Source organism: Ambystoma mexicanum, chromosome 11 (genome assembly GCF_040938575.1).
Source record: "Ambystoma mexicanum isolate Mex_15411 chromosome 11, UKY_AmexF1_1, whole genome shotgun sequence".
Taxonomy (NCBI): Eukaryota; Metazoa; Chordata; class Amphibia; order Caudata; family Ambystomatidae; genus Ambystoma; species Ambystoma mexicanum.
The window spans coordinates 1,464,824,649-1,464,895,473 of NC_090934.1; the positions used below are offsets into that span (position 1 = coordinate 1,464,824,649).

A 70,825-nucleotide genomic window follows, 5' to 3' on the forward strand; every position below is an offset into this window, starting at 1 on the left:
TGTTAAGGCGGTGGGAATCCAATACATTAACCCTATCGCAGTGAGAGAACTGGAAAAAAAGCGGCTTTACATTAACAGAAATAAAAACCATAAGTAACAGCGAAGATACAACGAGGAAGGTACAAGACAGGGAGGAACGAACACATCGATATATATCTAGAACGGAAGAGCGATATAAAGCAAACTGACTGGGCAAAGAGTGGCGTTAAAAGAGGCCCTTCAGTCCTAACAGACACACCCGCCAGGAGGACTTGGAGCACCGGTATCGCCATCGCACCTATACCTCCGAAAACAGGCACCCCTGCGAAAAGAGAGAAAAAATAGAGAAAGAAAGATACGAGAGCAACCAGCAAAATTATAACCCACGGTTGAACCGAGAGGATCCTCAAAGGGCAACAAACCTTAGTCCAATAAGAACAACGCGTAGGAAGTCACCAGAGACAAATCAAATGAGAAACTTGAAAAAAATAAAGTCGGCTGCAACAACACAAGGTCCTTGGTCATGGCTAAAAGCAACACTGAACCCGAAATCTCAGAGATAGCAGTGAAAGTTGAGTATGGCACAATCGCATACAGGAACAGTCAACACACAGATAGAGGCAAGGGTCGAAAGATTAACCCTAGGTTCATGGAATACGCGAGGTCACGCTCACCTGACAAGGGCGAGCGATGTGGACCTAACCAGCATGGATATCGTGTGTCTCCAAGAGACATGGCTATTAGAGAAACCAACACTAGATGGATTCGAAGTGGAAATATCACCGGCCATAAAAGGCTTGTAGGGTCGGGCCTGTTGACAGCAATAAAAATGGGCTCCGGTTTTTCTTCGCCAAAGAAAATAATGGAATCTTACGAGATGCTGGTGACACTCACAACTTGGAGCAAACAAACGACACAGAGAGAACAGGAAGACACTAGCCACCTAGCAATAATAAATACATATTGGAACCCCCAACAGACAAACACAAAAGCATACTGCAGAAAAATGGGTGAGACAATAGACTGGATCTACTCAGAGTTCGAAAAGATTGATATTATCGTGTGTGGCGACTTGAACGCTGATTGTGCTGAACCACAGTGGACCACAAAAGACAAGGCCCCACAAGGAAACACAGTGAAACGGGGAAAGGCCTGGAGGGCGGTTACTAAATCGCGAAATTTATATAACATCGAAACACTATTCCCTAACCAAGTGAACATCCCGACCTGGGAAAACCTGTCCTCCAAAGCCACCTTGGATTACATCTACGCTTCCCAGGGCCTTCTGACGGGCATCCTGGAATTTAAAGTACAAAGAACCACGCACAGTGATCATAACCTCTTGATGTGCGTATGGAATGGGAAGCAGCCGGTCAACCCAACATATCAGTTTCAAGTGGAGGTGAACATCCAGCAAACTCGATTACGCCTGACGGAAACAGACATCACAAAGATAACCAGAAACTATGGGAGGTCTACTGAAGTAGACGCAACAAATGGCAGTACAGAGCGTCCAAACTATCTACCGATGTTGCTTCCATTTAGAAGAGTAGTCGCTGGCAAACAAAGACAGGCGACGCATCCTAAACATACCTATGACAAACTGGTAGTCGAAAAGAGGAAAATTGTCGGTAAAGCGAAGAGAACTGCGAAGAAAATAAACACCAAAGAAGCATGGGAGCAGTGGCAAAAGGAAACAAAAAGGTACAAACACTGGCTAACATATCATAAACTCCAACTGTACCAACAAGATGCCAAGCAAATGCTGAGAGCCCTCAACACAAAAAAGTCAAGCAATTTCTGGGCACTAATTAAAACTACAAACTCGAACACGGCCATAGAAATCGCAAACTCAGTGTCAGAGGAAAAATGGGTGTCATATTTAACGGCCCAATTCGACCTCCCGCAAGAGAGAGCACCGGAGAGTGATGAAGATGCCACAGCAGAGTGGGTAGATGTGTCGAACGTGGCTGAAATCGAATACGCCATCCTCAAACTAAAAACCTCAAGAGCCCCTGGTCCGAAAGGATTGACCAACGCAGATCTGAAAAAATCACCAAAGGCATGGGCAAGCGCGATCAGCAAAATCTTCTCCCACTGTAGGATCACTAACATGATCCCCGAAACCTGGCTGAAGGCTATAATCGTCCCCATTTACAAGAAAGATGGCAGAGAAAACCCAGAAAGCTATAGGTCTATAGCCTTGCTAGATATTGTGGGGAAGATTTTTGCATCACAGTTATTGGACCACTTTCGAACCTGGGCCAAAACTGCTTGATGCAACGACGCCTTTCAAACAGGGTTTCAGAAAAATGGGAGCACCTCTATAAACATCCTATTGATCAACATATTAAAGGCCAAAGTGAGAGAAGGTGCCCCAAGAGTGTATCTTACATTTGTAGACTTGTCGAAAGCCTTCGATAAAATAGATCGGGCAAAACTGTGGGATAAGTTAAATTGTTGGAATTGCCCCCCGGCAATTTTGAACCCGATCAAAGCACTCCATGCCGACACGAAAATCAGGGTGAAATTGAACAAACAAGGAGCACTGTCAAAGGAGATCCAGGTGAAGCGTGGCGTTAAGCAAGGATGCCCCTTAGCTCCGGCCTTGTTTATTGCTTTTCTGCGGGACTATCAAACGGAGGAGGAACAAATCAGAGCCTTTCTGCCCAGAATAGGTAAATCACAAATATCGCGACTACTCTATGCAGACGACGCCATCATCATCGACCAAACGCAAATTGGACTCCAAGGCAAATGAACAAACTTGGAAAAATATACAGAAACGAACCACTTGGAAATCAATGTAGCAAAAACAAAAATGCTAGTTTTCGACAAATCAACAAAGAAGTCGGCGCGACCACCAAAATGCTATCTGAACAAAATAAAATTTGAGGTTGTGAATGAGTTCAAATACTAGGGGGTGATCATTGATGGTTCGGCAAGAGGCAAACCAATGCAAGAACACCTATGGAGCAAGGTGAGAACGTTAACAGCACAGACGAGAGCGGTGGACAGAACATTTGGAAAATTTTCTATGCTACCGGCCATCAATTTCTATAAAGGGAAGGTGGTCCGATCGATCATTTACGGCATGGAAGCATCACTAAACATCCCCAGAAGCGTGAGGCAGAAGCCGGAAGGCCACGTTTGGAAGTCAGTTTTGGGTCTACTAAAGTCAACTTCCATGCCCGCGATCAGGCGAGAACTAGGCCTCGTCTCGTTAGCCTCACTGGTAGAACAAAGCAAAATGAGACTATGGAGAAAAATCTTGATGTCGGATACCTTACCAATTTACAACATTATCGCAGAAGAACTAAAGAGTGGCTCATGCAAGGCTTTCAACACTTGGGCAACAAGACTCCAACTCATGTTGACAGAAATAGCCTGTACAGAAGAAGATCTGATATCCAATCCGGACCGGGTGAAACGGAAAATGGAAAGGATGGACTGAATTTCGACAATTGAAAAAGCCAGTACTAACAAACTATTGGCCCACCTCCAGCCAACATTTAACAAAGTTAAAAAAACGCAAAACTATTGCCTGAAATTCCCAAACAAAGGCATGCGATGTATGATCTTGAAGGCTAGACTTAATTTACTAATGACGCATGAAATTTTAGCCATCAGCAGCCCGGCAATGGATAATAGCTGCCGCTTATGCAAGAACACGGACAAAGTGGAAACCTTGAAACATTTGACGCTGCAGTGCCCGATGTCCAAACAAAGCAGAGTCACATATATTCAACCTCGACTCCAAGGGGTAACAACGTTAGAGGAAGAGGCTTTGTGGAACAGGCTAATCTCAGGAGAGACAACACGTTGGTCCCTGACAATGGTGAAGCTAATAGAAGCAGCCTTTCGATTGATAAACCAGCTAGGTTCAGCGAGAGAGTCACTGAAAACTGGAGACTAAATCCAAGAGTCGAAGAGGGAGGCATCTGCATCACTTAAAAACCAAATAAGAAAAGAGACTGTGAGGAAAGGACTCCTGACTCAGAAGCACACGTTTTTCGCTTCGGGATTCTCTAAGTTGAGAAAAACCCTTGTAAAAATTAAAAAATTCTTTTTAGTTAAAATTCAAGTATAAAAAAAAAAAAATTAAACATAACGATATTATAAATAGTTAACTGACGACTAAAGATAGGACTAGTGCGGCTAAAAGGCCTATCAGCCAATCACGCTTCTCTTACACAAGCAATACTTAAAGCATGTTAGGTTGAGATGATAGCCCGCCTTCCTGCTCCGCCAGCTGGGAGTGCTTGCCGAATCTCTTACCTGCATGGAGGAAGGGGAATGGGATGTGGGAGCAAGTAGAAGATACTCGCTGTAACCACTCTTACTGGTGGTCCATTGGCCTCTCTCCTCAATATGACCCTCACTCCATCGCCCCTGATCATGTCCGTTTTATCACCGAGTTGGGTGGGAAGGACTGAGGAAGAAAGCTGGTGGGTATGTGAGAGAGCAGAGTGAGGGACGGATCACGACCAGGCTATGTGCTTCAAAAAAGTATTACCGCACGATGCTCCCGTCCCGGCCATCAGTACGGAAGAAAGTGGAGGTGTTATTTTTTTATTTTTTTATTGTTGCATTTACAGTTTACAAAAAACCATACACAACAAAAGTCACGCAAAGAGTATAAAAACAATTAATCAAATTTCAAATTTCTATTATAGAAAACAGAAAAAGGAAGAAAAAAACACACAAAAAGAAAAAAGTAAAAACTTAAATATACAAAGAATAATTCTCTTCCAAAGCTACATTTTTCTTATCCACTTCAGAAATAAGAAATATAAGAAAACAATTCAAAGATAAAACCAAGTGGAGTAAGAGAGGACCTGGAGACCATGGAAACGGCAGCAGTGCGCGGTATAAATCAACATAACACAGCATTTACCAGGGGTAGAAGATGGACTGCAGTGCAATTTGTACTTAGCGGTACATCGTGGTGTTTGTAGTCTTCCTTTGGAGACTCTTGTAGGAACAAGATATTCATTGCCCTCACCAGTCTTACACAACGCTTCTGTGCGCACAGCGGGATCCCTCACCTCTCGACTGACGCTATTGTGTATATGTCTCCTGCCTGGTGCAATATTGTACTCGTCTTCCAGAGTTGCTGCCTGTGGATGAGTAGAGCTGCCGTTTTGTACATGGCATCATTCTGTCGATTGTTTTGCTTTTTTATGCTCAAGCTCCTCAGAAAGCTGATCACGAAGTGTTACGGAGTCAGAAGTCAACGCATGAAACATCCAACGCCGGAGAAGCAATGGAGACAAAAGCTGCCTTCACTTGCAAACTGACAGGGAGAAATAGTAAAGCTGGACTCCATGTAGGTGGGAGTCAAGAGTAGGGAGAGCACGGCCAGGCCAGATTGGGCCCATCAGGTGGTAATTGAGATTGTATTTATTTATGTGTACATTTGTAGAGCGCCCTTAACCCGTGGGCGCCAGTTAGATTATACAGTTCCAAGGTGGTGACGCTGCTAATGGAGCAGGTGGGTTTTCGGTCTTTTCTGGAACAAGGTGTAGGTAGGCTTGGATATTAAGGCTGGGGGAGGGAGTCTCAGAGCGTGGCAGCAGAGACGGGGAAGCTGGAACCTTGGAATGCATAGGCGGTTGGCATAGGCAGTTCGTGTGGGCCTGGAGGCAGCTGGTTTGAGATTCTCTGGGCCAGGTAGCGAGGGGGCAGTGTGGTCAAGGCAGTGGTGGGTGATGATGAGAATTTTGAACTTGATCCGTTCTCTGACTGGGAGCCAGTGTCTCTAAAGCATTGTGTCTCTTGCATGCACAACCATATGTTGCCCACTGCAGACAACATCGAAGTTGTTCATTGCATCAATCCATCCAAAAATAGCTGAGTGAAAAATCTGTGGTTTTCTTTAACAAGGTAGCCAAGCCAAGCTTGGAAACCAGAGAGAGAAGGACGTTCATCGCATCTGGCCTTCATGCCAGCGTGGGACACTGCTGCTGCTTAACCTGATCAGTTCATCCATTTCTGAAGGAAAATAACCCAAAATCTGCATCCCTGTGTAGAGCAGAATAAGTATTCTCTGCTGCTGAAGAACAAGCTGGTTTCCATGGGGAATATGTCGTTGCCATGGCCCATAGCACTCCCCCTTCATCTGCCAATGTTTACAATGACTGGGGGAGAGGGAGGCAATGGGATTGCTCTAATAGGGCCAATCAATTGCGAAGGAAATGTACCAACAACATTCACCTTTATACACAGTCTGTTCTTGACTCAGGCTTGGCAGTCCCAGACTTAACATTCTGGAGGTTGACCTGGGGTACACGGTGCAGAGGTGCACCCTTTATACATCTGGCGTTGCATTGTGCACTGATTTACAATTCTCTAAATCTTTCTTGCAACACAGCCCAATTATCAGAAGACTTAAGGGCAGATCCACCTTTTCTTGTTGGCGGATCTATGCTCCACCTAACAGGACTGACATATATATCCAATCCACTACAAAACCCTCTTCCCCGGTGCGGCACAGTCTGATTCTCTAATCTTCCTCTTGCTCATTTTCTTTCATCAAACAGACTAAGGGTTGATACCCCGGTGCGGCACCACCCGATTCTCTAATCGTCCTCTTGCTCATTTCCGTTCCTCAAACAGACTGAGGTTTGATAACCCTGGCACGGTACCGTCTGTTTCTCTAATCTTCCTCTTGCTCATTTTATTTCCTCAAACAGACTGAGGTTTGATACCCCTGGCACGATACCGTCTGTTTCTCTAATCTTCCTCTTGCTCATTTTATTTCCTCAAACAGACCGAGGTTTGATACCCCTGGCGCAGCACTGTCCGATTCTCTAATCTTCCTCTTGCTCGTTTTCTTTCCTCAAACAGACTGAGGGTTGATACCCCCGGTGCGGCACCGTCCGATTCTCTTATCTTCCTCTTGCTCATTTTCTTTCTTCAAACAGACCGAGGTTTGATACCCCTGGCGTGGCACCGTCCGATTCTCTAATCTTCCTCTTGCTCATTTTCTTTCCTCAAACAGACTAAGGGTTGATACCCCCGGTGCAGCACCGCCCGATTCTCTAATCGTCCTCTTGCTCATTTTCTTTCCTCAAACAGACTAAGGTTTGATACCCCCGGTGCGGCACCGTCCGATTCTCTAATCTTCCTCTTGCTCATTTTCTTTCCTCAAACAGACTAAGGGTTCATACCCCGGTGCGGCACCGTCCGATTCTCTAATCTTCCTCTTGCTCATTTTCTTTCCTCAAACAGACTAAGGGTTGATACCCCGGTGCGGCACCGTCCGATTCTCTAATCTTCCTCTTGCTCATTTTCTTTCCTCAAACAGACTAAGGGTTGATACCCCCGGTGCAGCACCGCCCGATTCTCTAATCGTCATCTTGCTCATTTTCTTTCCTCAAACAGACTGAGGTTTGATACCCCTGGCACGGTACCGTCTGTTTCTCTAATCTCCCTCTTGCTCATTTTATTTCCTCAAACAGACTAAGGGTTGATACCCCGGTGCAGCACCACCCGATTCTCTAATCGTCCTCTTGCTCATTTTCTTTGCTCAAACAGACTAAGGGTTGATACCCCGGTGCGGCACCACCCGATTCTCTAATCGTCCTCTTGCTCATTTTCTTTCCTCAAACAGACTAAGGGTTGATACCCCCGGTGCAGCACCGCCCGATTCTCTAATTGTCCTCTTGCTCATTTTCTTTCCTCAAACAGACTGAGGTTTGATACCCCTGGCACGGTACCGTCTGTTTCTCTAATCTTCCTCTTGCTCATTTTATTTCCTCAAACAGACTGAGGTTTGATACCCCTGTCACGATACCGTCTGTTTCTCTAATCTTCCTCTTGCTCATTTTATTTCCTCAAACAGACCGAGGTTTGATACCCCTGGCGCAGCACCGTCCGATTCTCTAATCTTCCTCTTGCTCGTTTTCTTTCCTCAAACAGACTGAGGGTTGATACCCCCGGTGCGGCACCGTCCGATTCTCTTATCTTCCTCTTGCTCATTTTCTTTCTTCAAACAGACCGAGGTTTGATACCCCTGGCGTGGCACCGTCCGATTCTCTAATGTTCCTCTTGCTCATTTTCTTTCCTCAAACAGACTAAGGGTTGATAACCCCGGTGCAGCACCGCCCGATTCTCTAATCGTCCTCTTGCTCATTTTCTTTCCTCAAACAGACTAAGGTTTGATACCCCCGGTGCGGCACCGTCCGATTCTCTAATCTTCCTCTTGCTCATTTTCTTTCCTCAAACAGACTAAGGGTTGATACCCTGGTGCGGCACCGTCCGATTCTCTAATCTTCCTCTTGCTCATTTTCTTTCCTCAAAGAGACTAAGGGTTGATACCCCGGTGCGGCACCGTCCGATTCTATAATCTTCCTCTTGCTTATTTTCTTTCCTCAAACAGACTAAGGGTTGATACCCCGGTGCGGCACCGTCCGATTCTCTAATCGTCCTCTTGCTCATTTTCTTTCCTCAAATAGACTAAGGGTTGATAACCCTGGTGCAGCACCGCCCGATTCTCTAATCGTCCTCTTGCTCATTTTCTTTCCTCAAACAGACTAAGGGTTGATACCCCCGGTGCAGCACCGCCCGATTCTCTAATCGTCATCTTGCTCATTTTCTTTCCTCAAACAGACTGAGGTTTGATACCCCTGGCACGGTACCATCTGTTTCTCTAATCTCCCTCTTGCTCATTTTATTTCCTCAAACAGACTAAGGGTTGATACCCCGGTGCGGCACCACCCGATTCTCTAATCGTCCTCTTGCTCATTTTCTTTGCTCAAACAGACTAAGGGTTGATACCCCGGTGCGGCACCACCCGATTCTCTAATCGTCCTCTTGCTCATTTTCTTTCCTCAAACAGACTAAGGGTTGATACCCCCGGTGCAGCACCGCCCGATTCTCTAATCGTCCTCTTGCTCATTTTCTTTCCTCAAACAGACTGAGGTTTGATACCCCTGGCACGGTACCGTCTGTTTCTCTAATCTTCCTCTTGTTCATTTTATTTCCTCAAACAGACCGAGGTTTGATACCCCTGGTGCAGCACCGTCCGATTCTCTAATCTTCCTCTTGCTCATTTTCTTTCCTCAAACAGACTGAGGTTTGATACCCCTGGCACGGTACCGTCTGTTTCTCTAATCTTCCTCTTGCTCATTTTATTTCCTCAAACAGACTGAGGTTTGATACCCCTGGCATGATACCGTCTGTTTCTCTAATCTTCCTCTTGCTCATTTTATTTCCTCAAACAGACCGAGGTTTGATACCCCTGGCGCAGCACCGTCCGATTCTCTAATCTTCCTCTTGCTCATTTTCTTTCCTCAAACAGACTGAGGGTTGATACCCCCGGTGCGGCACCGTCCGATTCTCTTATCTTCCTCTTGCTCATTTTCTTTCTTCAGACAGACCGAGGTTTGATACCCCTGGCGTGGCACCGTCCGATTCTCTAATCTTCCTCTTGCTCATTTTCTTTCCTCAAACAGACTAAGGGTTGATAACCCCGGTGCAGCACCGCCCGATTCTCTAATCGTCCTCTTGCTCATTTTCTTTCCTCAAACAGACTAAGGTTTGATACCCCCGGTGCGGCACCGTCCGATTCTCTAATCTTCCTCTTGCTCATTTTCTTTCCTCAAACAGACTAAGGGTTGATACCCCGGTGCGGCACCGTCCGATTCTCTAATCTTCCTCTTGCTCATTTTCTTTCCTCAAACAGACTAAGGGTTGATACCCCCGGTGTGGCACCGTCCGATTCTCTAATCTTCCTCTTGCTCATTTTCTTTCCTCAAACAGACTAAGGGTTGATACCCCGGTGCGGCACCGTCCGATTCTCTAATCTTCCTCTTGCTCATTTTCTTTCCTCAAACAGACTAAGGGTTGATACCCCGGTGCAGCACCACCCGATTCTCTAATCGTCCTCTTGCTCATTTTCTTTCCTCAAACAGACTAAGGGTTGATACCCCGGTGCGGCACCACCCGATTCTCTAATCGTCCTCTTGCTCATTTTCTTTCCTCAAATAGACTAAGTGTTGATACCCCCGGTGCAGCACCGCCCGATTCTCTAATCGTCATCTTGCTCATTTTCTTTCCTCAAACAGACTGAGGTTTGATACCCCTGGCACGGTACCGTCTGTTTCTCTAATCTCCCTCTTGCTCATTTTATTTCCTCAAACAGACTAAGGGTTGATACCCCGGTGCGGCACCACCCGATTCTCTAATCGTCCTCTTGCTCATTTTCTTTGCTCAAACAGACTAAGGGTTGATACCCCGGTGCGGCACCACCCGATTCTCTAATCGTCCTCTTGCTCATTTTCTTTCCTCAAACAGACTAAGGGTTGATACCGCCGGTGCAGCACCGCCCGATTCTCTAATCGTACTCTTGCTCATTTTCTTTCCTCAAACAGACTGAGGTTTGATACCCCTGGCACGGTACCGTCTGTTTCTCTAATCTTCCTCTTGCTCATTTTCTTTCCTCAAACAGACTGAGGGTTGATACCCCCGGTGCGGCACCGTCCGATTCTCTTATCTTCCTCTTGCTCATTTTCTTTCTTCAAACAGACCGAGGTTTGATACCCCTGGCGCGGCACCGTCCGATTCTCTAATCTTCCTCTTTTTCATTTTCTTTCCTCAAACAGACTAAGGTTTGATACCCCCGGTGCGCACCGTCCGATTCTCTAATCGTCCTCTTGCTCATTTTCTTTCCTCATACAGACTAAGGTTTGATACCCCCGGTGCGGCACTGTCCGATTCTCTAATCTTCCTCTTTCTCATTTTCTTTCCTCAAACAGACTAAGGTTTGATACCCCCGGTGCGGCACCGTCTGATTCTCTAATCGTCCTCGTGCTCATTTTCTTTCCTCAAACAGACTAAGGTTTGATACCCCCGGTGCGGCACCGTCCGATTCTCTAATCTTCCTCTTGCTCATTTTCTTTCCTCAAACAGACTAAGGGTTGATACCCCGGTGCAGCACCGCCCGATTCTCTAATCGTCCTCTTGCTCATTTTCTTTCCTCAAACAGACTAAGGGTTGATACCCCCGGTGCAGCACCGCCCGATTCTCTAATCGTCATCTTGTTCATTTTCTTTCCTCAAACAGACTGAGGTTTGATACCCCTGGCACGGTACCGTCTGTTTCTCTAATCTCCCTCTTGCTCATTTTATTTCCTCAAACAGACTAAGGGTTGATACCCCGGTGCGGCACCACCCGATTCTCTAATCGTCCTCTTGCTCATTTTCTTTGCTCAAACAGGCTAAGGGTTGATACCCTGGTGCGGCACCACCCGATTCTCTAATCTTCCTCTTGCTCATTTTCTTTCCTCAAACAGACTAAGGGTTGATACCCCCGGTGCAGCACCGCCCGATTCTCTAATCGTCCTCTTGCTCATTTTCTTTCCTCAAACAGACTGAGGTTTGATACCCCTGGCACGGTACCGTCTGTTTCTCTAATCTTCCTCTTGCTCATTTTATTTCCTCAAACAGACCGAGGTTTGATACCCCTGGCGCAGCACCGTCCGATTCTCTAATCTTCCTCTTGCTCATTTTCTTTCCTCAAACAGACTGAGGGTTGATACTCCCGGTGCGGCACCGTCCGATTCTCTTATCTTCCTCTTGCTCATTTTCTTTCTTTAAAACAGACCGAGGTTTGATATCCCTGGCGCGGCAACGTCCGATTCTCTAATCTTCCTCTTTCTCATTTTCTTTCCTCAAACAGACTAAGGTTTGATACCCCCGGCGCGGCACCGTCCGATTCTCTAATCGTCCTCTTGCTCATTTTCTTTCCTCAAACAGACTAAGGTTTGATACCCCCGGTGCGGCACCGTCCGATTCTCTAATCTTCCTCTTGCTCATTTTCTTTCCTCAAACAGACTAAGGGTTGATACCCCGGTGCGGCACCGTCCGATTCTCTAATCTTCCTCTTGCTCATTTTCTTTCCTCAAACAGACTAAGGTTTGATACCCCCGGTGCGGCACCGTCCGATTCTCTAATCTTCCTCTTGCTCATTTTCTTTCCTCAAACAGACTAAGGGTTGATACCCCGGTGCGGCACCGTCCGATTCTCTAATCTTCCTCTTTCTCATTTTCTTTCCTCAAACAGACTAAGGTTTGATACCCCCGGTGCGGCACCGTCTGATTCTCTAATCGTCCTCGTGCTCATTTTCTTTCCTCAAACAGACTAAGGTTTGATACCCCCGGTGCGGCACCGTCCGATTCTCTAATCTTCTTCTTGCTCATTTTCTTTCCTCAAACAGACTAAGGGTTGATACCCCGGTGCGGCACCGTCCGATTCTCTAATCTTCCTCTTGCTCATTTTCTTTCCTCAAATAGACTAAGGGTTGATAACCCCGGTGCAGCACCGCCCGATTCTCTAATCGTCCTCTTGCTCATTTTCTTTCCTCAAACAGACTAAGGTTTGATACCCCCGGTGCGGCACCGTCCGATTCTCTAATCTTCCTCTTGCTCATTTTCTTTCCTCAAACAGACTAAGGGTTGATACCCCGGTGCGGCACCATCCGATTCTCTAATCTTCCTCTTGCTCATTTTCTTTCCTCAAACAGACTAAGGTTTGATACCCCCGGTGCGGCACCGTCCGATTCTCTAATCTTCCTCTTGCTCATTTTCTTTCCTCAAACAGACTAAGGGTTGATACCCCGGTGCGGCACCGTCCGATTCTCTAATCTTCCTCTTTCTCATTTTCTTTCCTCAAACAGACTAAGGTTTGATACCCCCGGTGCGGCACCGTCTGATTCTCTAATCGTCCTCGTGCTCATTTTCTTTCCTCAAACAGACTAAGGTTTGATACCCCCGGTGCGGCACCGTCCGATTCTCTAATCTTCTTCTTGCTCATTTTCTTTCCTCAAACAGACTAAGGGTTGATACCCCGGTGCGGCACCGTCCGATTCTCTAATCTTCCTCTTGCTCATTTTCTTTCCTCAAATAGACTAAGGGTTGATAACCCCGGTGCAGCACCGCCCGATTCTCTAATCGTCCTCTTGCTCATTTTCTTTCCTCAAACAGACTAAGGTTTGATACCCCCGGTGCGGCACCGTCTGATTCTCTAATCGTCCTCGTGCTCATTTTCTTTCCTCAAACAGACTAAGGTTTGATACCCCCGGTGCGGCACCGTCCGATTCTCTAATCTTCTTCTTGCTCATTTTCTTTCCTCAAACAGACTAAGGGTTGATACCCCGGTGCGGCACCGTCCGATTCTCTAATCTTCCTCTTGCTCATTTTCTTTCCTCAAATAGACTAAGGGTTGATAACCCCGGTGCAGCACCGCCCGATTCTCTAATCGTCCTCTTGCTCATTTTCTTTCCTCAAACAGACTAAGGTTTGATACCCCCGGCGCGGCACCGTCCGATTCTCTAATCGTCCTCTTGCTCATTTTCTTTCCTCAAACAGACTAAGGTTTGATACCCCCGGCGCGGCACCGTCCGATTCTCTAATCTTCCTCTTTCTCATTTTCTTTCCTCAAACAGACTAAGGTTTGATACCCCCGGTGCGGCACCGTCTGATTCTCTAATCGTCCTCGTGCTCGCAGCACCACCCGATTCTCTAATCGTCCTCTTGCTCATTTTCTTTCCTCAAACAGACTAAGGTTTGATACCCCCGGTGCGGCACCGTCCGATTCTCTAATCTTCCTCTTGCTCATTTTCTTTCCTCAAACAGACTAAGGGTTGATACCCCGGTGCGGCACCGTCCGATTCTCTAATCTTCCTCTTGCTCATTTTCTTTCCTCAAACAGACTAAGGGTTGATACCCCGGTGCGGCACCATCCGATTCTCTAATCTTCCTCTTGCTCATTTTCTTTCCTCAAACAGACTAAGGGTTGATACCCCGGTGCGGCACCACCCGATTCTCTAATCGTCCTCTTGCTCATTTTCTTTCCTCAAATAGACTAAGGGTTGATACCCCGGTGCGGCACCACCCGATTCTCTAATCGTCCTCTTGCTCATTTTCTTTCCTCAAATAGACTAAGGGTTGATACCCCCGGTGCAGCACCGCCCGATTCTCTAATCGTCCTCTTGCTCATTTTGTTTCCTCAAACAGACTAAGGGTTGATACCCCCGGTGCAGCACCGCCCGATTCTCTAATCGTCATCTTGCTCATTTTCTTTCCTCAAACAGACTGAGGTTTGATACCCCTGGCACGGTACCGTCTGTTTCTCTAATCTCCCTCTTGCTCATTTTATTTCCTCAAACAGACTAAGGGTTGATACCCCGGTGCGGCACCACCCGATTCTCTAATCGTCCTCTTGCTCATTTTCTTTGCTCAAACAGACTAAGGGTTGATACCCCGGTGCGGCACCGCCCGATTCTCTAATCGTCCTCTTGCTCATTTTCTTTCCTCAAACAGACTAAGGGTTGATACCCCCGATGCAGCACCGCCCGATTCTCTAATCGTCCTCTTGCTCATTTTCTTTCCTCAAACAGACTGAGGTTTGATACCCCCGGCGCGGTACCGTCTGTTTCTCTAATCTTCCTCTTGCTCATTTTATTTCCTCAAACAGACCGAGGTTTGATACCCCTGGCGCAGCACCGTCCGATTCTCTAATCTTCCTCTTGCTCATTTTCTTTCCTCAAACAGACCGAGGGTTGATACCCCCGGCGCGGCACCGTCCGATTCTCTTATCTTCCTCTTGCTCATTTTCTTTCTTCAAACAGACCGAGGTTTGATACCCCTGGCGCGGCACCGTCCGATTCTCTAATCTTCCTCTTTCTCATTTTCTTTCCTCAAACAGACTAAGGGTTGATACCCCGGTGCGGCACCGCCCGATTCTCTAATCGTCCTCTTGCTCATTTTCTTTCCTCAAACAGACTAAGGGTTGATACCCCCGGTGCAGCACCGCCCGATTCTCTAATCGTCCTCTTGCTCATTTTGTTTCCTCAAACAGACTAAGGGTTGATACCCCCGGTGCGGCACCGCCCGATTCTCTAATCGTCCTCTTGCTCATTTTTTTTCCTCAAACAGACTAAGGTTTGATACCCCTGGTGGGGCAACGTCCGATTCTCTACTCTTCCTCTTGCTCATTTTCTTTCCTCAAACAGACTGAGGGTTGATACCCCTGGTGCGGCACAGTACGCCACCCTAAGCGTCCTGAAACTACTACTGTGGTGATTCGGAACAGTATAAAACCTATTAACATACTAAACAATGGCAGCAAACCGTTCCTTTCTACCACCAACCATCTGGAAGTTGCCCGAGCACTTATATGCTTAAAACTTGACTACTGCAACTCCTTGCTCTGCGGCACTTCTAAAAAACATCTTCGCAAACTAGAAACAACCCAGAACAACGCATTCAGAGCCACCCTTGACATCAGCAAACAGGACCATATCTTAGATGCCAGAATTCTGCACACTGGTTCCCTGTCAAGGATAGAATTATCTTCAAAATCCGACCTCTCACACACCGCTGTCTCTCAAACGATGCGCCTGGCTACTTTGTCAACAACGTCATGCAATGCTCCTTGGTGAGGCCTACCAGAGCTGCCTGCAGTCATTGTCTTGTCACACCACGCTTCAAATGATTTAAAGCGGGAGGCTCCAGTTTCCCAGTTCGGGCACTGTCTCACTGGAACAAGCTACCCCTACATCTACGCATAGAACCCTCCTACAATGTCTTCAGAAAGCACCTCAAAACGTTCTTATTCAACTGACTCTTCCTCCCCCCTCCCCTCCTCCACTGAACGTTGGTACTTGATCTGTAACCAGTGCCTAGATGCCTGCGGGCTTTGCGCGCCGTCATAAATGTATAAATAAATAAATAAATACAACATAACCGAATGGCTCTTAAATTCTTGACCAGTCAAATATTCTGTGGAAATTATGTAAAATGAACAAAAGCGATTATTTTGACCCTTCATAATGGAGAGTAAATACCGATAGAAAGTCATCTGGTAAGAGAAGTCAGTGGACAGATTCATCCATGGAATAGCCATGTTACTTAAAGGTCATATGTTCGGTCCGCCATCCCTCACATAGGGATAGGCAGCAGAGAGTGCCGCCTCCGCCCAACCTAAGGATGGGTGGCTGAGAAAGGAGTGTTCATCGTCCATGAGGAACAGACAGCTGGGAATGGGCTTTTTTTGCTCACAGATGGGAATTGGCAGGTGAGAACTGACCCTCGTTGCTGTCAGAAGGTGAGAAGCGATAATTGCACATTGTCAGCCCTGGAAGAAAGGGCAACTAAGAAGTTGGTCTCTCGTCCCTCTCAGGAATCGGCAGCAGGCAATGGTCCTGCTTTTGTCCCTGGGAGAAGGGTTAAGCAGACAACAATGAGGGGTTTTTGTATCCCCTCACCCCCATTGGAGATGGCAGCTTATAATGGAAACACGTGTGTACAGGTGTGTTATAAATGACATATCATATCATATCATGGACTATCATTTCAACAGAGGGAGGGATGGGAAATGGAGCATGCACCCATGATGACCCGGAAGTGATGTACACCTCAGGAGAGCCCTCAGCGGCCATTGACTAATGAGTCCTTCTCTGCCCAGGTCAGGGGGGGCAGAGGAGATAGGGTCCTTTTATTCTCCTCCAGGGAAGGGTGGGCGTCTAAAAACCTTGGAGGAATACACTCTCATACCCATGGACGGCTGAAAACTACCCATTGTTTCTAATAATGGGATTGGCATCAGTGGATGGGTGCTCGTCGCTCCGGGAGAATGGCTGGACTGGGCATCTGTGAATGGGCGCTCCTTGCTCCTGGTGATTGGCTGGACTGGGCATCAGTTGATGGGCGCTCATCACTCTGGGAGATTGGCTGGACTGGGCATCAGTGGATGGGCGCTCATCACTCTGGGAGATTGGCTGGACTGGGCATCAGTGAATGGGCACTCATCGCTACAGGAGATTGGCTGGACTGGGCATCTGTGAATGGGCGCTCATCACTCTGGGAGATTGGCTGAACTTGGCATCTGTGAATGGGCGCTCTTTGCTCTGGGAGATTGGCTGGACTGGGCATCTGTGAATGGGCACTCATCGCTACAGTAGATTGGCTGGACTGGGCATCTCTGAATGGGCGCTCATCACTCTGGGAGATTGGCTGGACTGGGCATCTGTGAATGGGCGCTCATCGCTCCGGGAGATTGGCTGGACTGGGCATCTGTGAATGGGCACTCATCGCTACAGGAGATTGGCTGGACTGGGCATCTGTGAATGGGCGCTCATCACTCTGGGAGATTGGCTGGACTGGGCATCTGTGAATGGGCGCTCATCGCTCCGGGAGATTGGCTGGACTGGGCATCTGTGAATGGGCGCTCATCACTCTGGGAGATTGGCTGGACTGGGCATCTGTGAATGGGCGCTCATCGCTCCGGGAGATTGGCTGGACTGGGCATCAGTGGATGGGCGCTCATCACTCTGGGAGATTGGCTGGACTGGGCATCTGTGAATGGGCATTCATCGCTACAGGAGATTGGCTGGACTGGGCATCAGTGGATGGGCGCTCATCACTCTGGGAGATTGGCTGGACTGGGCATCTGTGAATGGGCACTCATCGCTACAGGAGATTGGCTGGACTGGGCATCAGTGGATGGGCGCTCATCACTCCGGGAGATTGGCTGGACTGGGCATCTGTGAATGGGTGCTCCTTGCTCCGGGAGATTGGCTGGACTGGGCATCAGTGGATGGGTGCTCATCGCTCCCGGATATTGGCTGGACTGGGCATCAGTGGATGGGCACTCATCACTCCGGGAAATTGGCTGGACTGTGTATCAGTGGATGGGCGCTCATCACTACAGGAGATTGGCTGGACTGGGCATCTGTGAATGGGTGTTCCTTGCTCCTGGAGATTGGCTGGAATTGGCATCAGTGGATGGGTGCTCGTCACTCCGGGAGATTGGCTGGACTGGGCATCGGTGAATGGGCGCTCATCGCTCCGGGAGATTGGCTGGGCTGTGCATCTGTGAATGGGTGCTCTGGGAGATTGGCTGGACTGGGCATCAGTGGATGGGCGCTCGTTGGTCTAGGAGATTGGCTGGAGTGGGCATTGGTGAAGGCGTGCTCATCGCTCTGGGAGATTGACTGGACTGGGCATCAGTGGATGGGCGCTCATCGCTCTGTGAGATTGGCTGGACTGGGCATCCGTAAATGGGCGCTCATCGCTCCGGCAGATTGGCTGGAATGGGCATCAGTGGATGGGCACTCGGCGCTCTGGGAGATTGGCTGGACTGGGCATCAGTGTATGGGCGCTCATCACTCTGGGAAATTGGCTAGACTGTGCATCAGCGGATGGGTGCTCATCGCTACAGGAGATTGGCTGGACTGGGCATCAGTGGATGGGTGCTCGTCGCTCCGGGAGATTGGCTGGACTGGGCATCTGTGAATTGGCGCTCATCGTTCCGGGAGATTGGCTGGACTTGGCATCAGTGGATGGGCGCTCATCGCTCCTGGAGGTTGGCTGGACTGGGCATCTGTGAATGGGCGCTCATCGTTCCGGGAGATTGGCTGGACAGGGCATCAGTGGATGGACGTTCGTCGCTCCGGGAGATTGGCTGGACTGGGCATCAGTGGACGGGCGCTCATCACTCTGGGAAATTGGCTGGACTGGGCATCAGTGGATGGGCGCTCATTGCTCTGGGAGATTGGCTGGATTTGGCATCTGTGAATGGGCGCTCTTTGCTCCGGGAGATTGGCTGCACTGGGCATCAGTGGATGGGCGCTCATCGCTCCAGGAGATTGGCTGGACTGGGCATCAGTGGTTGGGCGATCATCGCTCCAGGAGATTGGCTGGACTGGGCATCTGAGAATGGGCGCTCATCGCTCCGGGAGATTGGCTGGACTTGGCATCAGTGGATGGGCGCTCATCGCTCCTGGAGATTGGCTGGACTGGGCATCGGTGAATGGTCGCTCATTGCTGTGGGAGATTGGATCGACTGGGCATCTGCGAATGGGCACTCATCGTTCCGGGAGATTGGCTGGACTGGGCATATACGAATGGGCCTTGTGTGGTTTCGCCCGGTGACTCTTCTATAAGTCTGTTTCATTTTATTTATTTATTTTTGCAGCTTTATAGTATGCTAACTTTCGGTGCACAGAGGCTGATGGATCACCACCAGCAGAATTGGTGATACCTTCCTTGTGTTCACTAGTGCAGTTCAACACATTCCAGTGCAACCACTTCGAGGGACCGGGTGGTTTGGGCGGGGGTGTGACAGGGATAAAGGGCAGAGCATGTGGTCAAGTGCAGTGGCACAAGCGGGGGTGAGGGGGTGGGAGGGTGACAGATCGAATCCTATTATTCAGAGGCAATATTGAAGGAGTTTATACAAGGAAGGAACCTATCCCTGTAGGCCTCTCTGGTCCTTTCACTGTCTTCCCTGTAGGCCTCTCCTGCCCATTCACTGTCTTCCCTGTAGGCCTCTCCTGCCCATTCACTTTCTTCCCTGTAGGCCTCTCCTGTCTTTTCACTGTCCTCCCTGTAGGCCTTGCCGACCTTTTTACTGTCTTCCCTTTAGGCCATGCCTGCCTTTTGACTGTCCTCCCTGTAGGCCTCTCCTGCCTTTTCACTGTCTTCCCTGTAGGCCTCTTCTGACTTTTCACTGTCTTCCCTGTGGCCTTCTCCTGCCTTTTCAATGTCTTCCCTGTAGGCCTCTCCGGCCTTTTCACTGTCTTCGCTGTAGGCCTTGCCGACCTTTTCACTGTCTTCCCTGTAGGCCTTGCCTGTCTTTTCACTGTCTTCCCTGTAGGCCTCGCCTGCCTTTTCACTGTCTTCCCTGTAGGCATCTCCTGCCTTTTCACTGTCTTCCCTGTAGGCCTCTCCGGACTTTTCACTGTCTTCCCTGTAGGTTTTCACTGTCTTCCCTGTAGGCCTCTCCGGCCTTTTCATTGTCTTCCCTGTAGGCCTCTCCGGCCTTTCCTCTGTCTTCCCTGTAGGCCTCTCCTGCCTTTTCACTGTCTTTCCTGTAGGCCTCTCCTGCCTTTCCTCTGTCTTCCCTGTAGGCCTCTCCTGCCTTTTCACTGTCTTTCCTGTAGGCCTCTCCTGCCTTTCCCCTGTCTTCCCTGTAGGCCTCTCCTGCCTTTCCTCTTTCTTCCCTGTAGGCCTCTCCTGCCTTTTCACTGTCTTTCCTGTAGGCCTCTCCTGCCTTTCCTCTGTCTTCCCTGTAGGCCTCTCCTGCCTTTTCAATGTCTTCCCTGTAGGCCTCTCCGGCCTTTTCACTGTCTTCACTGTAGGCCTTGCCGACCTTTTCACTGTCTTCCCTGTAGGCCTTGCCTGCCTTTTCACTGTCTTCCCTGTAGGCCTCGCCTGCCTTTTCACTGTTTTCCCTGTAGGCATCTCCTGCCTTTTCACTGTCTTCCCTGTAGGCCTCTCCGGACTTTTCACTGTCTTCCCTGTAGGTTTTCATTGTCTTCCCTGTAGGCCTCTCCGGCCTTTTCATTGTCTTCCCTGTAGGCCTCTCCGGCCTTTCCTCTGTCTTCCCTGTAGGCCTCTCCTGCCTTTTCACAGTCTTTCCTGTAGGCCTCTCCTGCCTTTCCTCTGTCTTCCCTGTAGGCCTCTCCTGCCTTTTCACTGTCTTTCCTGTAGGCCTCTCCTGCCTTTCCTCTGTCTTCCCTGTAGGCCTCTCCTGCCTTTCCTCTGTCTTCCCTGTAGGCCTCTCCTGCCTTTCCTCTGTCTTCCCTGTAGGCCTCTCCTGCCTTTCCTCTGTCTTCCCTGTAGGCCTCTCCTGCCTTTTCACTGTCTTTCCTGTAGGCCTCTCCTGCCTTTTCACTGTCTTTCCTGTAGGCCTCTCCTGCCTTCTGTCTTCCGTGTAGCCCTCTCCCACCTTTTCACTGTCTTCCCTGTAGGTCTCTCCGGCCTTTTCACAGTTTTCCCTGTAGGCATCTCCTGCCCTTTCACTGTCTTCCCTGTAAGCATCCCTGGCCTTTTCACTGTCTTCCCTGTACGTCTCTCCTGCCTTTTCGCTGTCTTCCCTGTAGGCCTCTCCTGCCTTTTCACTGTCTTCCCTGTGGGCCTCTCCTGCCTTTTCACTGTCTTCCCTGTAGGCCTCTCTGCCCATTCACCTTCTTCCCTGTAGGCATCTCCTGCCATTTCACTGTCTTCCCTGTAGGCCTCTCCGACCTTTTTACGGTCTTCCATGTAGGCCTTGCCTGTCTTTTTATTGTCTTCTCTGTGGGCCTCTCCTGCCTTTTCACTGTCTTCCCTGGATGCCTCTTCTGCCTTTTCACTGTCTTCCCTATAGGCCTCTCCTGCCACTTCACTGTCTTCCCTGTAGGCCTCTCCTGCCTTTTCACTATCTTCCCTGTAGGCCTCGCCTGCCTTTTCACTGTCTTCCCTGTATGCCTCTCCTGCCTTTTCACTGTCTTCCCTGTAGGCTTCTCTGGCTTTTTCACTGTCTTCCATGTAGGCCTTGCCTGCATTTTCGCTGTCTTCCCTGTAGGCCTCACCTGCCTTTTGGCTGTCTTCCCTGTAGGCCTCTCCTGCCCATTCACTATCTTCCCTGTGGGCCTCCCCTGCCCTTTCATGTCTTCCCTGTAGGCCTCTCCTGCCTTTTCACTGTCTTCCCTGTAGGCCTCTCTAGACTTTTCACTGTCTTCCCTGTAGGCCTCTCCGCCCTTTTCACTGCCTTCCATGTAGGCCTCTTCTGCCTTTTCACTGTCTTCCCTGTAGGCCTCTCTGGCCCATTCACTGTCTTCCCTGTAGGCCTCTCCTGCCTTTCGCTGTCTTTCCTGTAGGCCTCTCCTGCCTTCTCACTGCCTTCCCTGTAGGACTCTCCTGCCTTTTCACTGTCTTTCCTCTAGGCCTCTGCAGCCTTTTCACTGTCTTCCCTGTAGGCCTCTCTGGCCCTTTCACTATCTTCCCTGTAGGCCTTTCCTGCCTTTTCACTGTCCTCCCTGTAGGCCTCTCTGGCCTTTTCACTGTCTTCCCTGTAGGCCTCTCTGGCCTTTTCACTGTAGGTCTCTACTGCCCTTTCATTGTCTTCCCTGTAGGCCTCTCTGGCCTTTTCACTGTCTTCCCTGTAGGCCTCTCCTGCCCTTTCACTGTCTTCCCCGTAGGCCTCTCCTGACTGTCTTCCCTGTAGGCCTCTCCTGCCTCTTCACTGTCTTCCCTGTAGGCCTCTCCTGCCCTTTCACTGTCTTCCCTGTATGTCTCTACTGCCCTTTCACTGTCTTCCCTCTAGCCTCCCCTGCCCTTTCACTGTCTTCCCTGTAGGCCTCTCCTGCCCTTTCACTGTCTTCCCTGTAGGCCTGTCCTGACTTTTCATGTCTTCCCTGTAGGCCTCTCCAGCCTTTTCACTGTCTTCCCTGTAGGCCTCTCCGGCCTTTTCACTGTCTTCCCTGTAGGCCTCTCCTGCCTTTTCACTGTCTTCCCTGTAGGCCTCTCTGGTTCTTTCACTGTCTTCCCTGTAGGCCTCTCCTGCCCATTCACTGTCTTCCCTGTAGGGCTCTCCTGCCCATTCACTTTCTTCCCTGTAGGCCTCTCCTGCCTTTTCACTGTCCTCCCTGTAGGCCTTGCCGACCTTTTCACTGTCTTCCCTGTAGGCCTTGTCTGCCTTTTGACTGTCCTCTCTGTAGGCCTCTCTTGCCTTTTCACTGTCTTCCCTGTAGGCCTCTTCTGTCTTTTCACTGTCTTCCCTGTGGGCCTCCCCTGCCTTTTCACTGTCTTCCCTGTAGGCCTCTCCGGCCTTTTCACTGTCTTCCCTGTAGGCCTTGCCGACCTTTTCACTGTCTTCCCCGTAGGCCTTGCCTGCCTTTTCACTGTCTTCCATGTAGGCCTCGCCTGCCTTTTCACTGTCTTCCCTGTAGGCCTCTCCTGCCTTTTCACTGTCTTCCCTGTATGCCTCTCCGGACTTTTCACTGTCTTCCCTGTAGGTTTTCACTGTCTTCCCTGTAGGCCTCTCCGGCCTTTTCGCTGTCTTCCCTGTAGGCCTCTCCGGCCTTTTCACTGCCTTCCATGTAGGCCTCTCCTGCCTTTCCACTGTCTTCCCTGTAGGCCTCTCCAGTCTTTTCACTGTCTTTCCTGTAGGACTCTCCTGCCTTCTGTCTTCCCTCTAGGGATCTCCCACCTTTTCACTGTCTTCCCTGTAGGCCTCTCCTGCCTTTTCAATGTCTTTCCTGTAGGCTTCTCCAGTCTTTTCACCGTCTTACCTGTAGGCCTCTCTGGTCTTTTCACTGTCTTCTCTGTAGGCCTCTCCTGCCCATTCACTGTCTTCCCTGTAGGCCTCTCTGGCCCATTCACTGTCTTCCCTGTAGGCCTCTCCTGCCTTTCGCTGTCTTTCCTGTAGGCCTCTCCTGCCTTCTCACTGCCTTCCCTGTAGGACTCTCCTGCCTTTTCACTGTCTTTCCTCTAGGCCTCTGCAGCCTTTTCACTGTCTTCCATGTAGGCCTCTCTGGCCCTTTCACTATCTTCCCTGTAGGCCTTTCCTGCCTTTTCACTGTCCTCCCTGTAGGCCTCTCTGGCCTTTTCACTGTCTTCCCTGTAGGCCTCTCTGGCCTTTTCACTGTAGGTCTCTACTGCCCTTTCATTGTCTTCCCTGTAGGCCTCTCTGGCCTTTTCACTGTCTTCCCTGTAGGCCTCTCCTGCCCTTTCACTGTCTTCCCCGTAGGCCTCTCCTGACTGTCTTCCCTGTTGGCCTCTCCTGCCTCTTCACTGTCTTCCCTGTAGGCCTCTCCTGCCCTTTCACTGTCTTCCCTGTATGTCTCTACTGCCCTTTCACTGTCTTCCCTCTAGCCTCCCCTGCCCTTTCACTGTCTTCCCTGTAGGCCTCTCCTGCCCTTTCACTGTCTTCCCTGTAGGCCTGTCCTGACTTTTCATGTCTTCCCTGTAGGCCTCTCCAGCCTTTTCACTGTCTTCCCTGTAGGCCTCTCCGGCCTTTTCACTGTCTTCCCTGTAGGCCTCTCCTGCCTTTTCACTGTCTTCCCTGTAGGCCTCTCTGGTTCTTTCACTGTCTTCCCTGTAGGCCTCTCCTGCCCATTCACTGTCTTCCCTGTAGGGCTCTCCTGCCCATTCACTTTCTTCCCTGTAGGCCTCTCCTGCCTTTTCACTGTCCTCCCTGTAGGCCTTGCCGACCTTTTCACTGTCTTCCCTGTAGGCCTTGCCTGCCTTTTGACTGTCCTCTCTGTAGGCCTCTCTTGCCTTTTCACTGTCTTCCCTGTAGGCCTCTTCTGCCTTTTCACTGTCTTCCCTGTGGGCCTCCCCTGCCTTTTCACTGTCTTCCTTGTAGGCCTCTCCGGCCTTTTCACTGTCTTCCCTGTAGGCCTTGCCGACCTTTTCACTGTCTTCCCTGTAGGCCTTGCCTGCCTTTTCACTGTCTTCCATGTAGGCCTCGCCTGCCTTACTGTCTTCCCTGTAGGCCTCTCCTGCCTTTTCACTGTCTTCCCTGTAGGCCTCTCCGGACTTTTCACTGTCTTCCCTGTAGGTTTTCACTGTCTTCCCTGTAGGCCTCTCCGGCCTTTTCGCTGTCTTCCCTGTAGGCCTCTCCGGCCTTTTCACTGCCTTCCATGTAGGCCTCTTCTGCCTTTTCACTGTCTTCCCTGTGGGCCTCCCCTGCCTTTTCACTGTCTTCCTTGTAGGCCTCTCCGGCCTTTTCACTGTCTTCCCTGTAGGCCTTGCCGACCTTTTCACTGTCTTCCCTGTAGGCCTTGCCTGCCTTTTCACTGTCTTCCATGTAGGCCTCGCCTGCCTTACTGTCTTCCCTGTAGGCCTCTCCTGCCTTTTCACTGTCTTCCCTGTAGGCCTCTCCGGACTTTTCACTGTCTTCCCTGTAGGTTTTCACTGTCTTCCCTGTAGGCCTCTCCGGCCTTTTCGCTGTCTTCCCTGTAGGCCTCTCCGGCCTTTTCACTGCCTTCCATGTAGGCCTCTCCTGCCTTTCCACTGTCTTCACTGTAGGCCTCTCCAGTCTTTTCACTGTCTTTCCTGTAGGCCTCTCCTGCCTTCTGTCTTCCCTCTAGGGGTCTCCCACCTTTTCACTGTCTTCCCTGTAGGCCTCTCCTGCCTTTTCAATGTCTTTCCTGTAGGCCTCTCCAGCCTTTTCACTGTCTTACCTGTAGGCCTCTCTGGTCTTTTCACTGTCTTCTCTGTAGGCCTCTCCTGCCCGTTCACTGTCTTCCCTGTAGGCCTCTCCCGCCTTTTCACTGTCTTCCCTGTAGGCCTCTCCAGCCTTTTCACTGTCTTCCCTGTAGGCCTCTCCTGCCTTTTCACTGTCTTCCCTGTAGGCCTCACCTGCCTTTTCACTGTCTTTCCTGTAGGAAACTCCTGCCTTTTCACTGTCTTCCCTGTAGGCCTCTGCTGCCTTTTCACTGTCTTCCCTGTAGGCCTCTGCTGCCTTTTCACAGTCTTCCCTGTAGGCCTCTCCGGCTTTTTCACTGTCTCCCATGTAGGCCTACCCTGCCTTTTCACTGTCTTCCCTGTAGGCCTCTCCTGCCTTTTCACTGTCTTCCCTGTAGGCCTCTCCTGCCTTTTCACTGTCTTCCCTGTAGGCCTCTCCTTTCTTTTCACTGTCTTCCCTGAAGGCCTCTTCTGCCTTTTCACTGTCTTCCCTGTAGACCTCTCTGGTCCTTTCACTGTCTTCCCTGTAGGCCTCTCCTGCCCATTCACTGTCTTCCCTGTAGGCCTCTCCTGCCCATTCACTTTCTTCCCTGTAGACCTCTCCTGCCTTTTCACTGTCCTCCCTATAGGCCTTGCCAACCTTTTCACTGTCTTCCCTGTAGGCCTTGCCTGCCTTTTGACTGTCCTCCCTGTAGGCCTCTCCTGTCTTTTCACTGTCTTCCCTTTAGGCCTCTTCTGCCTTTTCACTGTCTTCCCTGTGGCCCTCTCCTGCCTTTTCACTGTCTTCCCTGTAGGCCTCTCCGGCCTTTTCACTGTCTTCCCTGTCGGCCTTGCGGACCTTTTCACTGTCTTCCCTGTAGGCCTTGCCTGCCTTTTCACTGTCTTCCCTGTAGGCCTCTCCTGCCTTTTCACTGTCTTCCCTGTAGGCCTCTCCGGACTTTTCACTGTCTTTCCTGTAGGTTTTCACTGTCTTCCCTGTAAGCCTCTCCGGCCTTTTCACTGTCTTCCCTGTAGGCCTCTCTGGCCTTTTCACTGCCTTCCATGTAGGCCTCTCCTGCCTTTCCTCTGTCTTCCCTGTAGGCCTCTCCTGCCTTTTCACTGTCTTTACTGTAGGCCTCTCCTGCCTTCTGTCTTCCCTGTAGGCCTCTCCCACCTTTTCACTATCTTCCCTGAAGGCCTCTCCGGCCTTTTCATAGTCTTCCCTGTAAGCATTCCTGGCCTTTTCACTGTCTTCCCTGTAGGCATCTCCTGCCTTTTCACTGTCTTCCCTGTGGGCCTCTCCTGCCTTTTCACGGTCTTCCCTGAAGGCCTCTCCCACCTTTTCACTGTCTTCCCTGCAAGCATTCCTGGCCTTTTCACTGTCTTCCCTGTAGGCGTCTCCTGCCGTTTCACTGTCTTCCCTGTGGGCCTCTCCTGCCTTTTCACTGTCTTCCCTGTAGGTCTCTCTGCCCATTCACTTTCTTCCCTGTAGGCATCTCCTGCCATTTCACTGTCTTCCCTGTAGGCCTCTCCGACCTTTTTACTGTCTTCCACGTAGGCCTTGCCTGTCTTTTTACTGTCTTCTCTGTGGGCCTCTCCTGCCTTTTCACTGTCTTCCCTGTAGGCCTCTTATGCCTTTTCACTGTCTTCCCTGTAGGCCTCTCCTGCCACTTCACTGTCTTCCCTGTAGGCCTCTCCTGCCTTTTCACTATCTACCCTGTAGGCCTCGCCTGCCTTTTCACTGTCTTCCCTGTATGCCTCTCGTGCCTTTTCACTGTCTTCCCTGTAGGCCTCTCTGGCTTTTTCACTGTCTTCCATGTAGGCCTTGCCTGCATTTTCACTGTCTTCCCTGTAGGCCTCACCCGCCTTTTGGCTGTCCTCCCTGTAGGCCTCTCCTGCCCATTCCCTATCTTCCCTGTGGGCCTCTCCTGCCCTTTCATGTCTTCCCTGTAGGCCTCTCCTGCCTTTTCACTGTCTTCCCTGTAGGCCTCTCCGGACTTTTCACTGTCTTCCCTGTAGGCCTCTCTGGCCCTTTCACTGTCTTCCCTGTAGGCCTTCCCTGCCTTTTCTCTGTCCTCCCTGTAGGCCTCTCTGGCCTTTTCACTGTCTTCCCTGTAGGCCTCTCTGGCCTTTTCACTGTAGGCCTCTCCTGCCCTTTCATTTTCTTCCCTGTAGGCCTCTCTGCCCTTTTCACTGTCTTCCCTGTAGGCCTCTCCTGCCCTTTCACTGTCTTCCCTGTAGGCCTCTCCTGACTGTCTTCCCTGTAGGCCTCTCCTGCCTTTTCATTGTCTTCCCTGTAGGCCTCTCCTGCCCTTTCACTGTCTTCCCTGTATGTCTCTACTGCCCTTTCACTGTCTTCCCTCTAGCCTCCCTTGCCCTTTCACTGTCTTCCCTGCAGGCCTCTCCTGCCCTTTCACTGTCTTCCCTGTAGGCCTCTCCTGACGTTTCATGTCTTCCCTGTAGGCCTCTCCAGCCTTTTCACTGTCTTCCCTTTAGGCCTCTCCGGCCTTTTCACTGTCTTCCCTGTAGGCCTCTCTGGCCTTTTCACAGTTTTCCCTGTAGGCCTCTACGGCCTTTTCACAGTCTTCCATGTAGGCCTCTCCTGCCTTTTCAATGTCTTCCCTGTAGGCCTCTCCTGCCTTTTCACTGTCTTGTGTGTAAGCCTCTCCTGCCTTCTGTCTTCCCTGTAGGCCTCTCCCGCCTTTTCACTGTCTTCCCTGTAGGCCACTCCGGCCTTTTCACTGCCTTCCCTGTAGGCCTCTCCTGCCCTTTCATTGTCTTCCCTGTAGGCCTCTCCTGCCTTTTCACTCTCTTGTGTGTAGGCCTCTCCTGCCTTTTCACTGTCTTCCCTGTAGGCCTCTCCCGCCTTTTCACTGTCTTCCCTGTAGGCCTCTCTGGCCTTTTCACTGCCTTCTCTGTAGGCCTCTCCTGCCCTTTCATTGTCTTCCCTGTAAGCCTCTCTGGCCTTTTCACTGTCTTCCCTGTAAGTCTCTCCTGCCTTTTCGCTGTCTTCCCTGTAGGCCTCTCCAGCCTTTTCACTGTCTTCCCTGTGGGCCTCTCCTGCCTTTTCACTGTCTTGCCTGTAGGCCTCTCCCGCATTTTCACTGTTTTCCCTGTAGGCCTCGCCGGCCTTTTCACTGTCTTCCCTGTGGGCCTCTCCTGCCTTTTCACTGTATTTTCGGTAGGCCTCTCTGGCCTTTTCACTGTCTTCCCTGTAGGCCTCTCCTGCCTATTCACTGTCTTTCTTGTAGGCCTCTCCGGGCTTTTCACTGTCTTCCCTGTGGGCCTCTCCTGCCTTTTCACTGTATTTTCGGTAGGCCTCTCCGGCCTTTTCACTGTCTTCCCTGTAGGCCTCTCCTGCCTATTCACTGTCTTTCTTGTAGGCCTCTCCGGCCTTTTCACTGTCTTCCCTGTAGGACAATCCTGCCTATTCACTGTCTTTCTTGTAGGCCTCTCTGGGCTTTTCACTGTCTTCCCTGTAGGCCTCGCCTGCCTTTTCACTGTCTTCCCAGTCGGCCTCTCCGGCCTTTTCACTGTCTTCCCATACTTGCCACCATTCTGTGACCAAAAAGATGTAGGATTTTTCATGTTTCAAAAGAATAATTTCCATGACTATGACATCACAGGAAAATACAAAACACACATTGTTTGTATTGATATTGATATTTTATTTCTATCGCGCTCGTACACAAGTGTTTCAGAGCGCGACAAGGCAAGGGAGGGAAACAGGGGATAACAAAACGGCGATCTTACTAGGCCCAGTGGCATTGAGAACGCGCAAGTGCATGGGAGAGGTGGAGGGGAAAAGTGCATGAAGGGGGGAGAAGTGGAAAATGCGAAGCAGAGGCGAAACAGATAAATAACAATAAATAAATAATAAAGGCAACAAACAGTGGTAGTGCAGCCAGCAAGTGGCAAGTGCTGGGTTTAAGGCAGTAGATCTGATAAGTGGAGGAAGAAAAGGGGGGCTGTCAGGGCAATGGTACCATTGGCACATTCTAAAATACACAACCTATCAAACAGCACAACATGGAAAGATGTTCAGATGTTAAAAATGTATAATTGTGGTACGCTGTGCCACTTGCCTTCATTGGTGGTTCACCTAAGGGTTGACCCAGCAAGAGTGCAGGACAGAGTCACGTTGCTGTCAGCGTCAGTGGATTGGTCTGAGCCCAATCAAAGTATTCACCTACCAGTCCACTGTACAGACTAATTAATGTGTTGTATGCTTAGCCCTGCAGCCTGTCTTAGAGTCACATACATTACCTGCCACTGTAAAAAGCACTGTCACTGAAATCTGTAGGTGGTAGGGCTGTTTAAAAAGCAGTAGCCTACTGCCTAAATCTGTAGGGTTGGCAAGTATGCCTTCCCTGTAGGCCTCCCCTGCCATTTCCTGTCTTCCCTGTAGGCCTCTCCTGCCTTTTCACTGTCTTCCCTGTAGGCCTCTCCGGCCTTTTCCTGTCTTCCCAGTAGGCCTCGCCTGCCATTTCCTGTTTTACCTGTAGGCCTCTCCTGCCTTTTCACTGTCTTCTTCTTCTTCTTCTAAATTATTTTCACTGTCTTCCCTGTAGGCCTCTCCTACCTTTTCACTGTCTTCCCTGTAGGCCTCTCCTGCCTTTTCCTGTCTTCCCTGTAGGTCTCTCCTGCCTTTTCACTGTCTTCCCTGTAGGTCGCTCCTGCCTTTTCACTGTCTTCCCTGTAGGCCTCTCCTGCCTTTTCACTGTCTTCCCTGTAGGCTTCTCGTGCCATTTCCTGTCTTCCCTGTACGCCTGGACTGCCCTTTCCTGTCTTCTCTGTAGGCCTCTCTGGCCTTTTCCTGTCTTCCCTGTAGGCCTCTCCTGCCTTTTCACTGTCTTCCCTGTAGGCTTCTCGTGCCATTTCCTGTCTTCCCTGTACGCCTGGACTGCCCTTTCCTGTCTTCTCTGTAGGCCTCTCTGGCCTTTTCCTGTCTTCCCTGTAGGCCTCTCCTGCCTTTTCCTGTCTTCTCTGTAGGCCTCTCTGGCCTTTTCCTGTACTGTAATCACTGAGTTCCCAGCTTCCCCCACTTCCATGAATCCATAATGAGCTGCCTGGAATAATGTTGCTGTGCCCCGCAGTCCAGCCAAGCCCAAAGGCCAACCCCTACTGGTGAATGATTCTTCCAAGTTATGGGTAGGGGGTGGGGTGAGGGCGTGCAGTGAAAGTGATCTGTGTCTCGTACATGACGTGTACGTAGGTTTGGGGCAAGCTGCACAGCAATACCCACCATGAAGGAAAATAAAGGCCCAGCACGCCCCCATTTGGGAGATTTCATCCACATTTCATTTAGATGTGAGCATTTGTGTGGGCTGGGGGCGGGGGGGTCACACCGCCCCTTTAAGCTAGCGTTGTTGTGAGCTGTGCCCTGTGTGCTCTGAAGCTGCTGGGCAAACAGAGGGGCCTCTCTGCTGCGCGGGGCACGATTGCTCGAGTGGCCTCTCTACTGCGTGGGGAATGATTGCTCGAGGGGCCTCTCTGCTGCGTGGGGCATGATTGCTCGAGGGGCCTCTCTGCTGCGCGGGGCATGATTGCTCGAGGGGCCTCTCTGCTGCGCGGGGCATGATTGGGGCCTCTCCGCTGTGCGGGGCATGATTGCTCGAGGGGCCTTCTACTGCGTGGGGAATGATTGCTCGAGGGGCCTCTCTGCTGCGTGGGGCATGATTGCTCGAGGGGCCTCTCTGCTGCGTGGGGCATGATTGCTCGAGGGGCCTCTCTGCTGCGGGGGGCATGATTGCTCGAGGGGCCTCTCTGCTGTGCGGGGCACGATTGCTCGAGGGGCCTTCTACTGCGTGGGGAATGATTGCTCGAGGGGCCTCTCTGCTGCGTGGGGCATGATTGCTCGAGGGGCCTCTCTGCTGCGTGGGGCATGATTGCTCGAGCGGCCTCTCTGCTGCGTGGGGCATGATTGCTCGAGGGGCCTCTCTGCTGCGGGGGGCATGATTGCTCGAGGGGCCTCTCTGCTGTGCGGGGCACGATTGCTCGAGGGGCCTTCTACTGCGTGGGGAATGATTGCTCGAGGGGCCTCTCTGCTGCGTGGGGCATGATTGCTCGAGGGGCCTCTCTGCTGCGTGGGGCATGATTGCTCGAGGGGCCTCTCTGCTGCGCGGGGCATGATTGGGGCCTCTCCGCTGTGCGGGGCATGATTGGGGCTTCTCTGCTGTGCAGGGCATGATGGGGGGCATGATTGCTCGAGGGGCCTTCTACTGCGTGGGGAATGATTGCTCGAGGGGCCTCTCTGCTGTGCGGGGCATGATGGGGGCCTCTCTGCTGCACGGGGCATGATTGCTCGAGGGGCCTCTCTGCTGTGCGGGGCATGATTGGGGCCTCTCTGCTGCGCGGGGCATGATTGCTCGAGGGGCCTCTCTGCTGTGCGGGGCATGATTGGGGCCTTTCTGCTGCGTGGGGCAAGATTGCTCGAGGGGCCTCTCTGCTGCGCGGGGCATGATTGCTCGAGGGGCCTCTCTGCTGCGCGGGGCATGATTGGGGCCTCTCCGCTGCGCGGGGCATGATTGGGGCCTCTCCGCTGTGCGGGGCATGATTGGGGCTTCTCTGCTGTGCGGGGCGTGATTGGGGCCTCTCTGCTGCGCGGGGCGTGATTGGGGCTTCTCTGCTGTGCGGGGCGTGATTGGGGCCTCTCTGCTGCGCGGTGCATGATTGCTCGAGGGGCCTCTCTGCTGCGCGAGGCTTGAGCAAGGCCACTTCTAGGATAAGGGAAGACACGGTCGCCATTTTACCTCAGCATGCAACCGTTGTTTGCTGCTCTGTGATTTGGGGTGCTGGGGGAGTGGTCACTTGACCTTGGTGGCAAACCTCATTCCGATGCTTGTGAAACGGTGCATATTGGATGGGCATTGCTGCTATGAAACATAGAATTTTGTTATATTTCTGTAGTCGAAGGATAACTCTGCTGTGTGATACATATTCTTTTTTAAAAAAATGTAAATTACATTTTTTTATATAGATCGCTTCACGAATTTGCGTGTCCTCCCTGCGCAGCAGGGGCCATGTTGATCTTCGCTGCATCGTTCCAAGTTTAGTATATGTGCTGTGGTCTTTGCAATAGCAGTGCCTGCTCCAGCCATGGACCACTGAGCCTCCGCAATGCCTCTTGGACCTTTGGATCGAAGCGATGTAGAATAAGCGGGCTAGTGACTGTGCCAAATGCATAAGTGGCGAGAGATGTCACACAACCTGTAATGTATGGCCTTCTGAACCCGTTCCACAAGCCATATACCGGGAGTAATGGCCCGGCACTTAATGAGGGCACCGGGAACGCGTTAAGAACGACATTAGCACCCCGGGTTATCAAAGTGGTAACTAGTGGTGTTAAAAACAAGCATTTTCATTCATTAAACGGGGTGACTGTCCCGTTCAATGAATGAAAATGCTTTGCCAAGATGTCCGCCACGGGGCTCTGCGCGGAACCCCCGCAGGGCCGGCCATCAGGCAGCTTGGAGCGCGGGCTAGATCGGGAGTTTCAGCCCGCATTTCCAGCCTCCTGATTGGCCGGCTCCCATCCGCAGGGGTGGACAGTGATGACCTGTTTGCAGAAACAATGTTCGTTGTGTGGGAGGGGCAAATCATCATAAGGGCCGAGGAAGGGAGAATAAGGCCAGGGGAAAGTCCCTTGATTTGCCTGGGGCTCTAGCACGAGTGCTGCAAACAGGAGGGCGCGTCGGCTGCTGGCTGACAAGGCCAAGCCCCTAATGGCCTCTAGATACAAAGTACATGCAGGTGTCCTCTTCCCGCGCAGTTGCTAGGAAACCTGGGTATTGCCGAGGCGATGCAGAAGGGTTCGCCCCTTGCATCACGCTAGTGCAAGCGGGGTGGAGCTTGGGGGGTGAATGCTAGGAGCTGCTAAGAGGGAAGACAATGCATTGCAGGAGCCGCTGCCAGGGTGTGTGAATCCCAAATGCCAGTGCTGTGTGATTTGCAAGTTGGACGTTCCTTTAAGTCTGCAGCACCCCAAAACAAGGATGACAGGAGGCTGGGCTAAATTGAACTCTTCCTATAAATGCACCCCAGGGAGCAGAGTCGTCGCTGGGAGGTTTAGGGGGGGCTGGGCTCGCACCCTAGAGTACCCGGAGAGTACTGTTTTGGCTGTGGAGTCTGTGAGAGAGACTAGTGACAAGCAGCAAGCCTGAAAACGAACGCTTTTTGGATATTAAAAGGACATTGAATAGCTATTTTATTATCACGGACCTTGGCCATGTCCCCTTCTTCACCCACAACACCATGAAACAGTGCCTGGTGCGCACCTGTCCATGCACACCCTTGGAGTACCCGGAGAGTACTCTTTTGGCTGTGGAGTCTGCGGGAGAGGCTGTCATGTATTTTTGGACTACAAATGACAAGCAGTCATGTATTTTTGGACTACAAATGAATTGCTGGCATCTGACGTGGCCCCATTGGTTCTTGGACTAAAAAACTGCTTCTTTGTCACTTTTAACCAGAAAACGAATGCTTTTTGGATATTAAAAGGACATTTTAAAGCTATTTTATTATCACAGACCTTGGCCACGCCCCCCCCTTTTTTACCCGCAACGCCATAAAACAGTGCCTGTCGTGCACCTGCACGCGCGCACCCTTGGAGTACCCCTGGAGGACCTGGAGCGTACTGTTTTGGCTGCGGGGCTGGGTGAAACTGACAAACTGCTTTGCAGGTAAAAGCGTTCTTACAGATAGAAAGAAAGCGCTTGTGCGTGGTAATAGCTGTCAGGCGACAAGCTCATCTTGGAGATATTGTAGTTATAATGTAGCAACTGCGGTGCTCTTAAGCAAATAAGCCGTTGATGGATATGAGGTTATATGTTTGTGCAGCCATAATATACTTTTTAAGGCCGTGGATACGTGCTTGCAACCATTGACTAGAACGGACTGGCGGCGTGTGCTGTTACGAGTATCTTGTATGCCAGAGCGGTGCCGCTAGCAGCCTCCAGATAACTGAGATGCCCGATTTATGTTATTAGGATCCTAGGTTATTTCCTGCTTTGGTGCAAACATAAATACTTTGTAAAATTCTGCACAGTCAGCAAGCCGGCGATAAATGGCCGCTATCAACTGTGCAGCAAAGAGAGGCTGATGTGTGATCGTCCACTCTCTGCGGCCAAAGTGATCGCAAAAAATAAAACAAGGAAAGGAAAAAACCCGGTGGGTGCCGCGGCGGCGGGCATAATAGATGCCATCTGTGTGTCTGCGTGGAGAAAAACGTTGAAAAGGATGACAGAGATAAAATCCCTGCGATTGAGAGATGCCACGGACGCAAACTCTGAAGGTGCTGCCCAACGCGGAAATACCCCACCCCTTGATTTATCGATGGCCAATCCCATTCATAACAATCCGCTATTAAATATTCTGCTGAATTTACAGGCCGCTTCTAGCGGAAAGGTTAGGTCCATGGCAGATGTCCAGGTAAATAACTCAGTTTCCCAAACAAACAGAACTTGCATCTCAGTGACCAACGTCTCTAAATCACGAACTTACCGCAAATTGCATCTAATGCTTATTCATCTCCCCCTTCACACCAGAGCAGCTACACTGATATAGATGGTCTGGACTTAGAAATGTGTAAGGCGTCTGAGTCGCTTAAGATTCTGAAAGCCTTGTGTACTATCTGTAGTCACATACGCACAGAACAACAAATGATGAAACAGGGCCTGGCGAGTTTGGGAGATGAGCTTCTTGCTTCGCATGACTCCTTGGTGGGCAAGAAATATCATAATGAAACTTTGAATAACCTCAGTGATGCGAGTGAGCCTCAAAACACGGGAATGAGGGGGTGGATCAAGCCCGCCCCTCTCCATGGGAGCAAATGTCAAACAATGCACTAAGATAAAAATAAGAACCCTCGGAAGCCCAATGCTGAAGCGATAATAAAGAACAGCCAAGAGTCTGCGTCCCTGGATATAAATTATAGACTCACTCCTCCAAATAGGAAAAGAACTCAGAAAAGAAAGCATATAGTGAACCAGAACAAAGAAATGGCTATTAAAAAACGGAAGGGGAAGGCCTCTTTGGCGTCTCAATCCCTTGATATCGCTGCGTCATCGGACATGATATGAGTGGAGATTGAGAAGGGTTTTGAAATTATTAATGAGAAAAATCTAGTGCCTAATAAGATTAGCGATAAGAATCTGGAAGTCCAGAACCAGAAAAATAAAAGTGAGGTAAACTTAGAAGGAAAAATAACACAGGGGTCCAGGACTTCACTGCTGGAGATGTGCTCAGAAAGTGATAACCACTCTGAGGAAGAGAAAAAGGCAAAGCGTAGGCCCATGGGTCTCATGCAGAATAACGAAGGGAGAGAGAATGCGAACGATGAAGATATACAGCCTCTGAATACAAATGACCATCTCATTATGCCCAACTGTCCCTCTTCTAGAAAGATAAGGATCCACAGAAGAAAGCCCTTATCTTAATAGAATGAATGCACTGGTACGTATCAACCAAGTGCATGTGTTAAAAGCCATATCCTCACAAGAGCTTATTCTGGTGGAAGTTCCCCACGATGAGGGGGAAGAAAACTGGTTGGTGCTCCATTTGGCCTCTCCGATAGACACTGACATTATCCTGTCCCAAACTACAACCTTCCCGGACATGGGCTATAGGTTGGAAAAGCTGATGGAACCGACAAAGATAAATAGCCCATTGAAAGAGAAGGAGGAATCTAGTGCGGACAATTTATCCAAAAGAGGTGATCAAAGATATTGGATTTATATGATGAAAATGTAAAGAAAATCGTATCTCGGGCGGGACAGGACCTGCATGACCTAAAATCCAACATCTCGGGCAGCTGAAATTAATTTCCTGGAATACTAGAGACTTTGGCTCCTTTATTTTTAATCAAAAGGGACAAAGCCACCTGTTGAGCTCTCAGATTTTCTTGCTGCAAGAGGCATGGCTTATGAAGCCTTTCTGCTTGGACGGCTATTATATAGTACAAACACCAGCTAAATGAAATGCTAAAGTCAGGCATTTTGGTGGTTTGATCACAGGGGTGGCCTCATCTTTAGTGGCCACAGAATTATTAATCAAGCAAAAAGATTAGAACGTGCAAGCAACGGTGATCCAACTACCTGTGGGAGCGGGGTGTATAGTAAAATGCTTTTGATTAAAATTTACAATCCACAGGAAAATGTAAAATAGACCTTGATTATATCTTATGCTGAACTACTAATTATGAATTGGGAAAATGAACATCCAGAGGAATTAGTCTTCATTGTAGGAAACTTAAACCACCAAGAACCATGTTTTACCAAACATTTAGACCTGAGGAGTTACAAGGGACCTATTCGATTTCATAAGCATGGTATCCAAGCAATTGGCTTTGAAGCCGAAGAATTAGAACATCGCATGAACAGCTGGTCGAATTTCATTTGCACTGTTCAACTGATTCAGTTAATAGATGTGAGTAAAGATAGCCCACCTTTCACTTGGTCCAATGAATCTAGATGCTCTTGGATAGACTTCGTCCTTACGGGTGAAGGTGGCTATGATTTAATTACTAGCTTCATTTTATTACTGAACAACTTCAGTGACCACGTAATACTGTAATTTACATTAGAAAATGATGATTATCTGTTACCGGAAAATTATGAGATCAACAAATGAGGCAACAGAATAGGTTGGACGGAGAGAATTGTTCGGGCTTTCAATGATCACATTGTTGCCTCTCTTGAAGAGGAAGAGAAATGGGACACTATGAGTGCAGGAAACCTGCATTATGTAATGCACACTCTTTCTGAACATCTTTGTAAGACACAGAAGAAATACTCTGTTGCGGTTACAGAAAGAAACAATGAATATGACTGTGTAATCACTGCAAAGCAAACAGCTCTACACTTAACAATCAAGCAAATTAAGAAATCAAACCTTGATAACCAGCTCATAGTTAGTAACATTAATAGATTAAAGATTCGCTTAAAAAACGGCACTAAAACTCATAGAGGATCCGTGGCTTTAGTGCGGTGGCAAATTATGAGAAATGCAATAAGGGGCAAAGGTATACGAAAATGTTGGTACATAAAGTGCCAAGGACGAGTATGCGCGTCCTTTTTGCATAGACTTCAATGATAGCCTGGCACTTAAGGGGTTAATAAGCATAGTAATATTAACAAATTGAAAAATGATATAAACCCTATTTCTAACAACAGCTGGAAAGAGTATGTTTTGAATGTGTATCGTACTGATAATACAGCCCATGAAATACTTAACTATGAGGAGATACAGGAAAGGTGCGTGCTAACTTTTACTGAGTAGGAGATTGAACTTACTATCATTGCTCTGAAGTCATCTAGAGCCAGATGGGCTCCCAAATGTCATCTTTAAAAAGAACCTGAAACTGTGGGCTGGTATCTTATGTGTTATATTGAAAGATGTAGTAAGGATGGGTCTGATCCCACTGATTTGACCATATGCAAAACTGATACCATTTTATAAAAAAGGTTTTCGCGACTTAACGACAAATTACAGGCTACTCGCCATGATAGACTACAGTTCTAAGATTTGTGCACAGTTACTCTTAAGTCATATTAATACATGGATAACCAAAGAGTGTATATGAAACCGCCAGCAAGCAGGTTTGAAAAAAGGGTATAGCACTTTGTCAAATTTGTGGACGTTAAACTATTTTATCAGACAGACACAAATTTGTCACACAAAAACACTGAATGTATATTTCATCGATTTTTCCAAAGCTTTCGATACAGTGAATCGAAATTTACATTGGGAGATCATGAGAGAAAATGGAAAACAAGCAAACATTTTATATTTTATAAAAGCCTTATACACAGATACTAGGGTGCATGTGGGAATCAGTCAAGGGGGCTCTTTGGGAGATGAAATACGGACCAATTATGGTTTAAAACAGGGCTGTGCTTTAGTGCCAACATTGTTTAATATCTATACCTTTGGTCTGGGAAAAGCTCTTTTTAAGTGCAAAAATGTTCCACCTAAGATTTTGCTGCACCCCATCTCCTGGCTGTCATATGTAGATGACATTTTAACGAATTAACCAATCAGCGTTCAGACTGCAGCGCATCCTCACCGATCTGAACCATTTCGCAACGTGTCATTGTCAATTAATCTAGGCACAACTAAAGGTATGATTTTCAAGAAAAATAGAAGTGAGATTAAAAGATATGGTTGGATGAATGGCAATATTCGCCTGGAAGAGGTTGATGCAAATACATACTTAGGTATCCTAATCTCATGTAGCAGTCATGAGGAACGCCTATCCAGTGTCATAACCAATAAGGCCCTGGCTAGATTATTTGCTATCAAGACTTTTATTTAAAAAGGCTCGGGCCACTCTGCAGAGGGTCTTAGATTACTTTATAAAACCTGTATTGTGCCAGGTACCCTATATGGACTTCAAGTACTACCTACAAAGGAAGTGACCTGGCTGAATGCATTGGAAGGTAAATGACGGAGAAAGGCCCTGGGTCTAGCAAATTTGGTGCCGGTCGAGGAAATCTGTAATGAGTTGGGGCTGACCAGACTGAGTTCCCAGAAAAAGATCTACTACTCCTGTATTTTATATTTTAAGATATTGGGTGACTGTATTAGGGATTACTCTATCTATGCTTACTTTCAAGGTTTGATTAAACTGATCTCACTCGGGCCAGCCTTAAAAAAGTGGGTCAAGGATATAAGAACCTTCCTAACTGAAATCGACTACACTCCCAGTGCTTGCTGAGGAAAATAGCGCAGTGAACCGTAAAAATGGTAAAAGCAAAAACAACAGCATGGGATCGCTGTGATAGGAAAACATCTTATGCCAGTCACGCATCACAAGCTTTTGCGATAGACAGTCCCTGCCCATATTTTAAAAATATCCAAAATCCTAAAGCTAGGCACTTCATTACGTGCTTGAGAGTAGGACAATTGCCCACGCTATCCAGAACAGGAGCATGGCAGCGTATTCCTAAACAAGAGCGACTGCGGATTGTGTCAATCTCAGCTAGAAACTGCTCGCCATTTATTGACAAGGTGCTCTGCCCTTTCTGTATTCTAGGAAAAGGGATATGCGAAACTACGATACCATGTGCAATTCTTTCATCAAGACCAGTTCTGGTCTTACATTTACACGGCCGAAAATTTGGTCATGAATTACACAGTTTTTTTTATATGGCAATAAGTTTTAAAGATATGAACTTGATCTAAGGAAAATGATTTTATTGATACTACGTGTTTTATATCAATTAATATATGCATTGTTGGGTTAACAAGAAAAATACTTTTACATTTTTATATAGAAACGTATGTTCTTGATTGTATGATTTTCTTTAATATTGATGTGAAGTAGCTATTGCTTTTAATTACGTTTTCTGCGTTATAAGGTTTATTTTACGGATTAAAACACGTTAAAAAAACGTTGCTCTGGATAGAAACTCAAGGGCCATGACTAAAAGGCTGATAGCGCTGAGTCCCGACATTAGCGCAGCCCCGGATCTTTTCCAGACCTAGCAACCCCCCTTCTAGGGAGGATGTCAGGAGCACCCTTGGGCGCTGCTTTCCTGTCGTTTCACTTTTTCTGTCCGAGGCCTCCCTCCGCATTCAGGCGTGGGGTGTAACGTGTGAGGGGTGTGCGAGGGGTACAGGACACTTGCTCCCTAACCTGTCAACTCACCTACTGACAATAGAGTCAGTTCCCTCACCCGCCAATCCCCTTGCTAGTCAGCAGGTGCCAATGGAGTGCACGAAAATAATCTCCTCTCCTCCCATTTTCATGTGTAAAGGTTGACAAGCGTGCACCACACACAAGTCTTCCTCTATGAAGCCTTTTTGCTTTTTGCCTGCCCGAGGCGGGTCCTGATGAAGGCGTTCCTGAAAATGTTAACATCGTATCCTTGCAAGACCTCAGGAGCACTCCAAGTCCCAGGCAGTTGTGCCCCAGTGGCTGTTGATTTTAAGTAGCACCCAGGTGCAAGAGACACACGTGTGAAAGGGGAGCGGGAATATCCGGGTTCTTTGTCAAGTGACAGCTCCCTAAGCAGTGTCCATTTGCATTTCAAGCACCTCACTCTGTCTGCACTCCAAAATAAATACCCGCGCCACATAAACCTCTTTTTTAAATAAATAAATAACACTGCTAACTGGGTTGTGATGTGCCTCATTTGTGGACATTAAATGAATGTATTCCAAATGTATGTGTGCTTTCAGACATATGCCACAGTGCGTGTGTTCGTGCACAGCGCTGCTAGGAGCACATGTCTTGAAGTTTTCGTGGTGAAGTACCGAATGTTGCACCAATAGTGAGCATAGTAAATAGACAAAATACTTAAGTAACTTAAAAGTGGTTTTATTTTGTAGTATTTAAATATCAAGACCTGCTTCATAATTTAAGCAAGTTAATTGTGAACCCGATAAAGCTGAAGCGGGTTCAACTCAGTGGTCGGTGCCATGTAAAAGTAAACAGTTTCTGTTTAAGAAAGTGAAACCCTTTTCCCATGGCTTAGTTTTCTGTTTGGGGTGTTAAATAGGATATTGCAGCAAAAAAGGAACTCTTGAACAAAGGAGCGTCTTGTTGAAATACACATTGCCTGGGAATGACATTGTCGTTTCTCTGTCTGCTTTTGAAGACAGAATGCTCAGAATGCAGTCAATATCAGTAGTTATGGACTGCATTCTGATTGGCCAGTTGGAGATCCAAAACGACTTCAAAGTGCCAATGAAGAAGATGGACGCTTGCAGATGAAGTAGGTACAATCCTCATTTTCAAGTATAAGGGTGTTGCAATGTATTTACCAACTCCTTGATTTTGGGGATACATTGTGGTTAAAATGAATTTCCGAAACATGGAAGGAAGTGTTTTAAAAAGAAATATGGACGAGCATGGCTAGCACTTTAGAGCGAGACTGGCACCATCAGAGTGTTAGAACTGATATAATATTGTTTCATCCTCATCGTATATGTTGGCCTATGCCCAGTCACTTTGCAAGGAAATCCGTATTACAAGGTTGTGACTTTAAGTGAATCAAGCCTCCATTTTAGGTTAGAGCCGCCATTTTAGTTTTAGTTTATTGTACAAAGTCATCCTGTGGCCTAAAATGGCCGTCTCATGTTCTCTTGTTCTTGCTTTAACCTCTGCAACCTCTGTAGGACAATTAATGTCCAACCTGCCTTCAGGCTACATGTTAGGGTCATGTAGACCTTGTACTTTGTTGACCTCGGGATCAGGGGATTACTTGAATCAGCGATGTTAACCTACAAGTTTATGATAACAATAACGCTATCTAAACACGATATGTGAAACATTTGTATGATCTGTATTAAAGCAATATGTAAAGAGTGTAAAGTTAAACCTAGAGAATAATAGTATTCGTTAGCAAATGTGTTAAAAAGTAAACCGCATGCACAAGATATGTAAATTAGGAACGAACCTGGCGCGACCCTAGCCCAGTACATGATTAACTTGTAGGAGGCTGGACATCGTTATAACAAACTGTATAAATACGCTGATGTCCAGCTAGGAACCCCTGCTCACTGCTCACATTGAACCCTGCTGGGGGTCTCTGTGATGTATTGACGGCCAAATAGCTATTTGTGTACTTTGTTTTGTAACTGTTCAGTTTTCTAATATAGATTCTGGGAATCTTTACAAGCCTGTGTCGGTGTATTTTCCTTTTGCATGGTGTAAAAGCCTTAATATTGTATTTTTCTGATTCCACAAGAGTATCAAGGTGGATTACAAGTCTAATCTACATTTCCCCTGGGTCACTTGGGTATTGTAGCAGGTTTGTACATTTTATTTTACTGATGACGGATAAGACAAAGAAGTTGTAAAATAAAAATAATCGCCAGGGGCTCGACTGCACATCCAGGAAAACCATTCTCTTATTAATGTTAATGCCATTTCAAGGGCAAAGCACTACAATCTGGGCAGTGCCCCTCACCCGCCTGGGAAATGCATACATTGGCTCCCCTGATAATCGCCACTGTGTCTCAGCATAGGCTGGGCTAAATGTACAGGGCCACTCTCTGCCACCTTTGCGGTGTTCTTTAATTACCAGTGACTATATATTCTTGACTTGCATATTACGGACTCTAGGTCTGTGCTTCTGCTCCCCAGGATGTGTGGATTAACCCCTGGCCACAATGTTTTTATCTATTCCGGTCTCTTCCAGAGCCAAATTTAGAGCAGCATCAGCCACCCCACGTTCCAGCAAACTAGTGCTCCAGAGAGGAACAGGATCACACTTAGAAGGCAGTGGACATGTATGACATGAATCATGTATGTACTCATTGTCATGAAAACAATAGTAATACATCTTGCGTATAGCCACTTGCTCAAATCACGAAATGCGTGGAGCTGTTTTTGGCAGTGGGGGTAAAAGTACATAATTTGGTTTGGTGTCAGACAGCTTGAAGTGAAATACAAACCGTGATACAGTCCGGGACGTCGATGCACAACAATGCCAGGGGTCGTGGAAGTGACATCACAGACCTAATGACATTGCAGGAAGTGATGTCACTTGACATTTGACCCGGATGGCATCAGTTCCTCTTTAACCCTGGTGGAATTACTGCGAGTGGCGTGAGGACGTAAATAGAAATTACCTAAACGTAGACATTTTAAAATACTAAATCTATACTGAAGCAGACAAGAATATTTTAGATAGTAGGCACATTTTACAAGGCTGCTGCCTTCCTATGACATGGTTGGCGTCATGATATGATAGGGTTGGACCCAATAGTGCAACATAGGCCGAACCATATTGGTTCCACCGTCGAGTTTGTTATTTCAAGATTTGAATATATCTTTAAGCAATAATTATGACACAGCTCTGAGCAATTTTGGGGAGTACTCTGACCCGATTCTTGAGGAAATGGACCCAGACAAACTTACATGGGTGGAAACCCCAGTGAAGGTGTAAAATAAAATGAAAATAATAAAAAGGTGAAAGCTACACATATAATGTCTTTGTATAAACTACAAATGGAGCTAACCACACACCTGAGGAAATATAAGGAGATGCAGTTATCCGTGATGACATTCCCAGGGCTCAAATATTGTTACATTTGTATGCGCTTTAATCTTAACTTACTAGGCTCCCAGCAAAGGTGCGGTCCCGTCTCGGGAGGATAGCTCAAGGGCAACGTGCTCGCCTTGGAAGCAAGACGACACAGACCACCACAGGTTTGATCCCCAGGTCCGCGCTTAGAAACCTCTGGTTATTAAGCGCGTTATAAATAACCTATCATATCATATCCCTTGGCAAGAAATACGTTGTTGGCTCTGTAAAACGCTGCTCAAGGCAGAAATGCTAAAATAGTGGCTGATTGGCTGCAGGGCACCACTAGGGCCGAGGAAAATGTGGTTGGGAAAGTTCATAAGTAGATTAGAGGATGGGAACAGTAAAGACAAGTGGGCTAGGCTCTTGTATGGATACTTGATCTCAATGACCGTTGCTTTAGTGAATATTTTAATAGTGATACACAAAAAGTTTGGGGAAAATCTTTTTCTCAATTAGTCCACCATAATAAAGTAGGGAAGGGAGTAATTTGTCAGATAGGTGGAAAGTGTAATCCTAGGGGCTAAAAATGGAGGCCTTGTTATGTATATGGTATATGGCATTATATTGTATTGTGTTGAATGAATTCATGCCTGTTATGTTTGCTTTAGAATGTTGGGTCTGAAGTCATTTATTGCCATTCGTAATGAACGAAGAGTTGTGAAGTATAACATTTCTACGAAACTATAAACACCCAAAAAATGGGCAGAGGCACTGCCATAGATATGCCACTTCAACATTGTATGGCCAGTTACTTCCACATTATGCCAGTTATACCGGCAGGTCGGGTATTGCCATTATATCATAAGTAGATTTGTTATTCATGTAGCGCTTTCTTTCACCAAAGTGCTGTATGTACATATCACATATTTACATACAATCATCATCCGACCAAAGTTGGTACTCATTTATCAAATGCAGAAGAATAAAAGGCTGAGTTGGCCTTGCCAGGATTTGAACCTTCGATCACACAAAGATTGCAGCAGCGAGGTTCAACCCGCTGAAATATCTTAACGCTTTGCTCTTAAAAATGCAATGGCACCATAAGAAACCATGTAAAAACTGGCTGCACTATGTGAGCCAGACACATAAATACACTTATCATGTATGCTGTAGCCTTGGTGATGCACAGTAAAAAAATGTCATGCCACGGAAAGACATACCTAGACTGGCAGCACCAAAATTGCTATCTAACTACTTAATAACATTTCTCATGCTTACTTTATCATAGCTGCCCAGAAAAATATAGAATGCCAGAGTAAGGACTGGCTGCACCCAAATTCCAGTCTAGACAGGTAATTATAGAGATGCCCAGTCCAAAGCGTCAAGCCACAGTAAGAAATGGCTAGACTAGCTGCACCACAATTCCAGTCTAGCCAGCTACTTAAACTTATGATTGCCGTATCAGAGATGCCCAGTACAAAGCATCAAGCCACAGTAAGACATGGCTAGACTGGATGCACCAAAATGCCATTCTAGCCAGGTAAGTAGAGTTATTATTATTATTTTTTTAATATCTTTATTCTTTTTCAGCATGCCATAGTTTCAGAACATTAGCATCAATAACCATCAACTATCAACGTTTGTGCAATTGTTCCTCCTTTAACTTCCCACCCCTCTTAACTGCCTGTGAATAGTTCCCAACCGTTATATCCCAGTTTGCGATCTCATCTCCTCATCCCCCACTTGTATAGTATGTTCAGCCATTTCACTCCTACTTTGTTTAAACAATGTTACAGTTACAGCAATCCATAGCTGAATTTCTGCTCCTAATTCTTGTTTCCGCTCCCCTAGCGCCTTTTCCCATACTCCCGTTTCTGCTGCTACCCATTTCTTCAGGTCTCCCCACCACCTCTCAACACTCTGTCCCCTAGTGGCTTTCCATGGCATGGCAATGCTACGTTTAGCCAGTACATTAATTAAATATTTGATCTTCTGCATGTTTTGTGCTTAGTGCTGCTCTTAAAGAGTCCCAGCACACACGCCTCTGCAGATTGCATGTCAATGCCTCCTGGAGACACTCTTGTTTGCCACGCTCTTCCAAGATTCTTGTATTCGATAACATTCCCAGAACATGTGTGTCATGCCTACATTCTCTACAGAACTTTTGGGATAGACTTGACTACCCGCTTCCTTGGACCTTGCTATGGCAGCAGGCGTAAGGGATGCCCTTTGTGTGATATAAAGTTGAAGCAGCTGCAGCCTGGTGTCACTGGAGACTTTTTTATGGTATGGGACTATGCATTGCCACTCTTGTCTACTAATGCTTTCCCCAATTCATTTTCCCATCTCCTCCTGCACTTCAAATTTACTCTTGAGTTCCGATCTATCAATACCTCGAAAATTCTGGAAATTGCGTGCCCCCCCTCTGAGATATTTATGATAGTTTCCACATCTTCACACCCCATTGTATCCCCGTGATCGCAGGCCACTTAACCTTCATTGTACTTAGGAGGGTCCTATGTAGTAGAAAGTGTCCTATGTGTACCCCCGTAGAGTCTTGCAGTTCTTTACATTCCAGCCGCCTGTTGTCATTCGGCGGATCCCCTATCGTAGCTACACCACAAGATCCCCATTGCGCTCGCACCCTAGCTCTAAGTCCCTGAGTGTTTGACACTACTGCCGCCAAAGGGGGTCTGTGGTGATATTGGGTCTTTAAGCCCCATAGTTCTACAGGACCTCTGCCACATCTGTATTCCCAACTTCACTAACTGTGGATGAACATGTGCCCCCCCTCTGGGGAGTCCAAACCAAGACTCTGAGATATAATCTCTTTATGGCAGTCTGTACGAGAGTAGTCTCCCACGTGGGGTCATCAGCCATCCATTGTACCATGTGCTGCAATTGGCGTGCCAGGAAGTATAACTCGGAATTCGGGATCTTCAGCCCTCCTTGCTCGTAAGGCCTTAGCAGTACGTTGAGTGCAGACCTGTGTCTCCCTCCCTGCCATAAAAACCCCCCGCATACTTTGTCACGTTCTAGGAAGAATTTCTTGGGAATATTATATGGGATATTCCCAAAACAATGCATAACTCTTGGTAATTCTACCATTTTTAATAAAACAGCTCTTCCTGCCATCGACAGTGGTAATTTGCCCCAGAATTCCATTGATTTAATTAAGCCCTCTCTTGCCTGTATAGTGTTGGATTAATGTTCTGTCTTGGGATCGTGATATACGTTCAGCTCTATGGATCTGAAGGAGTTCTTACTCCATGGCAGGATAAGCGCCGGCAGCTCTTTATCTTCAAGCATCGCCAATTTAGCTAACGGGAAATGACATGATTTACTCTTGTTTATTCGGATCCCGGTCAACGTACCAAAGTTGTCCAGCACCTCTAGCCCATATGGGAAGTTAAGTGTGGGGTTACTCAGGTACAATAGCATGTCATCTGCATACATTGATACTACATGTCTGACCCCATCTATTTCTATTCGGGCACCACCATACTCCTGTCTCAGGAAGGCCGCATTGTGCTCTGCCACGATTATGTATAACATTGGGGACAGGGGGCAACCCTGTCTCGTCCCCTTTTGTAGCTGCCACTTGTCTGAGAACATGGTGCCCAAACTGACCCTGGCTGTCGGCAGGGTATATATTAGCTTCACCCACTTCATATAGTGTGGACCTATTCTCATCCTAACCATGGTGGCATACAACCAGTTCCAATGGACAGATTCGAAAGCCTTGGTCACCTGTAATGAGGCCGCAGAGCAGTGCTCCGCTCCGTCTCTTGTGCTGTTGATAACGTGATGTAACCGTCTTAGGTTCCCTGAAATGTTCCTGCCCAGAACATATCCACTCGGATCCTGATGTACCAGTTTGGGTTATTACTTTCCTCAGTCTATCCGCAAGGGTTGCCGTAAGGATTGTACTGTCCTTATTCAAGAAAGATAGTGGTCTATGGAAGCCAAGGTCTGTATCTATAATTGATATAATTATCAAGGCCTCCCTCATACTATCTGGGAAGATTCCCAATTCGTATGCTTCGTTGTACACTCTGGCTAAGAGCGGCGCCAGCACGTCTGCATATGCCTTATAAAACTCCCCTGGTAGCCCATCTATACCCGGTGTCTTCCCTGAGGGCCATGTTCTTATTGTGGCTAAGACTTTGTCCGGGGTTATGGGCTCTTCAAGCATATTTGCTTGCTGTTCATCTAAGCGTGGCAGGGTGATAAGGTCTAGAGCATCCTGCAGCGCGCCCTCTCGCACTATCTGGGGGTCTGTATATATATATATATTCTTATAATATTTGGATGAAACTTTATTAATGCCTACTTGCGTGTTTACCTCCCTGCCTCCTCCAGTTTGGATGGAGTATATCAGGGAACTCTTGTTTCTGTTTTTGTACAGCCAAGCAAGCATTCTCCCTGGTTTGTCACCTTATGCATGACTCCTCTCCAGATATCTTGCGTAGCTAAACTTACCCAGTCTATCCCATTGTGTTAGACATAACTGCCTCAATCTGATTTCCTCCTTCAATTGCTCCTCCCCTGCCCCCACTCACCCCTCAGCCTCCAATAGTTTTCTTCTGTCTCCCTCAAGTCACAAGTGATGGTTCTTAGGACACCCCCTGCTGTGGCTATAATTTCTCCCCTAATTACCACTTTATATGTTTCCCAGACCGTGCCTGCATGCTGGACGCTTCCCCCATTCACTTCCATGAAATCTACTGAGCTTTTCCTGAAGTGTTCGTTAAATGCCTTATCTAGTAGTGTGTCACTCCTGAGTCTCCAGGTAGGTATAGGCGGTCTGGGGGCAGATCTCATCCATTTTGTTAACAGTGGAGCGTGATCCGACAGAACCCTGGCTAAGTATTGGGCTTCCGTAAATTCCATCACGTGTTCTTCCACTGTGAATAGATAATCAAGTCTTGTGTGTACCTTATGTGGGGATGAATGATGGGAGTGTACTCTTTTGTTCTTGCGTAATGTTCTCCAGACATATTTTAACTGAAAATGATTCAAGGGAGTACTTAGAACCTTGGCCGGTGGGGCTGGTCTTTTCTACCTTGTATCGTACCTGTCCAATATGGGATTAAGGGTACAGTTGAAATCTCCGCCCCACATCATGACTCCATTTCTATAGGGTCTGAGCCTCACATATAGTGACTTGAAGGAAACAGTGGCGTCATGATTGGGTGCGTAGGTGCATACCTCTCGGCTCTCTACCATATTGTGTAATATAGCCATCCTTCCTTCGTTGTCGATCTTTATATTCAACACTTTAAATGGGATAGTTGGAGTGACCCATATAAGGACTCCTCTAGCGTATGATGAATATGTGGAGCCCACCACAACCCCGCCATGCACTAGCCACCTTCTTTTCTTTCTGTTCGTCCAAGTGAGTCTCTTGTAATAGCGCAATCCTCACTGTATGTCTCCTAAAATACTTGATCACCCGCTGTCGTTTTACTTAATTGTTCAGACCCCTGACATTCCAGGTCATGATTCTAACTTCTTCAGCCATTGTTTATTAATTGTGTGGGCTCCGGCCGGACCAACAGACATCCCCGGGCTGTGGCCGAGTTCATATGAGGTCTACATGCAACCGTACCAGGCTTCCTTCCCTCCCCTCTATGTGCGACGTTCCACCCCAACTAACAACAAAACATAGTTCAACCGAAACTGTCCAGTCATGCTGAGCACGCTAAGACTTCCCGCTACCACTCCATTAGACCTAGTCACTGACCAGACTCCTGGTGCCCAACGGACGGGCACTATTCCGTACCCTTAGAAAAACAACCGGTGTGGGGTAGTAGAAGTGTCTATGTACTACGTTCCCTCTACTAGGCTTCAATGTCTGTACTGTCGTGCTCCTGCTACATGTTTAGTTCCAACAGATGCATCAATGCTCCTGGTGGCTAAACACCCCCCCCCTCATACCCAAGGCTAGCTTGCAACTCGTTGCCTTTGGTGTGTGATGTGTTTCGTATATCCCTGGCTTTATCCCATGGATCTCCCTGGCATCCACCGACTCATGCCTAAGTTCGTAGGCCTTGCTCCTCGGCCTCCGGTATCTGCATGCTATCGATCCAGTCCTGAGCTTGTTGCCACTGAACTATCCTCCCGAGACTATGGTCCCCCAGTCCTAGAAAAGATGATGATCTTTTCCCTATCCTTATAATTAGGACTTTGGCAGTGATGGGCCTGGCCGGGGCTCCCCGGTGGTGGTCTCCTTGTCAGAGAGCGATGTGCGCTCTTGATAGTGAACCCCTGTGTTAGGTCTCCAGCTCCAATTTCCTGCAGCAGCAAGTTTTCGATATATGTGGTGGGGTCTGACCCCTCCATTCCATCCGACAGATCCACAATCCTGATGTTGTTCTGACACGCTCGTCCCTCCACTTCTGCCGCTCTGTCTTCTAGCAATTTCACTTCCTGCAGTAGGATGTCAACGTCTTTGCACTCTTACAGTGGTGCTGGAACTTGTTCTTCTAATTTGCCTGTACGCTCCGCCATGGCTCTAACCTTTTGTCGAAAGAGGCCTACGTCAATCCTTACTGCGTTGATCTTGGCTTCCAGTGTGGCCTGTAATGCTGCGATTGTGTTCAGAATCTGCTGATTCCCTGAGTCCTTTGATTCTCTAGGGTGCGAGGCAGATCCCCTCTCGCTGTCCCCTCTATCAGTGTCAATTGGGCTTGCTTGTCCTTTTGCGAACAATTACATATTAGTCTGCTTATTTTTTGTCTTAGTGCCCTTAGTAGCCATCTTCACACTGTTTGCTGTTTCTGGACCTCCAAGACCTCCTGCCTCTTGCTGCTCCTCTTCTCTTGCCTTCCAACCTTCTACCAAGAACCTCTTGCCTTTCCAGGGTGCTGCTATACCCCTGACTCTGTTCCTCCGCAACACCTTCTTTGGTGCCGACCGTATTTTAGGATTGTGGCTGCTGCTCCTTCGCGCTTACTGTACTGTTACCCGGGTCCTCAGGCTAATTATTGGAATTATCTTCCCTGCAATTGTGCAGAAGGTATTACACCCTTCCTGTAGTCAGGCAGTTATTATTCGGCTAGGCCTTAAAGTCCTGCACACTCTCCTTTGCTCCCTGGGCAATATGTGTTGCGTTGCATGTGCACGATTGCCCTAGTGTACCTGTCCTGTGGTTGTATATGTCACTCGACTGAGGCCTCAATAGGTTCCAAGGTGGGCCCTGCCCTGCCTTTGCCCTGTTTAACTGGGTTTATGCTGACTCCATGCGTTCCCTTGTGAAAACAAAAAGAAGATATCGAGGCTGAGTACCCCAAAAGGAAATACACCAAACGCGGGTTACAAAGGAACATGCAAAAGATCTTTATTTTATACTGAACAGTTTCAAAGGACAAAGCAACAGATAGCTATCGGCCCTCAGTACAAGACAGCAAACTCCAGCTCGGTTCAGTGTGCTCAGTGAGTGGGACTGTACATTAGAATAGTCGCACTCTTTATACCCTCGAAATCATGATGTTCAACCCATTTCCACGTTAATATAAGTTAATACATTACGGATCTAGGGTTCGTGCCGAGTTCGTCCATCTGTACATTTAGGGTTTACCTTTAATATATTCACTAACAAGCCTCAATGGCAACAGTATATCTTAGGATTTCATGTTAAACCTTCTCAAACAGTTTTATACAATGTAGTCAAACAAGTGTTCACATTTCGGTATTTGAATACATTGGGCCTCATTACGACCCTGGCGGTAATCGCCCGTCATTACTGCCATGGCGTAATGAGCGTTTACGCCGTGGGACGATGGCGTAAAGAGCGCCACATTACGACCCATCGCGCACGAGCATTACGCCATGGCGGTAATGCAATTAACGCCATGGCGGAAAAGGCCCCTACCGGCATCGTTAAGCGAGCAAAGTGCACTTACGCCACCGTAAGTAGCGGCCACCGCAAGTAGCGGCCACCGTAATTAGCGGCGGCCGTAATTAGCGGCGGCCGTAAAAAGTCGCACCGGAAATAGCGTCATCGCGCCGGAACGGGAAACAGCCCGTCGGCCATCTTGAGAAACACAATCCATCGCCATCCTACCAAACAACACCAGACCCAACCCTGACACCTGTCCCAACCAATCACCCACCCTACCAAGTACCCGAAAATGCCTAAATGTGTGAAAAAGGCATGTGACCGCCAGCGCCAGGAGAGATACAGCCGGGAGGAACTCTGCATGCTTGCGGAGACCCTGCAAGACAACGCAGGTGTCGTTTTCTCCCCGGACATGACCAGGACAGCGATCGGGAAAAAGAAGGCCATCTGGGCCCTGGTGGCTGAGCGCGTCAGCGCGGTGGGGACCGTACCCCGCACCCCACAGCAGTGCAGGAAGCGCTGGGATGACCTACGCATACGGGTCAGAGCCGTCATCTCAGCTAACCGCAACCTTGCCCTGGGTACCGGTGGAGGGTCGGAATCCCCCCTGAAACTCCAACCGTGGGAGGAGATCTGTGCAACCACGATTGGCATGGAGTCCATTGAAGGCGTCGGAGGGATGGAAAGGGGAGCTCCGACATCAGGCGATGAAGGTAGGTGCCTCAAACAAAACATGCCATAGTCACAGCAGTCCAATCATGTGTAGCACAAGGTTGCCCTAGAGTGTAAATGCAACACATATCAACACTGCCCATAGCCACATGCGAGCACCACCCTGCATACACTGCTGGCACCCGCATACCTGCATCCACATTCCACACTAAAAGGAGACAACCTGCATGGCACTGCCTGAAATCTTCCTCATCCACTAACCACAATAATGTCAAACATTTCATTCCAAAGTCCGCAGACCCATCAATAACGCCCTCCCTCCTTTGCTCCACCACAGGCACAGATTCACACCCAGAGGACCAGGACACCCCTGCGCCAAAGAGGGCCAAGAAGGCCATCAACAACGTCCCTGCACCCTCAACCTCAGCTGCAGTGAGGCAGACCCCACAACAAGCAGGTCCCACTGCAGGCATACCGGAGGTCCCACCGGCAAGCACCCCTGTCGGCAGCAGGCCAGCAGCAGCTGCTCCACCTCCACCGACATTGCCTGCCACAGGAGGCAGGGGGTCAGCGGCCAGCAGCAACATCGGGGAGACAGCTGCAACAGCTGCATGTTCAGACTCGGACATGGAGCACGAGGTCAGAAGCCCCACTGACCTGCTACATTCCCCCTGTTTCTCAGATGCCAGCCCCCATGAGGGTCACTCACAGGGGCACACAGAGGTAGAGGAGTGGCCATCCACCCCATGCCCTGTCCACACTCCACAGGAGGGGAGCAGCCCCACCATCACTCCACCAGCACTGGCCATGGGCCAGCACGGCCAGCAGTCCCTCCAGGACATCACTCAACGGCAGCATCAACTGTCCGCAATGCTGGATGAGCATGCTGCGGAATGTGTGGGGGCTAGGTCTAGCATTGAACAGGCCACGGAGACCCTAAGGGCCGAAGTGGCGCAGAGCACTGCCACCCTGAGGGATGCCATGCAGGCCATGTCCAGGGACATCTGTGCAGAACTTGCGGCCTTGCGTCGTGCGGTCACTGGCCTCACCCACACACAACAGGATGTGCATGCACAGGGGCAGCCAGGGACATCCTCCACTGCCAGTTCTGCGCAGAGCAGCCCCGTGCGACGTTCCGGTCGTAACCTGCGCTCCACAGCCAGGGGTGCCCCGGGGGCCGGGAGAGGGGGCTTGTGACGGCCTGTGGCCACTGTCACAGGCATCTGTTGACACCTGCATGGGGTGTGTTGGGGTGTGCAGGGGGGAGGTGGGAGGGGGTGTGTTGGGGTGTGCAGGGGGGAGGTGGGAGGGGGTGTGTTGGGGTGTGCAGGGGGGAGGTGGGAGGGGGTGTGTTGGGGTGTGCAGGGGGGAGGTGGGAGGGGGTGTGTTGGGGTGTGCAGGGGGGAGGTGGGAGGGGGTGTGTTGGGGTGTGCAGGGGGGAGATGGGAGGGGGTGTGACACGACAGTTCATAGTTTCAATACACTTTTTTCTTTCCCAAAAAAGAAATGTGTGGACATTTTCATTGCGTATGTGTGCTTTATTGGTGTACAGTCCACAGTGTGCATGTCCCAGGGACACACAGTGCCCCAAGTGCAGTCTCCATGCGATAAACACCAGCCGTGTGTGCTAGAAGCAGTGGTCGATGATACTTTGGCGCATGGCACGCCCCTCCTGTGCTTCGCCTCCTCCATGGCGTGCCGCCCCATCTGCACCCTCCTCATCCTCATCGTCAGGTGGTTGCAGTTCTGCGTCAGGGGGCAGGGGCACATTCCGTCTGACGCACATATTGTGTAGCATGACACATGCCATGACGATCTTTGCCACCTTCTCATGGCCATACAGGAGTGCCCCACCAGACCTGCTGAGGCTTCGGAACCGTGCCTTCAAGAGGCCGAATGTCTGCTCTATGACCACACGAGTACGTGTATGTGCACGGTTGAAGTCCTCCTCGTGCTGGTTCTGCGGGTTCCGGACTGGTGTAAGGAGCCACCTCTTCAGGGGATAGCCTGCATCACCTGTATGTAGGCGAGAATGTATGTGTCAGTCATGACGTCTGATCAAGAACATGATGTGCCACCATGGCTTGCATCCAACTGTTACTTTGGCTCACTTCTACATGCACTAATTGATTCACACAATGCAACCAGTATGTGCTCATGGCTCCCATGGCCTGTTTTGCATGCCATCACCCAATGTATGCAGAGGGGTTGTGTGCATTGTGAGTGCCCTTCCTCTGTCTCCGTTCCCTGTGTTACTCACAGCCAGGTGGAGTATGCATCATCCCCCCCCCCTTTCTGCCAGGTGGAGTATGCATCATCCCCCCCCCTTTCTGCCAGGTGGAGTATGCATCATCCCCCCCCCCTTTCTGCCAGGTGGAGTATGCATCATCCCCCCCCTGGTACGTCATTCACCTGCCCACTTCCATGACATTGCACTCACCGAGTAGCCAGGATCTTGGGCCTGCATGTCGCTCCATGTAGCGTGGTATTGTGGAGTTCCTCAGGACCATGGAATCATGGGTTGATCCGGGGAATCGGGCACAACAATGTGTGATGATCTTGTTGGAGTCACAGACCATTTGCACGTTGATTGAGTGGAACTGTTTCCGGTTGCGGTACGGTACCTCCATGGCACGTGGAACCACCAATTCCACATGGGTGCAGTCGATGGCACCAATGCAACCAGGTATGCTGGCTAGTGCATGGAAACCCACTTTGGTGTTTGCAATCTCCTGGGCAGTCCGTGGTAATGAGATGTGGTCGTCTGTGTGCTTGAGGAGGGCATCGAGCACTTGGATGAGTGTTCGTGAGAATAATGGTTGTGAGATGCCATGCAGGTGCCCCACTGTGTGCTGGTAGGTGCCTGTGGCCAGGAAGTGGAGTACGGCCACTACCTTCAGTAGGGGGGGGATGGCGGTTGGACTTTCTATCATGCTGACGATGTCGTTGTGTGTCATGTCTACGATGGCGGTGATGGTGTCCCGGTCCAAACGGTACAGGGTGTGGATCTGCTCAGCAGTGAGGTTGAATGGATTGGCTCTGATGCGTGGGATTGGGGGCTGCCTGCGTGGTGGCACTGGCTGTGCTGGTGGGGCTTGCTGGGCCTGCCTTGCCCTCCTTCTCCTCCTGCGTCTCCTCTGTGCTGCCTGTTGTTGTTGTTGCTGTTGTAGCACATGCATTGCTATCAGGTCCTCCAGCCCCAACATTGCTAGTCGTATTGGTATCATTGTGGAGTGTGACTGGGTGTGGGAAGGGGTGGGGTGTGCTCTTTTTGTACTCCCCTGAGTCTGTATTGCCTTCACCTGTGCTGTTTCTGTGCACCTGTGGCAGCTGCATTCACTTAACATGGCCCTTTACGGTTGGTTCGCGATGGTGTTATTTGCACCATGGCGGTAAGGTACTTAACGGCCTGGGTGATGGCGTTAGGTGCATGTCCGCTTGGGTCGGCATTTGCGTACCTTTCCGCCATGGCGCTAAGTACAGTGTGGGCGGTCGCGTGCGCGCACCCTTAGCGCAGTTAGTGGCAGCGTTAACTACGATGCCGCTATTGGCTTCGTAGTTAACGGTCACGGGTCATGATCGGACCTGGCGGAAAACGATGGCGGTAAACATTTACCGCCACCGTTTTTCACTTAGCGCCAGGGTCGTAATGAGGCCCATTGTGTTTAACATATGCTTGTGGATTAGCTTCGTTGGCGCAAGTAAACCTCTACACACAGGTCAGCGAAGGACAAGGTCTCAGTTCATGACCCCAACATGTAGCCTGCAGGCAAGTTATACATTAGTTTATAGACAGAGGTCAAGACGGCCATGTTACATTCAGAATGACATTGTCCTCCAGCTTAGAACACACGGTGACTTCTAGAGGGAGAAACTAAAATGGCGGATAGACCTAAAATGGCGGCTTACACTGATCTAAGGTCAAGACCTTGCAACGCGGATCTCCTCGCAAGTGGCTTATAAGCAGCTTGGCGTAGGCCAATATATATATATTCATACAAATAGGAGGCACGATATAATTTCCCATTCGACAAACCCTCCTTTTGGCCTATGCCAAGCACTAAACTACTTCTGGTCACTTCACTAACAACTCCACGTCTCAATATCCATACACCTTGAATCACTGTCAAAAATATCTATTGCCATTAGATCGTCTATCAAAATCTCTTCCAGAACATACTGTTTGGAACTCTTATCTGGGGCGTATACCTTGTGTCCTATTGTACCTATCGCTTGTGCGCAACATCCCCCTAGCATCAAACATATACTAGGTAAACTCTGTATACAGCAACAAAGAAACAATAAAATTTCCAAAATGATCAGCAAGACTGAAAGCACCTTCCAACCCCAAGATCCTAAGAAGTCCCAGAACCAAGCGCTAAAATCCCAGTTTCCCTTGGGAACATGCACTTCTGAACTAAGGACGTGCAGATTCTGTATTGCCTTGAAGATAGTTGGGGAGGAATCTGACACGAAAACACAGCAAGCCGACCCCACCAATTTACACACTCCACCACGTTCAGCCAGAATGACATCTAATGCCATTCGGTTCTGAAGTGCTACTAATCTCATTGCTTTCTGTTCTAATGTCATATTATAGAGTATGTCTGTGGTCCGGTTGATGGTTCTCTCCAGTACTCTCGCTAGTCTCCTGATGTCTTCAGAGTTTGCTATTTGTCCCCAAAATGGCACGAAGGATTACGCTACGTCTCCCACAACCTGTGCTGGAGTGTCACCATTCTCGTCCCGTCGTGGACGAGCCTTTGAAACCTCTACAGTACTGGCTATGAATACCCTGGGTAACAAGATGCCTAAATAACAAGTTCCCTGCCAATCCCTGGGTAACCATGGAAATGCTACATTACCGCAAACAAAGTAGACAGGTTCTTCTACATACAAAGGTCTGTCTTCCCCAGTCAAATTCGCAACGTTGGCGCAACCTTTCAAATTTCCCATTGACTGAGTACCATTCCTCTGGATGCAGAAAGAAACTGAATCGGGGCTATGGTTAACAGTGTAGGAAGGAGGCATGGCATCCTTATTGCCTATAGGAGCCATCTTAAAAGAAATCAAAGACTGAAAAGGACGAGACAGTCTATCAGAAGGCCTAATAGAAGCAACGTTGAGCTTGCTCTTATTTGCGAAAAGCGAGCATCCCAAGGGCGTAAGAACACGTTTCTCAAAACTATTCAAATTAGTACCATCAAAGTTCCCCGAGATGCTATCGTTCCATCGGCCAAAGAATAGTGCTCTAAGAGAGGCATAACGAGGAGTTGTCAAAGGTAAAGGATGAATATACCAACCAAGCCCCTTATCCCCGTGTTGCGGTAAATGCGAACAGACCCAACAGTTGGATTTATTAAAAATGGCATGCGTAGCATTCATGATAAGTAATAATATGTTGTTGTACTATCTCTGTCTGTGCTGAGAGCCTCTAGGAGATAAAGTATGCAGATGCACAAAAGGAGTAGGGACAGTGGGTACATTTTCAGTCGGTAACAAGGTTTCGAATGCATGCACTTCTTCCAGGTACCAAAAGCTTAACACAGTTACTATTATAAAACCAATTGACATTATAAAAAGACAGCAGTATGTTTTCGGGGCCCAAACAGTTTGTCCATTCTCACTGCTGGTCGCACGGTCATTTATCAGTCCTGTACGAGCGGTAACGGTTGCAGGCATTGCAGTCTTCAAACGAAAAAGCCCAATGTTTTTTTGCTGGTGACCTCCTGGCCGAGCGACTTCTTAGTCCTTCCACAACCCTAGCCAACAGAATCCCCTTTTTCGAACAATTACTTGGGCAGAAAGCAAGCCCTCAATGTTCCTTTCTTCTTCGAATGCACAGCCGAACCGTGCTGTAAGTCTATTTCCTTGGACGCAAATTGTACCTCTTTGCCCCCGGTACTGATTGATCTGAGAACAATGTGTCATTACTTCCTGTTGGAAGCAACGTATCAAGAGCAAGTGAAGATGCAAGAACCAGAACAACAGTTTCTGGAAACATAACTTTCGGAGAGTGTGGAGACAAAATGGCTGATTCCCCAGGCCTCACGGGCTGAGAGAGAGACTCTGATGCACTCTTGTTGTTGTTCACTGCTTGGGGATCGTTGGTTGCAGTATTGGTGAGGGGTTCTGTTTCTTCTGTATCATGTGACACCGGGTGTGGAAGTCTCTTGACATGTGTCGCGTGGATCCAATTTTTTCTGCCTGCGACACGCACCGCAGTCTGTGTTACCAGCAGAGGACCTGGAAAGGGCCCCGCCACCGAGGTGCAAGGCAAGAGGATCGTTCAAATGCCTTTGTTAACACCCAGTCTCTGGGCCGAATGCTGTGCCCGGGCCCTCGTATCGTACAGGTAAAGACTCTCGCACCTGGTGATAAATCAAATATAGGTTTTTAGTCAACTGGCTACAGTAATCTGAAAGAAGTACATTTTCAACATTCTTCAAAAACCGACATTTCGGAAGGTTCCAGATATTTACAGGTTTCCCCATTACCACCTCAAATGGAGAGAGCCCAGTCCTAGTTTGAGGGGTTGTACGCATAGCTAGCAACACGATTGGTAAGGCGTCAGCCATTTTAGTTTGATGCCGGCACACGTTTTAGCGAGCTTGTTCTTGATGATGCTGTTGTGTCTTTCTACTAATCCGGCACTCTGAGCGTGTCTGGCTGAATGAAACCGTTTGTCGATTTGCAATGCCGCACATATCTGTAGAATTACAGCAGCGACAAAATGTGGACTATTGTCTGACCAGATGACTCTTGGTAGCCCAAACGTAGGGAAATACTCTTTTAACATAGTTTTTGCAGTAGTCATGGCAGTAGCGTCCTTAACAGGAAAAGCCTCAACCCATTTGCTGAAATCACAGATGACAACTAACACATATTTCAAGTTATTACACCATTCCATTATGATAAAATCTAAGTGGATGACCTCAAAGGGGACCGAAGGTGGATCAAAACCTCCCCTGGGAGTTGATGTTCCCTTTCCCACATTATACTGTAAGCAGGTCATGCAATTCTGAACATAACACTCAGCTATTTTAGAGATTTTGTCATTTGCCCAAACTTTTTTCAACATTCGTGTAAGTTTCCGGGCACATATATGGGTAGTGCCATGAGTCATGTTGACAATCATCATTACGTATGCGTCAGGAAGTAGCCATTTTCCTTCAACTATGTCCACCCAACACCCATCATCATCGAGTTTCCCCAAGCCCTCTGCCCATTTCTTGGATTCTTCTAGTGTGGCATCGGCTTGGATGTCCTTTACAGAGTCAACACCCTCATCCATTACATAGGCATTGTTACTCACTGGTGAGATGAGTGCGTGGAACCGGGGAGTAGATCCAAAAACCAGGAAGTTGCTTGAAGAGCTTTGGGTAGAGCCTCCACCCAAGCCTCCTCTCTGTAAGGGAATAAGACCTTCAAAATGATATGACCTCTTGCTGTAATTAACCAGACAAGGGGACTGATCACCCAGAAGGGCGGGGAGAACGCACCGCCACGAACCAGGCTGTAAAGGAAAGAACAACAAGTAAGTAATACGAAGGTAACACTTGTCCCCTGTAAGTCTTACTAATCGATGGAATACCTGAGCTTTTTCCCCCCGTACTATGGAAGTACAGCACAAAACCGGGAATCACCTAGGAATATAACAAGACTTAGCACCTAACTGATTTAAACTATGACACAATTCAGGAGGTGGACAGGATCTTACCAGTGGAGAAGGACTGAAGGATTTGAGCAGTTCAGAACACAACGATAGGGATAAAATAAGAAAAAGGGAAATGTTAGTAGGATACTAATACCCGGGCAGCACAAGGGTCGCACTGGATTCGGGATGGTGCACAGCTGCAGAGCGTCCTTAAGTGCACAGGAAAAACAAAGTTCAATCCAAAAGTTCCGTTCGTAAGGCAGAATAGTCTTACCACTGGTGACTGAAGAATGAAGGTAACAACCAGTCGGGATGGCAGTTCCAAGTAAGGTAAGTTGAAGGCAGGCAAGGTCTGGCACGAATGAAGGTAACAACCAGTCGGGATGGCAGTTCCAGAGAAAGGTAAATCGAAGGCAGGCAAGGTCTGGCACACTAGCGGACAGCGACTATGGCAAAAGCATGTAGAAGAGAAGTCCGGGAGAAAACAGGGTTCCGGTACACTTGCAGGCGAAAACAAAGACAAAACTTTTTCTAGCGGGGTCCGTGAAAGCAAAACAGAGGTTCGGTACACAGAAAGGCAAGTCAACAAGGGCATTCCAATAGCGGGTCCAGTAAACAATCCGAGTCGATTCCGTAAAGAGACAAAGGGTTTGGCACTCGAAGGAGGAACTTCTAAATGCCGGGAGTAGCTGTAAACAGAAGCGGAGTCCTGGCTGCATCCACGGACTACATCAGTGAGAGAGGCGGGGCAAGCCAACGCGAGGCTCTACAGCGGAACTACCGCACTGAGCTAGGTTTTCTGGGAAGTGTAGTTTTCGAGTTGCTAACTTCCACGGCAGCTGCCATTGTGCATAGAATGATAGAATGGAGCAGCATTATGCCGTATCCTTTTGGGGAGCGCCACAAACCTCCTGACCTTCCTGGTAGCTGCACTGGGAAACCGAAGTGCTAGGGATGCATGTGGCCGGGTTTTCCGCACAGGACGAGGCAAACGTCGACTCATAACAGCATCCACCCCCAAAGGCGGCGGCAACTCCTTGCGGGCATGGAAGGGACACAGGAGTACAGGTGAGTGAATATTACTCAAGGGTTCCCAAGACCTATCCTCAGGACCGTACCCCTTCCAGTCGACCAGATAAAAAGGCCAACCCCTGCGGAGTTGAAAGTCCAAGATATCAGCAACCTCATACTCGTCCTCGCCATCCACGCGAATAGCGCAAGGTCGCGTAGGTAGACGCGTAGAAGGAAGGCAAGGCTTGATGAGACATACATGGAACACCGGATGCAGTTTCCATGAAGCAGGCAAAGAAAGACGCACTGCCACAGGATTCAAAACTTCCGTAATGGGAAAAGGACCCACAAACTTCGGCAGCAGCATACGTTTGCCAGGAATGCGCAGATTACGCGTAGACAGCCAAACTTTCATGCCCACTCTGTATTCCGGGGCTGCATTCCTATGTCGGTGAGCGTATTTTTTTGCTCTCTCCTGGGCAAGCAGAAGATGGGATCGAACTCCCGTACAGACCGACTCCAATTCCCTTACACAAGTCTGAGCGGCCGGGTTGTCAATGGGGAATGCTGGATCCAAAGGCAAAGAGCGTGGATGCAATCCATATAAGGCAAAAAACGGTGATGCACCTGAGGCGCAGTGTACCGAATTATTGTAGGCAAATTCGGCAGAGGCGAGCATCTCCAACCAGGTAGACTGAAATTGGAGACACAGGCATCGGAGGAATTTCTCTAGAGTGGCATTAGCCCTCTCAGTTTGTCCATCAGTTTGTGGATGGTATGCAGAGATGAAACGATCGTCAATGTGAAGTGAAGAAGTCAAAGCCCTGCAAAAGCGAGACGTAAACTGAGGGCTGCGATCTGAAACAATGATAGAGGGAAGCCCAAAGAAACGAAAGACATGCTTGAGAAACAAAGAAGCCAAGACGGGGGCCGAAGGCAAACCCGAGCAGGGAACAAACAGAGCCATCTTGGAAAAGTAGTCGATGACTACCCAGACGGTATCATAACCGTTTAGAGGAGGCAGGTCCACAATGAAGTCCATGGAGACCATATACCACGGTTTATGTGGCACCGGAAGGGGACGCAAAAGGCCCACAGGCTTGGATCTAGAGACTTTGCATTGAGCACACACCGAGCAAGAGGCCACATAATCGATGACATCCCTGGGCATTGATGACCACCAAGCCCAGCGGCGCAATGCCTCCAGCGTCTTTTGCTGTCCCGGATGGGCTGCCATCAAGGAATCATGTGACCAGGCTAGGGCCCGAAGACGTGCTTCTCCGGGAGGTATAAAGAGACGACCTTGGATATAAGGCAGGCCCTGTACAATGTCGAGGTTTAATGAGTCGCATTCCTCCTTATTTGAAGTCACCCAGGATGATATAAGGGCACGGAGTGAAGGCTGAGGAGTGCAGACACAAACCACCCTTTTAGGTAACAGCAGGGGACGATCGGCCTTAGGAATACAAGTACTGTGGGATAACCTCGAAAGAGCATCAGCACAGGCATTGAGACGAGCCGGTCGGTATGTGATGACAAAATTAAACTTGGAAAAGAAAAGATGCCAATGAGCTTGTCGGGCCGTAAGGCATTTCATTGATTTAAAGGCAAGGAGGCTGCGATGGTCCGAATAGACAGTAACCTGATGACGGGCACCCAACAGATGATGACGCCATTCCGCAAAGGCATCTCTGATGGCTAATAACTCGCGCTCTGTGATAGGATAATTGCGTTCATACGGGGTCAATTTCCTGGAAAAATATGCCACTGGATGGATCTCCCCTGAATCAGGACATTCCTGTGACAACACTGCCCCGATAGCTGAACCGGAGGCATCCGCCTCCACTAGGAAAGGGAGGAGAGGGTCCGGGTGTTGCAAGACCGGTTCAGTCGAGAAGGCGGTCTTCAGAATTTCAAAGGCCCACTGTGCCTCCGGATTCCACGCATACGGTTTCTTGGAGCTGGTCAGTGCCGTTAAAGGAGAAGAGATCGATGAAAATGAATGGATGAAACGCCAATAAAAGTTGGAGAACCCCAAGAAGGACTGCAATGCCTTGACAGAGGTAGGGGCCATTCCAGAATCGCTCTAACCTTGGAGTGACTCATTCGAATGCCACGGCTGGTCAAGTCATAACCAAGAAATTCCACCTCGGTGGAACTAAAAACACACTTCTCTGCCTTGACATACAGGTGGTTCTCCCTCAACCTCTGCAACACAAGACGCACATGTACGTGGTGATCCTTCATAGAGGATGAGTAGATAAGGATATCATCCAGATAAATTACAACAAATTGGTCCAGATAGTCATGGAAGATGTCGTTCATGAAGGCCTACAAGGTGGCCGGGGCATTACAGAGTCCAAACGGCATCACTAAGTATTCAAATAACCCATAACGTGTCTTATAGGCAGTTTTCCACTCGTCCCCTGCTCTAATCCGAACAAGATTATAGGCACCCCTAAGGTCAAGTTTAGTGAACACCACTGACGAACCAAGTTGATCCAAAAGCACTGATATCAACGGAAGAGGGTACTGGTTTTTTACAGTAATTGCATTCAATGCCCTGTAGTCTATACAAGGGCGCAGGTCCCCCTCCTTCTTAGGGACGAAAAATAGTGGAGATGATGCCGGGGATTTTGAAGGCCTAATAAAGCCTGTGGCCAAGGCTTTATCTATGTATTCCTTCCGAATCTTGTCCTCTGGTAAGGTGAGGGAATAGACTCTGCCGGCTGGTATCTTGGCTCCTGGTAACAGGTCTATCGGACAATCATAGGGCCTATGAGGAGGCAATTGATCTGCCCTGCCCTTATCGAACACATCCCGAAAGGATTTGTATTCAGGAGGGATGTCTATACTGGCGTCACGAGCGATGGCGCCTATGACAGACAAGGAAGCCACCAGAGCTTGACAAGAAGACTCCGGGCATACATACGTGTCCTGAAAACAGTGTTCATTACACTCCAAAGAAGGGAAGCGAACACTCTTCTTTACCCAATCAATAGCAGGGTTGTGGTGTTGCAACCACGGAATACCCAATATGACCTGATATTCAGGAGCCTTGATTAGATCGAGTGAAATCGATTCAATATGTCCGTCTTCGGTCTTCATGCTGACAAGGGAAGTATTCTGTGTGACCAAGCCGGATACCAAAGATGTACCATCCACAGTATGAACCCTCTCGGGTTGTGCCTTGGGTAGAATGTACACATTGTTTTTTGCAGCATAGTCATAGTCCATATAGTTCCCTGTAGCTCCTGAATCTATGATAGCCAAGGAGGAGAACGTGGTGTCTTCGGTCGTGGTGAATAACACAGGAAGACCGACAGGAGCACACGAAAAACCCTGTGAGTCCAAGGAAAACACTCCCGGCGTAGGGACTCTATCTATCGCCGGGATTTGACGTTTCCCGCCTTTTTGACTGGTTTTTTGGGACAGTCTTTCAGTTGGTGTTCTGAAGACCCACAATACATGCACAAATTATGTGAACGTCGATATTCACGTTGTGCGGGAGTCAAAGGGCCCCTCACCGCCCCTATCTACATGGGTTCTGGAGTTGGAGCAGGAGGAGTAACTACGTCTGCTGGAGAGGGGGTAAGGACCAGGGTTTTACGTTCCCCTCTTCTTTCTGACCTTCGGGCATCTATTTGTAACACCAAGTCTAACACCAAGTCTAACAATTCACCGAAGGAGGTCAGAACGACCGGTACTGTGGCTAGGATATCTTTTAATTCTTCAGACAACCCCTGGTAAAACACGGCTGATTTCTTCTCTTCGGGCCAGTCCATTTCAGCAGCTAGCTGATTGAATCTGGTGAGATAAGAAAAAAGAGAAGAAGTGCCTTGTCATAGACTCAGCAACTCCAGGTCCGATGCTTGAGATTTGTAGCAGTTATCAAACACCTTATTCATGGCCAAAATGAGTTTGTCACAGTCATAGAGGATGTAGCTGTTGGACTCAAGCAAAGGGTTGGCCCACGCAGCCGCTGTACCCCCGAGATGGGAAAGAATAAAGGCTGCCTTGGTGGTGGAGTGGAAGGCAGGCAAGGTCTGGCACACTAGCGGACAGCGACTATGGCAAAAGCGTGTAGAAGAGAAGTCCGGGAGAAAACAAGGTTCCGGTACACTTGCAGGTGAAAACAAAGATAAAACTTTTTCTAGTGGGGTCCATGGAAGCAAAACAGAGGTTCGGTACACAGAAAGGCAAGTCAACAAGGGAATTCAAATAGCGGGTCCAGTAAACAATCCGAGACGATTCCGTAAAGAGACAAAGGGTTTGGCACTCGAAGGAGGAACTTCTAAATGCCGGGAGTAGCTGTAAACAGAAGCGGAGTCCTGGCTGCATCCACGGACTACATCAGTGAGAGAGGCGGGGCAAGCCAACGCGAGGCTCTACAGCCGAACTACCGCACTGAGCTAGGTTTTCTGGGAAGTGTAGTTTTCGAGTTGCTAACTTCCACGGCAGCTGCCATTGTGCATAGAATGGAGAAGCATTATGCCGTATCCTTTTGGGGAGCGCCACAAACCTCCTGACCTTCCTGGTAGCTGCACTGGGAAACCGAAGTGCTAGGGACGCAGGTGGCCGGGTTTTCCGCACAGGACGAGGCGAACGTCGACCCATAACAGGCATTTACGGTCTCTCTTGAAATGTACATCTCTGTGGAAGGACTGGTGGCAGTCTGTTTAGCTATCTGATCAGCGAAAGCGTTCCCTTTTCCTATATCATCTATAATCTTTTGATGTACTGCACATTTCACCACAGCTAACTGAGTAGGGAGTACAAGCGCTGAGAGCAGTTGTACTGTTAGGGAGCCATGCTGAATCTTTGTACCATGTGAAGTTAAGAACCCTCTTTCTGACCAAAGTCTACCAAAGTTGTGAACCACCCCAAAGGCATACTGACTATTAGTATATATGTTTACTGTAAGCCCTTCAGAAAGTTCACAAGCTCGGGTCAATGCTATAATCTCTGCGGCCTGCGCGGAGTTATGTGTGATTCTCTTGGTTTCCACAACCATGCTTAATGTAGTGATGCTGTGGGTGTACCATCCGGAAGTTTGAAGCAGGAGCCATCGCAAAACAGCTCCCCTTGTGGATTATTCAAAGGAGTGTCCTTTAGATCAATTCTACCCTTTGTCTCTTGTTCGGTAGTGTACAGACAGTCATGTGACTGTTCGTCACTGCAAGCAGTACCTTTGCGGAAAAGGTAAGAGTTCAGCCGGATTAAGAACACAACACCTCTTGATTTGTATGTGGGGAGCAAACAAGATCAATTCATATCTCGTCAACCGTGCGGAAGTGAGATGTTGCGTTTGAGTTCTGTTCAATAGAACATCTACAGAGTGAGGCACCTTCAGGGTTAGATCATGGCCTAGGACCATTTCCACACTCTGCTTTACAGACACAACAGCAGCAGCGACAGTTCGCAAACATCTTGGCAAAGCACATGCTACAGGATCAAGGGCGGAAGAAAAGTAACCGCATGGCCTATTCTTCCTTCCATGTTCCTGCGTTAATACAGCAAAAGCACATCCATCACATTCATGCACAAACAACACAAGGGCCTTTTCATAGTTTGGTGTGCCCAAAACCGGTGCCGAGCACAATGCGGTCTTGAGCAGATCAAATGCTTGCTGGTGCTCCATGTTCCACGGCCATGTTGAAGAAATGCCCTTTTTCGTCAAAGCCAACATCGGCTTAATCACTAGTGAGAAGTTCGGGATCCATAACCTACAGTAAGAAGCCATTCCTATCAAGGCTCTAACTTCTTTCTGCGTATTTGGGACAGACATACCAGAAATTCGTTTTATCCATTCAGGTGTCAATCTTCTTTCCTCCTTTGACAGGAGATAGCCTAAATAGGCGACCGCCTCGCAACAATATTGAAACTTTTTAAGCAAAGCTTTGTGTCCATGTTTAGCCAGATGTATAAGTAATAACACAGTGCCCTCTTTACAAACGCTCTCAGAATCGGCAGCCAAAAGCAAGTCATCAACATACTGAAGCGATGTACAAGTAGAGGGCAATTCAAGGGTATCAAGCTGTTCTTTCAAAGCCCTACTATAGATGCTTGGACTTTCAGTGTAACCTTGCGGTGCACGGGTGAAGGTGAACGAGCGGCCCCCTAAGGTGAACACGAACAAGTATCTACTGTCCTTGTGTACAGGAATACTAAAGAAAGTATTCTTCAGATCCACAACACTAAAGTAAGTAGCTGAAGCCGGAATCATAGTTAATATTGTCGTCACATCAGGCGAAATTGGAAATTGCGCAGCGACAACCTTATTGATGGCACGTAGATCAATTATGAAATGAAAAGGAATTGCATTATCGCCTTTCTTGTACAAGGGCTAAATTGGACTATTGCACAAACTACCTGCAATTTCCTCAATCACCCCTCGATGCACAAAATCGGAAACAATGCATTTCAAAGCTTGTTCACCCTCAACTGAAATCTTATATTGTGGAATACGTGGCAGCTTAACTCCATGTTTCAGAACTATTTTAACAGGCTCGATCTGCAAAACACCGACAACATTGTCGTCAACAGCCCATAAACTCTCTGGTACATCACTGAATTCTGGCAGACAAGGTCTAGTCAAGAATTGAGAGACAGAAAATTGCTGTGGTGACATTGTCAAACACACTCTGTCAGAAGAACAATGAATTACCGCATTTAATTCTTTCAACAGATTCAACCCCAGCAAATTCTCTCCACAATTCGAAGTCAAAAGGAATGGACAGTGGTCCATAAAGGGACCCAAAGAAATAGGTACCAGCGAAGAAACTGGACAAACAACTGGTGTGCCAGAAAACCCTACAGAAACATTGGTTTGCCCTGACAGTGGAATGTTTGGAACCCGAGAATGATCAATGGAACACTTCTGTGCCCCTGTATCTATCAAGAATAGATGTTTCCTATTTCCCACTATCATCTCAACGTAGGGACCTTTCTGATTAACAGGAATAGGCGTTGGTTCCAAACCCTGCTTCGGGCAATCCTAACGAAACAGAATGTCATCAAAAGGAAGTTCTTCAGAGAGGTAGGCAGCAGAAGGATGGTCGAATATGTTTCTAGTATCCACACTTGGTACCTGATTATCCTGTGAAAAAGGTTGCTGTTGATCCTTTGCAAACTGACCTCTACCATGGCCCCCTACACACGGGCGACCTCTGGATCGTCTACCCATGTTTCCAAATGCGTTATTTGACCTTTGTCGAAGGACCGGGCATTGTGCCAAATTATTATCTTTTCGGGAATTAAGGTTTTCAATTTAGCAATAATTCTGTCAGGTAAAGTTAGTATCACCTGAGGCGGCCTCTCCCCAGCTGGCCTTTCTCCATCGAGTTTAATTATGTTAGCCCATGTATCTCCTAACCCTTCTACATCATCTATAGTCCTAACTTGTTTCCACAAATCTACGGGCAGGAGTACAGGAAATAACAGCTCAATATCACCTAAGGTAAATACTGAGGACTGCAAGACAGACTCCATTTTTTTATAGAATCCTGTCCGATTTTTCCTAATGTCGGGAATAGATTGTCTAATGGTGTTCACTACCTGTCTTGAGAACAGGGCGTGAACAAACTGCGACACATAATGTGCAGGAATTTCTCAAGTAGGTGTACCTGCTACAGCATTAGCCACAATCTCAGCTTTTGGAAAATATGTCGGGGGAACCTCTCTCATAGGTTAACTGAGAAGTAGGCAACTCCGAACGCTTACTAAGCAACACAGCCAAATCGAGCGCTAAAGCAGTCGAAGAAGTGTCAAGTGAAAAAGCTCTCTTATAAATACTCAATAATTCTGTGGGACAACAAATCTTTCTTTTCACACATTCATCCTGTAGGTACTCTACCATTACCTGTATCACTTTCCTCTGAATTTCTGGCATATACTGACTATACGTGTCATATACTTCAACTGGAGTTATCGACATGTCTGAAATCCATCTAATCGCATCTTTCATACACATTTGTGATTCTTCGGATATCAATTTACGACAAGGAAGGAACCGTTTCTGTACATACATACTATCCTCATCGTCATCCTCATTCTGTAACCTTTCCAACTCCTTCCTATACTCAAATAGCCTCTCAACATGCTCTTGTACTTTCTCCACAGTGTCTCTAGAAAGCGCTAAGGTGTTCAGATCCCTCAACCCTTGTGGGAGATCTGTATTGTTTAGTCTGTCCCACATTACACTTAAGTGAATCCCTAATCCCTCAATAAAAACATTTTTCTCAGGAAAATTGTCCATATTAGAAAGTGTGGCAAAAACATTAGCTCGATCATCTCTCTCCATACAATGGTTAGCCCACGCAATCAAATTCTGCTTCATCTCTGGAGGTACAGTATTACGAGTGACAACCCTTGATCTCGATCCTTGATCAACTACAAGCGGTGCAGGACCACTTGGAAGAGGAAGGGTAGGCAAGTTCAGCGGAGGTACTATTACTGGAGCAATAGGAAGAGACGGAGGAGCAGGTGGAGGAACAACGACTGGAGGAAGAGGGACAACAGGAGGAGCAGGGACAACAGACACAACAGCAGGAAGAGCAGGAATAACAGCAGGAAGAGGCCAAGCGGCAGGAAGAGGAACATACGGAGGTGGCGCAGAGGCACCAGGCCTTCGTTCCTTTAACAATTTGTCAATAAATTCGTCAGAAATATGAAAGTCTTAAGAAGGATAGATTTTTTGAATGCCAAGTGAGAAAGCCCTATCCATATTCCTAGTCGATTCAGACTGTTTATCTTGGTCATATAACAAAGCTTTTTTGGCGTTCGTCTTATGACGGCGCGCATGTTTTTCTCTACTCTTAAGCTGTGACAAAGCTTCTTTCTTCCAATTCTGTAAAACATTGAATGCTGCAGGTCTAGCCTTTTTCTTTAATAAAATGGATTCTAAATACTCAATGCGAGGGATTTCAAAACTACCATTAATCGGCCACTGAAGTGCGGAAGCATGTCTGGTTTGTCTGTGCCAAATATCATTAAACACTAAACTACCAATGCCATGCTTACAGTACATAGTACAAGCCAGCGACCCCTCCTGTGGTGCCGGATGGCTAAATTCCAAAGATTGCCTATCACTGCGGTATAACGCCCTGAAGCAGGTAGACAATTTCCCAGGCATATGAAAATATTGGTGTTACCTGGTCAATAATTGTAATTGCAGATACAATGCGCCAAAACAAATTATCAGGATACATAAGAATCGGGTCACGACTCACCTGATCAATCCTAAGGAGGTCCGATCGGATTTCAAAGATTCTTTTCTAACTAATCTTACCTCGTGTTTGGTGATTTTGGCAAATCTGCCCGCCTCGATAAGTGGACCCTCGTCAAGATGCCGTCTCGGACCACAAGCTCATCGTCCAGGGATCGGGTCGTGCCGCGCTGCTGAGGTGTCGCGTCTCTTTCAGAAAGGGGCCCCTTTATTTTGTTACACCGTCCGATCCCGGTCCAATAGCACGTGTCAACCTTCGACGATCTGGCATCAATCTTGAGGGTCCCTATTCGGGTGCCAACTGTGAAAACAAAAATAAGATATCGAGGCTGAGTACCCCAAAAGGAAATACACCAAACGCGGGTTACAAAGGAACATACAAAAGATCTTTATTTTATACTGAACAGTATCAAAGGACAAAGCAACAGATAGCTATCGGCCCTCAGTAAACACAGCAAACTCCAGCTCGGTTCAGTTTGCTCAGTGAGTGGGACTGTACATTAGAATAGTCGCACTCTTTATACCCTCGAAATCATGATGTTCAACCCATTTCCACGTTAATATAAGTTAATACATTACGGACTAGGGTTTGTGCCGAGTTCGTCCATCTGTACATTTAGGGTTTATCTTTAATATATTCACTAACAAGCCTCAATGGCAACAGTATATCTTAGGATTTCATGTTAAACCTTCTCAAACAGTTTTATACAATGTAGTCAAACAAGTGTTCACATTTCGGTATTTGAATACATTGTGTTTAACATATGCTCGTGGATTAGCTTCGTTGGCGAACGTAATCCTCTACACACAGGTCAGCGAAGGACAAGGTCTCAGTTCATGACCCCAACATGTAGCCTGCAGGCAAGTTATACACAGAGATCAAGACAGCCATGTTACATTCAGAATGACATTGTCCTCCATCTTAGAACACAGGGTGACTTCTAGAGGGAGAAACTAAAATGGCAGATAGACCTAAAATGGCGGCTTACACTGATCTAAGGTCAAGATCTTGCAACGCGGATCTCCTCGCAAGTGGCTTATAACCAGCTTGGCGTAGGTCAATAGATATATATTCATACAAATAGGAGGCACGATATAGTTTCCCGTTCGACACCGTTGTTTGTCTTGTTAGTAATGAGTACAGGCTCTTTGGGCCCAGTGCAGCGTCTGCTAGCCCTCTGTGTTCTCCCACTGCTTATGGTTCATGTCTCCCACTTCCATGAGGGTACCTGGCAAGGAGCAGCTGCACTCTTATCAGCCAGACTCCCGCCTCTTTGGTATAGAGCCTGGCGGCTCCCTGCACAGTCTCGTGCTCACCCCTGGGCCCGTTACAGGGGGTGGGCATTTTCGCTTCCCAACTGCTCTGCAAGATCAGTGTGACGTCTGCGCTTCTTTCATTGCCTTATTTATGGACCTGGGGGGTTGCGCGCACTTGTTAGCCCCAAGGTCTTATGCCCTGATTCCTGGAGCAATATTGGTGATGGTGATGTTTGGATTCTGTGTGATCAGGATAACCATTGCCTAA

The 70,825-nt window shown here is 48.3% G+C and overlaps 4 protein-coding genes and 1 pseudogene across 4 annotated transcripts; all 5 read right to left on the minus strand.

Moving 5' to 3' along the window:
* Positions 1–19,721: 19,721 nt before the first annotated feature.
* Positions 19,722–20,948, minus strand: LOC138505163 (cylicin-2-like). The gene has a single exon (XM_069625435.1). The coding sequence runs from the start codon at positions 20,946–20,948 to the stop codon at positions 19,722–19,724; it is 1,227 nt and encodes a 408-aa protein (XP_069481536.1).
* Positions 20,949–21,686: 738 nt separating this feature from the next.
* Positions 21,687–24,208, minus strand: LOC138505164 (uncharacterized). The gene is made up of 3 exons (XM_069625436.1): positions 23,795–24,208; positions 22,245–22,940; positions 21,687–21,965 (listed from the first exon to the last, which is right to left on the minus strand). The coding sequence occupies exons 1-3, from the start codon at positions 24,206–24,208 to the stop codon at positions 21,687–21,689; spliced, it is 1,389 nt and encodes a 462-aa protein (XP_069481537.1).
* Positions 24,209–24,929: 721 nt separating this feature from the next.
* On the minus strand, positions 24,930–25,265 carry LOC138505166 (uncharacterized). Its single transcript, XM_069625437.1, has one exon. It carries the CDS (start codon positions 25,263–25,265, stop codon positions 24,930–24,932), a length of 336 nt encoding a protein of 111 aa, XP_069481538.1.
* Positions 25,266–27,482: 2,217 nt separating this feature from the next.
* Positions 27,483–28,526, minus strand: LOC138505167 (uncharacterized). Its single transcript, XM_069625438.1, has 2 exons — positions 28,352–28,526; positions 27,483–28,141 (listed from the first exon to the last, which is right to left on the minus strand). The coding sequence occupies exons 1-2, from the start codon at positions 28,524–28,526 to the stop codon at positions 27,483–27,485; spliced, it is 834 nt and encodes a 277-aa protein (XP_069481539.1).
* Positions 28,527–31,885: 3,359 nt separating this feature from the next.
* Positions 31,886–32,000, minus strand: LOC138505367 (U6 spliceosomal RNA; annotated as a pseudogene).
* Between the last annotated feature and the right edge of the window lie 38,825 nt (positions 32,001–70,825).

Coding starts and splice junctions, on each gene's coding strand:
- LOC138505163 (XM_069625435.1), bottom strand. CDS start 20,948: ATGGGCAGAGAGGCCTACAGGGAAGACAGTGAAAAGGCAGGAGAGGCC.
- LOC138505164 (XM_069625436.1), bottom strand. CDS start 24,208: ATGGAAGACAGTGAAAAGGCAGGCAAGGCCTACAGGGAAGACAGTGAA. Junction 22,941..23,794: donor ACAGGGAAGACAGTGAAAAG/GCAGGAGAGGCC, acceptor GGAGATCCCTAG/AGGGAAGACAGAAGGCAGGA. Junction 21,966..22,244: donor ACAGGGAAGACAGTGAAAAG/GCAGGAGAGGCC, acceptor AGAGGCCTACAG/GGAAGACAGTCAGGAGAGGC.
- LOC138505166 (XM_069625437.1), bottom strand. CDS start 25,265: ATGGGAGACAGTGAAAAAGCCGGAGAGGCCTACAGGGAAGACTGTGAA.
- LOC138505167 (XM_069625438.1), bottom strand. CDS start 28,526: ATGGAAATTATTCTTTTGAAACATGAAAAATCCTACATCTTTTTGGTC. Junction 28,142..28,351: donor AGAGGCCTACAAGAAAGACA/GTGAATAGGCAG, acceptor GTGAATAGGCAG/GAGAGGCCTACAGGGAAGAC.